Genomic DNA, 72,089 nt, shown 5'->3' with positions numbered 1-72,089 from the left:
CATCTCTTTTGTTCAATCTTGTTACCAGAACTATAGATTGGTACTTGTGGGTGACTAGTAATGTTGATTACATCTTGTAGTTGAGTACTATATGGTTTATTTGGTGGAAGATTATATGTTTGTCGGATTTCGGGTTCCGACAAAACCCTTGAGGTTCGAACACTGGGGTGCGCACAAAGATGTCTCCCCCTCTCTAGCTCTCACACTCCACAATCTCACGGCCTAGCTCGACGAACCCTAGGAACACGAGACACAAGACTTTATACCTGTTCGGGCCACTGTTGTGGTGTAATACCCTACTCCAAAGTGGTGTGGTGGATTGCCTCTTGGGCCGAGGATGAACAATTACAAGGGAAGAACAGCCTCCTGAGGAGAGGTGTTCTTGTGCTTGGTGAACTTGTGTGGTTCTGGATGGTCTGGGTCCGATGAGCCGATCCCTCTCTATGGTGGTGGCTAGTCCTATATATAGAGTCCCTGGTCCTCTTCCCAAATATTAGGCGGGAAGGGATGCCACAACGGCCAAATTTGAAGGGAGACAACTAGTACAAATTATCCTGACAAAAGTAGTCTTCGCCTGCGAAAGGCTCTGGTGGTGACGCCGTGTTGGGCTCCACTGTGACCTCCGTCCCGCTATCTTACTAGTCTTGGTCTTGTTGCATCGATATGGAAAACTTTGCCTAATGCCTCGGGACTCCTCGCATGCGCTTGCCTCTTTAGCACCAAAGAGGAAACGAGGACACTGCACGCGCTGGCGCCCGCCTGGCACCCACCTGGCTCCAGTCGTCATGGTTTGCGTCACGCAAACCTTGCGAGGTGTCCCTTGCCTTGATCTCCCCGCCCTTCGCGAGCCAGCCTGGTGAGGCCGCCCCTGAGGAGGTCTTGCGTCGTCCGCCTCTCAAGGCTTGGCCCCTCGCGAGGTTCTAGAGTGTTTGCTGGTGAAGATAGGTCGTACAGGGCCGCTTGCGGAGCCACGCCGTGGGCCGTAGGCAGGAAAGTCTGGGGACCCCCGTTCACAGATATCCGACAGTAGCCCCTAGGCCCAAGGCACGCTCGGGCTTGGCTTCGAGGCGAAGCCAAAGGGCAAGTGCGGAGCGCCGCGGGCCCCAACAGCCTGTGGCCACGGATGGCGTGTGGCGACAGATTTGGACGTGGGCGTCTCCGCTTCCCCATGCTACCTCGATAACTGCCCGACTTGACAAGTCCCTGCTGCATGCAGAAAAGATCGTTGAGAGAGTCCTGGATTAGGGGGTCTCCGGACAGCCGGACTATATCCTTTGGCCGGACTGTTGGACTATGAAGATAGAAGATTAAGACTTCGTCCCGTGTCCGGATGGGACTTTCCTTGGCATAGAAGGCAAGCTTGGCAATACAGATATGTAGATATCCTCCCTTGTAACCGACTCTGTGTAACCCTAGCCCCCTCCGGTGTCTATATAAACCGGAGGGTTTAGTCCGTAGGACAACATACAATCATACCATAGGCTAGCTTCTAGGGTTTAGCCTCTATGATCTCGTGGTAGATCAACTCTTGTAATACTCATATCATCAAGATCAATCAAGAAGGACGTAGGGTATTGCCTCCATCGAGAGGGCCCGAACCTGGGTAAACATCGTGTCCCCTGCCTCCTGTTACCATCCGCCTTAGACGCACAGTTCGGGACCCCCTACCCGAGATCCGCCGGTTTTGACACCGACATTGCTGCTTTCATTGAGAGTTCCACTGTGCCGTCACCATAAGGCTCGATGGCCCCTTCGATCATCGGTAACGATGCGGTCCAGGGTGAGGTTTTCCTTCCCGGACAGATCTTTGTATTCTGCGGCTTCGCACCCCGGGCCAATTCGCTTGGCCATCTAGAGCAGATCGAGAGCTACGCCCCTGGCCATCAGGTCAGGTTCGGAAACTTAAACTACACTGTCGACATCCGAGGAGACTTAATCTTCGACGGATTCGAGCGCATGTCAGGTGCGCCACACGATCATGATGAGCATGATTTAGCTCTGCCGTTAGACAGTGTTTGGGAGATCACACCTACAACTACTCTGGCCTTCAATCTGGAGCAAATTGCGCCATCCGAGGACAGAGGGATTGACCCCGCCATGGAGGGCGCACTCTCAGTGGCGATAGAGACGGATACTGATTTCACCCCTTACAAGAGTCGTGTTGCCGAACCACTGGATCCGTCTCCGGCCACGGACTCCGAGCCACCTGCATCCGTGCCTATCGAATCGGATTGGGCGCCGATCATGGAGTTCACCTCCGCGGATATCTTTCAGCATTCGCCTTTCGGCGATGTGCTAAATTCATAAAGGTCTCTCTCCTTGTCAGGAGAACCTTGGCCGAACTATGTCCGGCTAGAATGGGATGCGGACGACGAAGAAATTCTCTGCCCACCCACCACCCACTTATTAGCCACTGTCGACGATTTAACCGACATGCTCGACTTCGACTCCGAAGACATCGACGGTATGGACGACGATGTAGGAGCCGAACAGGAACCACCGCCCCACAGGGCGCTAGACCACCACCTCATCATATGATATATATATGGTGGACACCCACAAAGAAGGCAATGGCGACGAGACAACGGAGGATGACCCCTGCAAGAAGCAACCCAAGCGCTGACGTCAGCGGCGCCGCTCTAAGTCCCGCCACAGCAAATGTAGTGATACCGGCACAAGAGACAATAACACTCTGGATAGTGCCAAAGACAACCACAATCCCCTCCAGCACGATGTAGAGCGGGAGGGTGAACAAGCTAGCCCTCCAGAGCAGGTAGCAGATGGAGAATCGGAGGAGGACAATTACATGCCTCTCTCCGAAGACGAGGTGAGCGTCGGCGACGAAGAATTTATCGTACCCGAGGATCCCATCGAGCAGGAGCGCTTCAAGCGCCGGCTTATGGCCACAACAAATAGCCTGAAGAAAAAGCAACAACAGCTTCAAGCTGATCAAGACTTGCTAGCATAGAGATGGACCGAAGTCCTTGCGGCTTAGGAATACGAACTCGAACGCCCCTCCAAGAGTTACCCAAAGCGTAGGTTTCTACCTCACCTCGAGGAGGAAGCATTGAAACCTCCATCACCAGTGTACGATGCGGTTGACCGGCCACCGCGTGGCCGAGCCAGAGAGGCGTTTCAGCATGAAATTCAGCCTACACCCCGCCGCCACTCAATCAAAAATACCAAGGCCCGGGGCAACACACGGGACCTGCGAGATGTATTAGACAGTGATGACCCACAAGTATAGGGGATCTATCGTAGTCCTTTCGATCAGTAAGAGTGTCGAACCCAACGAGGAGCAGAAGGAAATGATAAGCGGTTTTCTGCAAGGTATTCTCTGCAAGTACTGAAATAAGTGGTAACAGATAGTTTTGTGATAAGATAAATTGTAACGAGCAACAAGTAACAAAAGTAAATAAAGTGCAGCAAGGTGGCCCAATCCTTTTGTAGCAAAGGACAAGCCGGAACAAACTCTTATAATAGGAAAAGCGTTCCCGAGGACACATGGGAATATTGTCAAGCCAGTTTTCATCACGTTCATATGATTCACGTTCGATACTTTGATAATTTGATATGTGGGTGGACCGGTGCTTGGGTGCTGTTCTTACTTGAAAAAGCATCCCACTTATGATTAACCTCTATTGCAAGCATCCGCAACTACAACAAAAGTATTAAGGTAAACCTAACTATAGCATGAAACATGTGGATCCAAATCAGCCCCTTACGAAGCAACGCATAAACTAGGGTTTAAGCTTCTGTCACTCTAGCAACCCATCATCTACTTATTACTTCCCAATGCCTTCCTCTAGGCCCAAATAATGGTGAAGTGTTATATAGTCGACGTTCACATAACACCACTAGAGGCTAGACAACATACATCTTATCAAAATATCAAATGAATACCAAATTCACATGACTACTAATAGCAAGACTTCTCCCTTGTCCTCAGGAACAAACGTAATTACCCACAAAGCATATTCATGTTCATAATCAGAGGGGTAATAATATGCATATAGGATCTGAACATATGATCTTCCACCAAATAAACCAACTAGCATCAACTAGAAGGAGTAATCAACACTACTAGCAACCTACTAGCACCAATCCCGGACTTTGAGACAAGAATTGGATACAAGAGATGAACTAGGGGTTGGAGATGAGATGGTGCTGGTGAAGATGTTGATGGAGATTGCCCTCTCCCGATGAGAGGAGCGTTGGTGATGACAATGGTGATGATTTTCCCCTCCCGGAGGGAAGTATCCCCCGCAGAACAGCTTTGCTGGAGCTCTAGATTGGTTCCGCCAAGGTTCCGCCTCGTGGCGGCGGAGTCTCGTCCTGAAAAGTTCCTTCTGATTTTTTTTCTCATCGAAAGACTTCATATAGGAGAATACAGACATCGGAGAGCCACCAGGGGGCCCACGAGGTAGGGGGGCGCGCCCTAGGGGGGCCCACCCTCGTGAGAAGGGTGTGGGCCCCCTGGCCTTCATCTTTGGCATAGATTTTTATTTATTTATTTTAAGATGTTCCATGGAGTTTCAGGGCTTTTGGAGTTGCGCAGAATAGGTCTCTAATATTTGTTCCTTTTCCAGCCCAGAATTCCAGCTGCCGGCATTCTCCCTCCTTATGTAAACCTTGTAAAATAAGAGAGAATAGCCATAAGTATTGTGACATAAAGTGAAATAACAGTCCATAATGCAATAAATATCGATATAAAAGCATGATGCAAAATGGACGTATCAACTCCCCCAAGCTTAGACCTGGCTTGTCCTCAAGCGAAAAGCCGATAACAATAGATATGACCTCATGTTTAGAGGTAGAGGCATCGATAAAAATAAAATACGAACATGAAGGCATCATGATTATTCTCATAAGAGCAACATATATAGCTTTTGTCATATGATTACTTATGTTCAAGTGATGATCTATTCACAATGCAAAAGTATAAATCATAAACCTTATTGGGCTCCGACAAACTATAATCTCGGTCATTGAAGCATTTGCAATTTATCATAACATCGGAAAGAGTCTATGTCAGAGCTAAAAAGCAAGTCCACATACTCAACTATCATTTAGTCCTCCATAATTGCTAACACTCACGCAATACTTGTGGTTACGGAGTTTTAATCGGACACAGAGAAAGATAGGGGCTTATAGTTTTGCCCCACAACCTTTTACCTCAAGCGTAATGTCAACAATAATGGTTCATGCTCCCCTACAGCCAATTAGATATATATATATATATATATATCATGTACTTTCCAACATGCTGAGCTTGCCAAAGGATAAAATGAAAAAGAAAAGGTGAAGATCACCATGACTCTTGCATAAGGTAGAAGATAATAATAAAGGATAGGCCCTTCGCAGAGGGAAGCAGAGGTTTGCATGCGCTTTTATGGTTGGATGCATAAAATCTCAATGCGAAAGAACGTCACTTTATATTACCCCTTGTGATATGAACCTTTATTATGCAGTCCGTCGCTTTTATTACTTCCACATCACAATATTGTATAAATCTTATTTCTCCCACACCAATCAATCATACATATTTAGAGCAATTTTTATTGCTTTGCACCGATGACAACTTACTTGAAGGTTCTTACTCAATCCATAGGTAGATATGGTGGACTCTCATGGCAAAACTGGTTTAAGGGTATTTGGAAGCACAAGTAGTATTTCTACTTTGTGATGAGAATTTGGCTAGCATGAGGGGGAAAGGCAAGCTCAACAAGTTAGAGGATCCATGACAACATACATTATCTCAGATATAAGAAAGACATAACTCATTACGTTGTCATCCTTGTCCAACATCAACCCTTTAGCATGTCATATTTTAATGAGTGCTCCCAATCATAAAAGATGGCAATGATAATATATCTGTATGTGAAAACCTCTCTTTCCTTATTACTTCCTATCAATTGCAACAATGACCAAAGCTATGTCTGCCAACTCCCAACAACATTTAATCATCATACTCTTTCTATGTGAAGTCATTACTCTCAATAAGATCAATATGAACTTTTTGTTTCTTTTTATTCTTTTTCTCTTTTCTTTTATTCACCCAAGATCATGGCAAAATAATCAAGCCCTTGACTCAACACTAATCTTTATTATATATATAGCTCATGGACTCGATTACAAAGAGAGATCATAAAGCAAAACTCAAAACTAGATCATGCCATAAACTTTATTCTACTAGATCAAGATACTACTAATAGGATCGAACTAAGAAAAACGATAAAGATAGGAGTTGTGATTATGATACGATACCGGGGCACCGACCCAAAGCTTGGCAGTTGCCAAGGGGAGTGCCCATACCCATGTGATTATATCTCCTTGGTCGGTGAAGAGGGTGGAGGTGACGGATAATCACACATCGAGCGTAAGAGGTCCTCCATCTTGCGAATAATGCCCTTGAGTGTGACAATATGCTCCTTCAACAAAATATTTTCTTGTGTGAGATACTTGTTTTGTATACGAGCTAACTCAATCATCTTGAAAGCTTCGATCTCAGTTGGGGTAAGAAGGTTATGATCAATTTGAAGGATGTCTTTTGCTGCTGGAGCTTGATCCTCCGTGGCCTTCTTGATCCTTTCATCCTTGTTGACCCTCGTGGGTTCTTCCCTCTTCAGATCTATATTCATTAGCCAAGCATCGTTGTCACCATTGTTGGAGGAGGGAGACGACATGATGCCTAGCCTGGAAAATCCTGACAGAAAACAGCGCGAGACAAGAACAGAGGAGGTTTGCGTGATACGGGAGTCAAAACCTTTGGGAGAATATATAATGAATTTTTACCGACCAAAATACGTATCGAGCAAGAAAACGGAGTCCGAAAGGCACACGAGGTGCTCACGAGGTAGGGGGCGCGCCCAGGGGGTAGGGCGCGCCCACCACCCTCGTGTCCTTCCCGGACTGCTACTTATTTTTCTATTTTTCTAAATATTCCAAAACGGAGAAATATTGCCTTAAAAATTGTTTTGGAGTCGGTTTACTTACCGTACGACATACCTATTCCTTTTCGGAGTCTGAAACGTTCCGGAAAGTGTCTCTTATGTATTCCTCCGGGGTTACGGTTTCAATAATATTGGTTTCAACATTTATGGGATTACCTGAGATATAATGTTTAATTCTTTGACCGTTTACCACCTTCGTATTTTTGCCCTCGAAGTTGTTGATTTTTATGGCACCGGAATGATAAACCTCCTCGATAACATAGGGGCCTTCCCATTTAGAGAGAAGTTTTCCTGCAAAAAATCTTAAACGAGAGTTGTATAGCAATACATAATCACCTACATTAAACTCACGCTTTTGTATCCTTTTGTCATGCCATCTTTTAACTTTTTCTTTAAACAACTTGGCATTTTCATAAGCTTGGGTTCTCCATTCATCGAGTGAGCTAATATCAAATAACCTCTTCTCGCCGGCAAGTTTAAAATCATAGTTGAGCTCTTTAATAGCCCAATACGCCTTATGTTCTAGTTCGAGAGGTAAGTGACATGCTTTTCCATAAACCATTTTATATGGAGACATACCCATAGGATTTTTGTATGCAGTTCTATAAGCCCATAATGCATCATCAAGTTTCTTGGACCAATTCTTTCTAGACCTATTAACAGTCTTTTGCAAAATTAATTTGAGCTCTCTATTGCTCAACTCTACTTGACCACTAGACTGAGGGTGATAAGGAGATGCAATTCTATGATTAACATCATATTTAGCAAGCATTTTACGGAAAGCACCATGAATAAAGTGTGAAGCACCATCAGTCATTAAATATCTAGGGACTCCAAACCTTGGGAAAGTAACTTCCTTAAGCATTTTAATAGAAGTGTTATGATCAACACTACTAGTTGGAATAGCTTCTACCCACTTAGTAACGTAATCAACAACAACTAAAATATGTGTGTATCCATTAGAGGCAGGAAAAGGTCCCATATAATCAAAGCCCCAAACATCAAACGGTTCAATAACAAGTGAATAATTCATAGGCATTTCTTGACGTCTACTAATATTACCAATTCTTTGACATTCATCACAAGACAAGACAAACTTACGGGCATCCTTGAAGAGAGTAGGCCAATAAAAACCAGATTGCAATACCTTATGTGCAGTTCTATCTCCAGCGTGGTGTCCTCCTTAAGCCTCGGAATGACACTTGCGTAGGATCTGTTCCTGTTCATGCTCAGGTACACAACGTCTAATAACACCATCTACTCCTTCTTTATAAAGATGTGGGTCATCCCAAAAGTAATGTCTCAAGTCATAGAAAAACTTTTTCTTTTGCTGGTATGTGAAGCTAGGTGGTATAAACTTAGCAACAATATAATTAGCATAATCAGCATACCATGGAGTACTATGAGAAGTACTTATAACATTTAATTGTTCATCAGGAAAGCTATCATTAATAGGTAGTGGGTCATCAAGAACATTCTCTAACCTAGACAAGTTGTCTGCAACGGGGTTCTCAGCTCCCTTTCTATCAACAATATGCAAATCAAATTCTTGTAGCAAGAGAACCCATCTAATAAGTCTAGGTCTAGCATCTTTCTTTTCCATAAGGTATTTAATAGCAGCATGATCAGTTTGAATAGTTACTTTAGAATCAACAATATAAGGTATGAACTTATCACAAGCAAATACAACTGCTAAAAGCTCTTTTTCAGTAGTAGCAAAATTTCTTTGAGCATTGTCTAGAGTCTTACTAGCATAATGAATAACATTTTCTTTCTTATCAACTCTTTGCCCTAGAACAGCACATACAGCATAATCACTAGCATCACACATAATTTCAAAGGGTAAATTCCAATCAGGTGGCTGAACAACAGGTGCAGAGACTAATGCTTTCTTAAGTATTTCAAATGCTTCTACACAATCATCATCAAAGACAAATGGTATATCTTTTTGCAATAAATTAGTCAGAGGCCGGGAAATTTTTGAGAAGTCCTTAATGAACCTCCTGTAAAATCCTGCGTGACCAAGGAAACTTCTTATACCTTTGACGTCCTTGGGACATGGCATCTTTTCAATAGCATCGACCTTGGCTTTATCAACTTCCATACCTCTTTCAGAAACTTTATGCCCCAAGACAATACCTTCATTAACCATAAAGTGGCACTTTTCCCAATTCAAGACAAGATTAGTTTCTTCACATCTCTGCAAAACTCGATCAAGATTGCTCAAGCAATCATCAAAAGAGGAACCATAGAGGAAAAAGTCGTCCATAAAAACCTCACAATTCATTTCACAAAAGTCAGAGAATATAGCCATCATGCATCTTTGAAAGGTAGCAGGTGCATTACATAAACCAAAAGGCATACGTCTATAAGCAAAAGTACCAAAAGGGCATGTAAAAGTAGTCTTTGATTGATCTTTAGCCGACACAGGTATTTGAGAGAAACCAGAATAACCATCTAGAAAGCAATAGTGTGTATGTTTTCATAATCTTTCTAGCATTTGATCAATAAAAGGTAAGGGGTAATGATCTTTCTTAGTAGCTTTATTTAATTTGCGGAAATCAATTACCATCCTATAACCTGTGATAATTCTTTGTACAATCAATTCATCTTTATCATTAGGAACAACAGTAATACCTCCCTTCTTAGGGACACAATGGATAGGACTTACCCACTCAGTATCAGCAACGCGATAGATTATACCTGCCTCCAGAAGCTTTAGTATTTGTTTTCTTACCACTTCTTTCATTTTAGGATTCAGACGTCGTTGAGGATCACGAACTGGTTTGGCATCTGCTTCCAAATTTATTTTATGTTGACATAGAGTGGGACTAATGCCCTTAAGATCATCAAGAGTATATCCAATAGCAACACGGTGCTTCTTTAGAGTTTTCAATAATCTTTCTTATTCATGCTCTGAAAGGTTAGCACTAATAATTACAGGATATATCTTCTTTTCATAAAGATAAGCATATTTAAGATTATCAAGCAACGGTTTAAGCTCAAACACGGGATCACCCTTGGGTGGAGGAGGATCCCCTAAAATTTCAATAGGCAAATTGTGTTGCAGAATAGGTTCCTGTTTAAAGAATACTTCATCTATTTCCCTTCTTTCATTCATGAACATACCATTTTCATGGTCTAGCAAATAGTGTTCTAAAGGATCACTAGGAGGTACGGAAATAGAAGCAAGACCAATAATTTCATCCTTACTAGGTAGTTCTTCCTCACGATGTTGTTTACTAAATTTAGAGAAATTAAACTCATGAACCATATCATCCAAGCCAATAGTAACAACATTCTTTTTGCAATCTATCCTAGCATTAACAGTGTTCAAGAAGGGTCTACCAAATATAAGGGGACAAAAGCTATCTTGTTGGGAACCAAGAACAAGAAAATCAGCAGGATATTTAGTTTTCCCACACAAGACTTCAACATCTCTAACAATTCCCATTGGTGAAATAGTATCTCTATTAGCAAGTTTAATACTAACATCAATTTCTTCTAACTCAACAAGGGCAATGTCATGCATAATTTCTTTGTATAAGTCAATAGGTATTGCACTAGCACTAGCACCCATATCACATAAGCCATGATAACAATGATCTCCTATTTTAACAGAAATAACAAGCACGCCTATCTTTAGCACAAGGTTTAGCAATTCTAGCAGTTTCACCTTCGAACTGAATAACATGCCCATCAATATTATCAGACAAGAGATCTTTAACAATAGCAATATTAGGTTCTACTTTAACTTTCTCAATAGGTGTATAAGTTCTAATATTGCTTTTACGAACAACAATTGAAGCTTTAGCATGATCCTTTACTCTAACAGGGAAAGGTGGTTTCTCAACATAAGAAGTAGGAACAATAGGATCATTATAAGTGACAGTCTTTTCTTCAACTTTAATAGGTGCAGCTACTTTTACTTCTATGGGAGGATGATATTTAAACCACTTCTCCTTAGGGAGATCAACATAAGTAGCAAAAGATTCACAGAAAGAAGCTACTATCTCAGAGTCAAGTCCATATTTTGTGCTAAACTTACGGAAAATACCGGTGTCCATAAAAGATTTAACACAATCAAACTTAGGTGTCATACCTGACTCCTTACCTTCGTCGAGGTCCCAATCTTCAGAGTTGCGTTTAATTCTATCCAATAGATTCCATCTGAATTCAATAGTCTTCATCATAAAAGAGCCAGCACAAGAAGTATCGAGCATGGTTTGATTATTATGAGAAAGCCGAGCATAAAAACTTTGCATAATTATTTCTCTCGAGAGCTCATGATTGGGGCATGAATATAATATTGATTTAAGCCTCCCCCAAGCTTGAGCGATGCTTTCTCATTCGCAAGGCCAGAAATTATATATATAATTGCGATCTCGATGAACAAGATGCATAGGGTAATACTTTTGATGAAATTCCAACTTCAATCTTTTATAGTCCCATGATTTCATATCATCACATAGCCTATACCATATCAATGCGTCTCCCTTCAAAGATAAAGGGAAGACCTTCTTCTTAGCAACATCATCGGGTATACCTGCAAGCTTAAATAATCCAAAAACTTCATCCACATATATTAAGTGCTCATCAAGATGCTTTGTTCCATCTCCTGTACAAGGGTTAGCTAGCAGTTTTTCCATCATACCCGAAGGAAATTCAAAAGGAGTTTAATTTTCAGTAGGTTCAGTAGGTTGAGGAGCAACTCTTTGCTCCACAAGTATAGGGGATCTATCGTAGTCCTTTCGATAAGTAAGAGTGTCGAACCCAACGAGGAGCAGAAGGAAATGATAAGCGGTTTTCAGCAAGGTATTCTCTGCAAGTACTGAAATAAGTGGTAACAGATAGTTTTGTGATAAGATAAATTGTAACGAGCAAGAAGTAACAAAATTAAATAAAGTGCAGCAAGGTGGCCCAATCCTTTTGTAGCAAAGGACAAGCCGGAACAAACTCTTATAATAGGAAAAGCGTTCCCGAGGACACATGGGAATATCGTCAAGCTAGTTTTCATCATGTTCATATGATTCGCGTTCGATACTTTGATAATTTGATATGTGGGTGGACCGGTGCTTGGGTGCTGTTCTTACTTGAACAAGCATCCCACTTATGATTAACCTCTATTGCAAGCATCCGCAACTACAACAAAAGTATTAAGGTAAACCTAACCATAGCATGAAACATGTGGATCCAAATCAGCCCCTTACGAAGCAACACATAAACTAGGGTTTAAGCTTCTGTCACTCTAGCAACCCATCATCTACTTATTACTTCCCAATGCCTTCCTCTAGGCCCAAATAATGGTGAAGTGTTATGTAGTCGACGTTCACATAACACCACTAGAGGCTAGACAACATACATTTTATCAAAATATCAAATGAATACCAAATTCACATGACTACTGATAGCAAGACTTCTCCCTTGTCCTCAGGAACAAACGTAATTACTCACAAAGCATATTCATGTTCATAATCAGAGGGGTAATAATATGCATATAGGATCTGAACATATGATATTCCACCAAATAAACCAACTAGCATCAACTACAAGGAGTAATCAACACTACTAGCAACCTACTAGCACCAATCCTAGACTTTGAGACAAGAATTGGATACAAGAGATGAACTAGGGTTTGGAGATGAGATGGTGCTGGTGAAGATGTTGATGGAGATTGCCCTCTCCCGATGAGAGGAGCGTTGGTGATGACGATGGTGATGATTTCCCCCTCCCGGAGGGAAGTATCCCCGACAGAACAGCTCTGCCGGAGCTCTAGATTGGTTCCGCCAAGGTTCCGCCTCGTGGCGGCGGAGTCTCGTCCCGAAAAGTTCCTTCTGATTTTTTTTCTCATCGAAAGACTTCATATAGGAGAAGATGGACGTCGGAGAGCCACCAGGGGGCCCACGAGGTAGGGGGCGCGCCCTAGGGGGCGGGGGCGCCCCCCACCCTCGTGAGCACGGTGTGGGCCCCCTGGCCTTCATCTTTGGCGTGGATTTTTCTTTATTTATTTTAAGATGTTCCGTGGAGTTTCAGGACTTTTGGAGTTGCGCAGAATAGGTCTCTAATATTTGTTCCTTTTCCAGCCCAGAATTCCAGCTGCCGGGATTCTCCCTCCTTATGTAAACCTAGTAAAAAAAGAGAGAATAGCCATAAGTATTCTGACATAAAGTGAAATAACAATCATAATGCAATAAATATCGATATAAAAGCATGATGCAAAATGGACGTATCAGACTGCAAGGCAAAACATGCAAGGTCAATATAGGGGTCACGGGGGCACGCGCCAACGCGGGACGATGACCGTCGCGCCGGATACACTAAAAGTAAATCCGGATGGGAAGAATACAGGAGACAAGACTCATATGAACTGCATCATGATATAGCCCGGCAAAGAGGCTCCGCACACCCCCTATGCTTCACTGATGAAGTTATGGATCACGAATTCCCGGAGGGTTTTAAACCTGTAAATATCAAATCATATGATGGTACAACAGATCCCGCTGTATGGATTGAGGATTTCCTCCTTCACATCCACATGGCTCGCAGTGATGATCTACATGCCATCAAGTACCTCCCACTAAAACTCAAAGGACCAGATCGGCATTGGCTGAATAGCTTGCCAGCAGACTCCGTCGGCAGTTGGGAGGATTTGGAAGACGCATTCCTCGACAACTTCCAGGGCACTTATGTGCGACCATCGGATGCTAATGACTTGAGCCATATAACTCAGCAGCTAGGGGAATCGGCCAGGCAATTCTGGACACGGTTCCTAACTAAGAAAAACCAAATTGTCGACTGTTCGGATGCAAAGGCCTTAGCGGTATTCAAGCATAACATCCATGACGAGTGGCTTGCCCGGCACCTCGGCCAGGAGAAGCCGAAGTCTATGGCAGCCCTCACGACACTCATGACCCGCTTTTGCGTGGGCGAGGATAGCTGGCTGGCTCGTAGCAACAACACATCAAGGAATCCGTGCACTCCGGATACCAAAGATGCCAATGACAGACCACGTCGTAACAGACAAAAGCGCCGCAACAACAGCGATAACACCGATGATAGGGCATTCAATGCCTGATTCAGAGGCACTAGATCCGGTCAGCGGAAAAAGCCATTCAAAAGAAGTACTCTGGGCCCGTCCAGTTTGGATCGCATACTTGATCGCTCGTGTCAAATCCATGGCACCCCCGATAAGCCAGCCAATCACACCAACAAAGAATGCTGGGTGTTCAAGAAGGTCGGCAAGTTAAAAGCTGAAAACAAGGACAAGGGGCTGCATAGTGATGACGAGGAGGAGCCCCGACCATCGAACACGGGAGGACAAAAGAGGTTCCCCCCACAAGTGAAGACGGTGAACATGATATACGCAACCCACATTCCCAAGAGGGAACGGAAGCGTGCACTAAGGGACGTCTATGCGGTGGAGCCCGTCGCCCCAAAGTTCAACCCATGGTCCGCTTGTCCGATCACCACTACAAAAAAAATACACTTCCGTGATGATACGTGTTTGTCATAGTAGGTCACTTTTTTGTCATGCATGTACATCCATGACAAATTTATGACAGAATCAAGATAGTCATACCTGTGCTGTCGTAGAAGTGTTCCATGACATTACCAAAATTATCATCATAGAAGTGTCCACTTCCATGACGATAAATCGCGCATCACAGAAGTGCTTCCGTCAAGGGTGACCGACACGTGGCATCCACCGTAACGGAACACCATTAAGCTATCGGGTCGGGTTTTGGATCCGATAACCCGTTAACAGCCCCGACCAATGGGGATTTTCCACGTGTAAAATCATCATTGGCTGGAGGAAACACGTGTCGGCTCATCTTTGGGACAGATGTCAACCACTCATTGGACGGAAGGCGCCTATGATACGTCGACACGTGGCACGGCCCAATAGAGGCCCATTCCTGTGAAAAGGCCGGCCCGTTTGACTTGGTCAAAAGGTGGCGGGCCGGCCCATGGAAAGCCTGTTAACGGCCTATTCGCATATAGCCCATTTACAGCCCACTAACCCAAGGCCCGTTACGCCCTATCCGAATTAGGCCCAGTAGCATCATCTGGGCCATCCAATATGATTCCATCCCGTTTTCACTTCTGGCCCATGTATGGCCCATGACGTCTTTCAGCCCATATGAGGCCCTATGTAACTCTTGGCCTATTAACAGCCCGTGGTGAAACTGGCCCGTAATGAACAGTGTATCACTTTTACACCCATTAACGGCCCGTGGTGAAACTGGCCCGTAATGAATAGTGTATCACTTTATACCCATTAACGGCCCGTTATTCCATTGGGCCGTTTCCAGTCCATGTTATCTTTCAGCCTTCTCAGAGCCCATTTATTCTTGGGCTCATTTCCAGCATTCGTTTACTGACGGCCCGTTACTGTCATTTTCTGCTTGTGGGCCAAATTCAGCCTGTGGTTATAGTCGGCCCATTTCTGGTCCGTTAATACGTTGGGCCATTTTCATAGCGTCATCAAATACGACCTATTAACGATGGCCCATTACGGTCGACCCATGAACGGAGATTCCAACTCTAGCCCGTTTACGGCCATAATGCGGCTTGTTATTGGCCCATGTTTGGCCAATCGATCATACGGCCCGTATGAGGCCCATTGATGATACGACCCGTAGAAGGCCCATTGTTTCTACGGCCCGTAGAAGGCCTACTGTTTCTAAGGCCCGTAGAAGGCCCACTGTTTCTACGGCCCGTAGGAGGCCCAGTGTCACTACAGTAAATATTAGCCCATGGTTATTGTGGCCTAGTTTAAAAAAATTGGTTATTGCAGCCACTAGTTAACCGCGGAAAAAGAACTACAATGATACAAGCAAACAAATAAACAAGACAACAAAGAAATAAATAAGCAAGCAACTAATGCTGGGCTATCACACTATTACACATATTACATCCACTGGGCATCAAAGTTCGCCACCAATGCAAATATAGGGAACAAAGCAGCATATCATAGACAGTGGCCGTCAAAATTGGCCACCAGTGCAAATAAACGCGGCAACAAAACAAGAGCATTATTGAAACAACTTCAGAAGAGCTCAAGAAATGTTATCCTGGGTATCCACCATGCTGGCAATAAGCTTAGCAAGCTGATTAGCATTGTCCTGTTTGGCGCTAAAATCCTCCAACGCTTGCTGTTGCACCAGAAAGTATGCATCTGAATGCTCCAGGGACTTCCGCAGTCCTTCCGCTTCTTGTCGCAGCATAACTGATCGATGTCTTTCAGCTTGTAGTTGAGACTCAAGAAACCGAACTGATTCAGACAGTGAGTTTGAATAGCTTGTGCAAGCGGTAGTGGCCAGTAACTCCAACACTAAACCAAGACAGGATGTGTCACTATCCTGAACCTTATCTGCATTACTTCCTTTACCGTTGCTTAATAAGGCACTCTTCCCCAATATTCCATCAGCATTCTAAAAGAAGAAACAAGCAGACACATAACATGTTTAGCATGTACTAGTATATGAAACTCATTTCGGTGAACCAGTTCATTAGTAAGGTGGACAAGATTAAACTACCAAGTCTTCTATTGCCAAGTACTAGTACATAATAAAAGCATCAAACGAACATATATCTATGTCCTATGGTAGCAATGGAATCTTAAATTAGAACAGTTGTTCTTGAGGTTTAGGCACTTGTTCTACATGAACAGAGTACAGTAAGACACAAGAATATAATACTTAAAAATAGAAAATGAGCTCATAGACCTTACCACATTCTTGGTTCGGGACTAGTACAGAACAAGGCGTTCCCATTCATCGTCCAGTAAATGTGTCTCAGGAGAACGTAAGGGAATTTGATGAGTTTCTTTGCCGGTGAAGTACGTTTTCTTTAGGTAATTCCGATACTGCCACCAAGCATTCTTGAAGATAGCAGAGGTATTAGCATAGGTTACCTCATCCTGAGTTTCCAAATCGGTCCTTCTCTATAGAGAAAAACGGGAATTTTTTTGTATTATAACCATCATGGAGGTAGGATGTATGGGATGAAGCAAAGTAATTGCCATGAATAACATTACTTACACATAACTGCTGGACAAACACCTGCAACTGGCATTTTCCTTCATCTTCAGTATAATATTTCCAAGATGGGAAGATACGCACATACGATTTAACAACATCAAATGTGATAGATGCTAAACTACGACTAGCTGGTTGTGCTTCCTCCACAGGAATAGGCGTACTAACTGGTGGAGTTGGGGTTCGCCGTGATAGTACTGGCCCTATGGGCACTGGAGCTGCCTTACTAACTGCTCTTGTTTGGGAGCTCTGTGGTGGAGATGGTGTTGTGTCAACAGGAACTGGGTTACTATCGGCTGGGGTTGGGGTTAGGTTGGGTGAAGTTGGTTCTCTGTCCATCGTAGTAGGGGTACAATCTGCGAGAGTTTGGGTTATGTGTGGTAGGGCTGGTTCTTGTGCATGTACAACTAAGGTGCTATCTCCACCAAGAGGTAGCACTATTTTATTTGAAGACCGTGTTTTTAGTCTGCTAGATACTGGCATCACCCGCTCCAATTCAAATGGCTGATAAACAGGAAACATAGTTGAATGTGCAGACATTGTATGAGAGACAGATGCAATAGATAGTGTGGAAAAAAGAGGGCATGAAATAGTTGACATGTATATTGTTTAACTAAAACGGATAGCATGACATAATTTCACATATATGATGTCTATCTAAACTGGATAGCATAGCATAACATAATTCAAAGATATGATGAATAACTAAACATGATCGCATGACATAATTCACCTACATGTTATCTAACTAATCAGGATCGCATTATTTAATTCACATATGTGATTTATATGCTAAACAGAGGGCATTCAATATGATGTCTGAACTAAGAACATGGTGTTGAATATTGTGTATATGATGTCTAAACTATGCAATGCAAGACACCGTATGCATGATATGAGCAGTATAACCGTGCCAAGTTAGAGCATACACCTCAGTGGGGGAATAGGACTGGTCATCTGTCTCTGAATCCATCTCTGAGGAGCTATCGGGTCCCAATAAGAGATCTGCTTCGACAGGTAGCACTGTCTGCTCTGAAGGCCTTGTTTTCACTCCAGATTTTTCCATCTCCCACCCAAATGGCTGACTCACATGAAGAGTAGTTTAATGTACAAACATTGTCGACAAATGGAAATGTAATGAAGAAAAGGATGGGCAATATATCATGAAAATATATGATGCCTGGTTAAATAGGATGGCATTGCACATTTCACATATATTATGGCTGGCTAAAAGACATGAGACTGCATAATTCCCATATATGATATAGAAACTAAACATGTGGCATTACAGAACATGTCTAAACTAAGCAGATGACATATATGATGTTAAAAGTAGGCACTGCAAGGCAACATATGCATGATATGACTAACATCATCATGCCAAGGTAGAGCAAACACCTTGGGGGGTAAATAGGAGTGGTCAGCGGCGTCCGAATCAGCCTCAGAACAGATATCTTCCTCTGGATTACAATCTGGAGAGGGGTGGGGAGGGTTTGCAATTGAACCCACCATGGAGCGATGTCTGCATGACATTGTATTGCTACGCAAAACTCTTCTCTTTTTCTCTACATGTTTAGCATGACTGTGTACAATATCTGACATGCATACGAAAAAAATATGGTGAGATTATGTAAGGAGAGCATGCAGAAATTTAGAGTGATGGTAACAACCAGTGGATCGATGTTTTTCCGTTGAACCAAAATAGCCCTAATGGATCGACGTGAATGTATAGTAATAAGTGATGCAACAAGTGTACAACCTCTTTGCCGTAGCCGTGTCGAGCTCAGGATCATTGGGTTGGTCGCTGAAGCAGTTGAGGTGTGGACAAAGATCTGAGGAATCTGTAGACGGCGTCTAGGGCACTGCTCTGTTGTGATGGATCGTTCTGTCGTTGGAGCAGCCTCGGTGAGCCATAAGACGTCAAGGCTGAAGCAGCACAAGACAGACATCATCAATCTGAAGTGGGATTCTAATAGCATCTCCAATAGATGATGTAAAATGGATGTAAAATTAACATCACCAAAAACCACCTGACTACAACAGATGAGGTAAAAACTGTTGACTCTGAACTTAACTGTCGAAACTGAAATTTACTGTGGAATCTGAATGCTACTATCGAAACTGAACGCAATGGTAGCAGAGAGGCACTTGACATGTAGTTTAGGGAGGGCCTACAGTTCATCTTCAACCTGCACCCCCCTGAGCCGCCAGCCACCACCGGCCGAACCATCTGCCCCAGAGCCGCCTCGCCGCCCCGGAACAACTCGCCACCGCCACCCCGGCCAGCCCTCTAGGCCCCCCGCCCCCACCCTGAACCCTAAGATAGACAGTGGGGTACCTCTCCAACGAGCCCCCGTCCCCGCTACGGGTGGTTCTTCCTTATCTCCGATGAGCCCCCCAACCCCTGAAAATCGACTGACCCAAAAGTCGATTCAGTCGACTAAAGTGTGGCCTAATTGGAGCAGAGCAGCAGCACGAGCGAGGGGGGAGCAGCAGCAGCAGCTGGGCGAGCGAGCGATCGAGCGAGAGCAGCAGCAGCAGATTCGACTGGTATGGACGCCGCCGCCGAAGGGGCCTCACACTGGGGGAGAGCGGCTGTGGAGATGTCGCCCGCGGCGCCGGCTTCAAGGTAGCCACTCCATGGTGGTGCAGGATGGAGCACCGTCGGCGCCGGGAGGTCGAGTTAAGGAGAAGGTGCGATGCGATGAGTGTACAACCTCTTTGGTGGCGCCGAGTAGGCCTCGGCTTCGTCCGAGGAGTCGGTGAGGATGCTGCGGTTCCGGTGGAGCAGGTTAAGGCGGCACTGTGGGGATGGAGCAGCCGTGATAGACGAGGCGATCGTCGGAGTAGCTCCTTGGAGGTGGAGGACGGGGTGGCTGAACCAGCGGGACGGCGAGATGGACGACGGATCCTCATCCGGGGAGGTGGACAAGGTACGTCGAGCTGTTGCGATGGACGACATCGTTGGGGAAGAGGCTCCAGCTGGGCAGCGGTGACGTGGCGGACGGAGGAGGGTGGGGTTTCGCGGCTGGAGCGGAGAGGTTATGGCGGCCTGGGATTTCGAATGGCGAAAAGGGGGCGATGGGAGGGGGTGAAGCATGACTTAGGAACACACTTGTCCACAATGTAGGGTGTGTTACAAAAGTACCCCCCACCGATTTGAACTAGCGGCCCTTTCAGCTCAGGGTTAGAAGGGGGATTTCGCGTGTCGGGATTTGGCAGCTGGAGGGAGTTTTCGCGCGTGTTGTAATTTCGGGATAGCAAGGCGCGGGTTGTGAAGGCGCCAGTTTTGGGAGCACGATATCTGAATTTTCGGGATATAACAAGACGCGGGTTGAATTTTAGGGACAAGCCTAACGTGTAGTAATATTGTACTTGTACGTACCAAATCAATTCGCACTTCCCTGAACCAAAAAGAAAACGAAAAAAATAAAACTATTCACACCACACAAAGAGAGAGTCTTGCCCCGTTTTACTATACAAATGCTATTCAAAGCTACTCCCTCCTTCCATCTATATAGGGCCTAATGCGTTTTTCGATGCTAACTTTGACCAAATATTAGAGCAATGATATATGACATGCAACTTACACAAAGCACACCGTTAAATTCATCTGTGAAATGTTCTTTCAATGATATAGTTTTCACATTGTGCATGTCATGTACTATTAGTCTTGTCAATAGTCAAAGGCGGCCTTAAAAATATCATTACGCCCTATATAGATGGAAGGAGGGAGTATGAATCCATGCTATGTCCGATTAATTTTTTTCGCTTGCTGTATAATGCATGTAACCTACTCATACCAACATTTTAGTGCATTCCAAATGTCTATACTACCGCTGCAATTCGAACTAAATTTGAATTCGTTTCTCTATTTCAATAAGAATCTACAATCATGATTGTTGCCAACTTCAACCATCATAGTTTCCTTGCTATCCGCCAGATATAAATCAGACGGCCTATAATGCAGGATGGCAGGCACACCATCATCAACAACTCCGTTTTTTATAAGAGTAGAGATAAAACATATTAAATGTAGTATACCATGTTCATAACCACACCATGTGTATCAACGTTATATATATTCACACATCCATCGGTTTGAAACACTATGATAAATTCTTCAAATATCTGAATTCGCTTTTTATAATGAAGTATATATGATCTCTATTCGTCTTTTACACCCACACAACCCTCTTATCTTTATAGCTAGCGCTAACTTTCTCTTGTGCATGCACACGCCCGCATCCATCTCACCCTCCCTCAGCATTCTCTAGCTCCATCGCGCAAATTCGTCTTTTCACTTTAGGTCATTCACCCACGGTGTGTGTAGGCCCCCAGCTCCTTCTTTACGGCACACAACGATCGATATGCCTCTCTAGCCAGGTGTGCCTAGCACAAACACAAGCTTCCCCTCTTCTCTTGTCACCGTCCATGCCTCACTCCCACCACTCTTTTCATCGTTCTCGTACTCGCACACTCCTCCCCCTTGATATAGTATGCCTCTCGTACCACCTCCTACATGCATCCCTCTCTCTCTATCCTTCTCGTGCCTCATTTGCTTCTAACACACACATGCGTGTATACCGATCGATCTCCCAACATATACCTAGATCAACTTTAACTACCCCCCATCGATCGACGTACCTCACAAGTTATGTCTCTCCTTTATCTTACAAAGGGCGATTGTCGGTGTCAAAACCGGCGGATCTCAGGTAGTGGGTCCCGAACTGCGTGTCTAGGCGGATGGTAACAGGAGACAAGGGACACGATGTTTTTACCCAGGTTCGGGCCCTCTCGATGGAGGTAAAACCCTACTCCTGCTTGATTAATATTGATGATATGGGTAGTACAAGAGTAGATCTACCACGAGATCAAGGAGGCTAAACCCTAGAAGCTAGCCTATGGTATGATTGTTCTTCGTCCTACGGACTAAAACCCTCTGGTTTATATAGACACCGGAGAGGGCTAGGGTTACACAGAGTCGGTTACAATGGTAGGAGATCTACATATCCGTATCGCCAAGCTTGCCTTCCATGCCAAGGAAAGTCCCTTCCGGACACGGGACGGAGTCTTCAATCTTGTATCTTCATAGTCCAGGAGTCCGGCCGAAGGTATAGTCCGGCTATCCGGACACCCCCTAATCCAGGACTCCCTCAGTAGCCCCTGAACCAGGCTTCAATGACGATGAGTCCGGCGCGCAGATTGTCTTTGGCATTGCAAGGCGGGTTCCTCCTCCATGTTCTTCATAGAAGATTTTGAACACAAAGGTAGTGTCCGGCTCTGCAATATAAGTTTCCACATATTGCCATAGAGAGAATAATATTTACACAAATCTAATCTGCTGACGTATTACGTAGCGTGACATCACACCACGGCCAAGTCTTTATTCGAATCGTTTTACTGTCCCACCTCAGCGCATTTAGCGAGGCGGTTTCCTTGGCACGTCTTGTCAAAGCAGAGATCGTGTCCCCTTATTCCGTGATTCTCATCAATACGGGCGTGGGTAACCCAACCGCGCCATTGATTACGGCGCTTGGGAGATAAGCGAGTTTTACCAGGCTGGTGGGGACGCATAGTCGCGTCCGCCCATATAAGGGAATAAGGATCCACCTTTTCATCGACGCCTTCTTCCTCCTTTGCCTATCCATTTCCGCGCACTCGAGCTCCAGCGCCCAAGTTCGCACACCCCACCTCAACCTTCTCCAGCCATGTCCGGAGCGGGAGGCAAGTGCATGGTCTCCTCCGTCACAGAGGGACACATCAAAAAACTGAGGAAGGCCGGATACTTGTGTAACGACATTGCGCACCGGCTTCCTGAAGAGGGGCACCTCATCCCCACCCCTAGGCCCCATGAGAGGGTGGTGTTCCTCCCCCATTTCCTCCGCGGACTAGGCTTCCCTCTCCACCCATTTGTCCGGGGGCTCATGTTCTACTATGGCCTGGATTTCCACGATCTGGCCCCAAACTTTGTCCTCAACATCTCGGCGTTTATCGTCGTGTGCGAGGCTTTCCTCTGCATCCGCCCCCATTTCGGCCTATGGCTCAAGACCTTCAATGTCAAGCCGAAGGTGGTGTGAGGCACCCAGGCGGAGTGCGGAGGCGCCATGGTGGGCAAGATGCCCAACGTCCTATGGCTCGAGGGCTCCTTCGTGGAGACCCTAAAGGGGTGGCAATCGGGGTGGTTTTACATCACCGAGCCGCGCCACCTTGAATGGGGCGCAGCCCCCGAGTTCCGATCCGGACCCCCTACACAGCTCACCTCCTGGAAAGAGACGGGCCTGTCATGGGGTAAAAAAGGAGAGCTGACCGGACTCCAAACATGCGTCCAAACCCTGGTGGACAAGAAGCTCAAACTTGTCAATGTAGTCCAGGTTATGCTCATCCGTCGGATCCTCACGTGTCAACAACGGGCTTTCAACCTGTGGGAGTTCGACCCGGCACAGCACCGAACTCTGAGCAGGCTCTTTGACACGACGTACGAAGATGACTGGAAGGTTCTTTTCAAGGGCGCCGAGGCCCCCGCATCCGCTACCGAGGATCGTGGATTCAGCACGCAGTGCCACGCTAGTGTGGTAAGCTGTTTTTACCTTTTACAGGGTATTAGTTTTTCATAGTTTGACTCCATGCGGGATCTAAGCTCCCTTACCTTTGACATGATTGGCAGGAGACGTCCGGACAGATCAACTGTCCGGCTCCTTTGCCCGAAGGCCCAGCGGACGCTCGCTAGGCGAAGCTGCTGGTTCCGGCACCCTATGTGGTGCTGGAGAAGAAGGCCAAGAAGAAGGCCACGGGGACTTGAAAGAGTGCCCGGCGCCCGGAGGTGTCGGATTCATCATCCGACGAATCCAAGACGCACTCCTGCCGTGAAGACGAGGAGGAGGAAGAAGAGACCTCTCCCCCTCTAGTGGGGGGAGGGAAGAAAAGGAAGGCCGCCCCAACTGGGGGAGGCCGAAGGGTCCAAGAAGGGGAAGACCCTTCCTTCGGACTGCTCCACCAACGCCGACGACGGTGAAGAGGAGTGGCCGCACAGGGCCAAGCCCCTGGCGAGATCGTAAGTATTCGGACACTAGAGCAATTCATAGTGTTCCTTTCTTGCACATCTCCTCCTTACACCGAATATGACTATGCAGTCTGCCCAAGGCCGTGCTCGACGAGTCGTTGAGCGGCTCCCTGGATTCGTCGGACATGAATTCACTTCCGCCCGCTACCTCCCCCCACCCTACGGACGATGCCGATGTGCTGTCCCAACAAGTTCCAAGCCAGGAGGAGGTGGTCCTGGAGGCGCCGCAAGGCGACCTCCCGGACTCCAGGCGCAAAGGGGATAAAACCCCCAAGGGCTCCGAGTCCGGCCTTGAGCCGGACACCGCGCCGGAACCTTCGACGGTTCCGGACTCCGGTAGGTAGCCTCCTTCCAAGAGGAGCAAGCCTACCGAGCCGTTGACCTCCGTCCAACCGGAGGCACCGGACAATTTGCTGGAGGTGCTTAACGGCGCCTCCATCGACGAGGAGCACCACACTATTATGAGTGCGGTGATCCAGAAGGTTCAGTCCGCCAAGAGCGGACTAACTGAAGCATGTGCCAGCCTTCTAACAGGCTTTCAGGTAAGTAAAGAATATGTAAAAATATTACTGCATAGACAGTAGCCCCTGATGCTCTGTTCGGTGTTCGGAAAGAAAAGCCGAATAGAGGATCTAACAACATTCGCAGGAGTCTAACATAATCAAGTCAATATGCGTATGCAGGCTTCATTGCTGGCCTCCGCCGCACTGACTGCGGAGGTGGATATGCTGAAGTAAAACCTCGCGTGGTCCAAGAACGAGCTCGGCCATGCCAAGAGGCAACTCGAGGAGAAGGAAGGTAAGCAATACCTTGCGCAAGTATATAGAGAAGACGTGGTTGCAAAAAATGACAGGATCAACGTGCTATTATAGGGGCCACGACCGAGGTGGCAACCCTTAAGAAAGCGCTGTCCGAGGCCAAAAACAGAGCATCCGCAGAGCGCACAGAGAGAGGGAAGCAGGAGGCGCGGGTGGAGGAGGTGCAGAAAGAGCTCCGGACTCTCGTGAAAAAACACGAGAGTTTGGAGCTTAACTCAAAGACACAAGCGTCCGAGCTTGCGGCAGCCCTTGAAAGCGCGAAGTCTGCCAAGGTCGAAGCCCAGAAAGCCCTCCAAGAAATTGAAGCGATGAAGAAGATAGCGGCGGGTAAGGCATTCATTATGCAAAGCAAGCACGTGAAAGTGAAATACTTGTTACTTTCCCGAGTCCGGAGCTCTCCAGGAGCATTCGCAGATTTGCCCCGCAGTGCGTCTGATGCCGCTGCCTACTACCGATCCGAGGAGGGGAGCTCGACGGAGAAGGTGTTCTGGTCTTAGTATGCTGAGGCCGGACACCTAGTGCCTTTGAGCGACCAGCTGAAGCAAATGGTCGAGCTCCACAAGGTGGCCGAACATGCCATAAAGGGCCTCATAGTTCGGCTTTGGCCTGGAGAGGCTCTGCCTGGGAGCAACTTCCGGCTGGTGAGGCGGCTGGTGGATGCCTGTCCACGGCTTGAAGTAATCAAGTGCTCCGTCTGCATTGAAGGTGCCCGTAGGGCGCTTGCCCGTGCTAAAGTGCACTGGGGCAAGATGGATGCGGAGAAGCTGGTGAAGGACGGGCCACCGCCGGGAAAGGAGCATCGCGTCCCGGAAGCGTATTATGAGGGCGTCCTGAAGGGTGCCCGCCTTATAGCGGATGAATGCTCCAAAGATGTAATTTTTGAGTAAACTCGCATTTGTGATCCTGTACGCTGAAAACTTGTTCATATGCGCTAGGCAACGCTTTTGAATTTAAAATATTACCTTCTGTGCGGCCGTTTATCAAATTTGAGAGATGGCAAGTCGTCCGCTTTTGCCCCCATGCCACGAGTGCTGGGGTGTTCGGGATAAACATGAGCGCTCTTTTTCCCATTCTTGGGTCCTTCGAGGGAGGCGCTCAACACAACGAACAAGGCAATCGGACTATAATGCCTGAACACTCTCACTTAGCCATAGAATTCTATAATTTTAAATTTCGGCAAAGCCCCTAGTGTTCGGAAGACTGAGTTCGGGGCGCTATCCACGCCTAGGCCGGACAAAGCCGACTCCTCGCTCTAAGCGGCATAAGTCTTTAGGGACTCGAAAACCTCTCGAAGAGCGACCAGCTCTCGCCTCATCATGACGGTCAGTTTTAGCTTTCTCTACTGAGGTGCTTAGCCTAGCTCAACTGGGGCACAATCGCCGTAGTTCTCCTAGTGCTACCTTAGCCGATATAACGGAACGTAAGGTACCAAAACATAGGAGCCGGGTAAACCCAACTATTGACCCAAGACATGATTCAGAGCCGATGCATATAATGCTATAAGTTCGGGTGCCGCACTTGTGAAAGTGTTCGGACTTCTCACACCGTATTGTGGGGTACTTAAGCCCCTGGCGTATTGGCCCTACCAAAGTGTATGGGTGCAAAATGTCATTAATGAACATATATTCGTAAAAAAGAGTAATGCAATAATAGACGCAAGCTATGCATTGTTTATTTAAAAAAGCTATGATCAAAGCAGAATGATACAAATAGTGCAATAAGCAAAAGATGGGACTATTTAACATGTCCTTTCCAGGGGCGAGCTGCGGAATGGTATGTGAAACAGGTATACTGCTCGTTATAGAGACCACCTTAGAGTTCCATAGTGCGGCGTAGCTTTCTGCTTCCCTGGTTGTATCGTTTGTGCGGCAATTGTACTGCCGGACAAGCCTTCCGAAGAATGGAGTCCTGAAAATAAGAGAAAATTAAGAAATCAGCAGCTCCTAGTGCGGTTTAAGCCGCGTTTCGGGCATGCCGTGATGGTGCCCCTCCCCCTGTGCCCATGGTATTTCCAGAGCGTAGTTATGTACGCGCAACACCGGTTTCGCAAGTTCGCGAGGGTTGGGGTTGGGTACGCATTGCTATGCTTGCTCGGAACGTGCCAGGTGGTCTTGTTGTAGGTTACTCCGGGAGCGCTTGACGGTGTCCAGACGTTTAATGGCCAGACTGGAGAATTTCCTTGAGAGGCTGTTTTGTACTTCCGCTGCGATAGCCGTCGTATGCTCCTCCGTTCGGAGAGAGCGTTCGGTGTTTCCATTGACCGTGATGACTCCTCGAGGGCCTGGCATCTTGAGCTTGAGGTATGCGTAGTGCGGCACCGCATTGAACTTGGCAAATGCGGTTCGCCCGAGTACTGCGTGATAGCCACTGCGGAACGGGACTATGTCGAAGATTAACTCCTCGCTTTGGAAATTATCCGGAGATCCGAAGACCACTTCAAGTGTAAGTGGGCCTGTATAGTTGGCCTCTACACCTGGTATGACGCCTTTAAAGGTCGTTTTAGTGGGTTTAATCCTCGAGGGATCGATGCCCATTTTCCGCACCGTATCCTGGTAAAGCAGGTTCAGGCTGCTGCCGCCGTCCATAAGGACTCTAGTGAGGTGAAATCCGTCAATAATTGGGTTTAGAACCAATGCGGCGAATTCTCCATGATGGATGATAGTGGGGTGGTCCCTTCGATCAAAAGTGATTGGGCAGGAAGACCATGGGTTGAACTTTGGGGCGACTAGCTCCATCGCGTATACGTCCCTTAGCGCACGCTTTCGCTCCCTCTTGGGGACGTGGGTTGCGTATATCATGTTCACCGTCCGCACTTGTGGGGGAAAACCTTTCTGTCCACTGTTGTTCAGCGGTCGGGGCTCCTCCTCGTTATCGCTATGCAGCCCCTTGTCTCTGCTTTCGGCATTTAACTTGCCTGCCTGCTTGAACACCCAACAATCCCTGTTGTTGTGATTGTCTGGTTTTTCAGGGGTGCCATGTATCTGGCATGAGCGGTCGAGTATTCGGTCCAAACTGGACGGGCCCGGAGTATTTCTTTTGAATGGCTTTTTCCGCTGACCGGGTTTAGAGCCTCTGAATCCGGCATTAACTGCCGTATCCTCAGCATTGTTGCCGTTAATGCGGCGCTTTTGCTTGTTGCGATGCGACCTGCCACTGCTGTCCTTGGTATCCGAATTACCAGGGCTCTTGGTCATGTTATTGCTGCGAGCTAGCCAGCTGTCTTCTCCCGCGCAAAAGCGGGTCATAAGTGTCGTGAGGGCTGCCATAGATTTCGGCTTTTCCTGTCCTAGGTTCCGTGCAAGCCACTCGTCGCAGATGTTATGCTTGAAAGCTACTAGGGCCTCTGCGTCCGTACAGTCGACGATTTGATTTTTCTTGGTTAGGAACCGTGTCCAGAATTGTCTGGCCGATTCCTCTGGCTGCTGAATTATGTGGCTAAGGTCATCGGTGTCTGGTGGTCGCACATAAGTACCCTGGAAATTGTCGAGGAGTGCGGCTTCCAGGTCCTCCCAACAACCAATTGATTCTGCTAGCAAGCTGTTAAGCCAATGCTGAGCTGGTCCTTTAAGCTTGAGTGGGAGGTATTTGATGGCGTGTAGGTCATCACCGCGGGCCATGTGGATATGAAGGAGATAGTCCTCGATCCATACCACAGGATATGTTGTGCCATCGTATGATTCGATGTTCATGGGTTTGAAACCCTCGGGGATTTGATGATCCATTACTTCATCTGTGAAGCATAGTGGGTGTGCAGCGCCTCTGTATTGGGCTATATCACGACGCATCTCAAACAAGCTTTGTCTACTGTGTTCGGCCTGGCCGGATTTACTGTATCCGGCGTGACGAGTACCGTCTCGTGCCGTGGGGTGCCCACGCGATCCGTAGATCGATCTTGTTTCCCTTGCCTTGTCTTCCAATATATCTCGCAGGTCTGGCGCGTTTTCCCATTCCTTGGTATTTTTTAAGCGGCGCCGGGGTGCGGCTTGAGTGGAGGGCCGAGAGGCCTCTCTGTCGTGGCCACGTCATGCGCTAGTGATGTGGGTTTAGGCGCTTCCTCCTCTAATCGGGGTAGGAACCTGCGCTTTGGGTAGCTCTTGGAGGGGCGTTCGAGTTCATACTCTTCGGCCGCAAGGACTTCAGTCCATCTATCGGCTAGCAAATCTTGATCAGCTCTAAGTTGTTGCTGTTTTTTCTTGAGGCTGCTCGCCGTGGCCATAAGCCTGCGTTTGGAATGCTCTTGTTTGACGGGATCCTCCGGCATGACAAATTCGTCGTCATCGAGGCGTGCCTCGTCTTCGGAGGGAGGCATATAATTATCGTCCTCGACCTCTCTGTCTGCCGCTCTCTCATGAGGGCTGGCTTCTCCATCCTCATGTGCTGAATATTGCTAGAGGTGGTTGTCTTCGGCACTGTCCGGGGTGTTATTATCTCCCGTGCCGGAATCACCAATTTTGCTTTGGCGGGATTTAGAGCGGCGCCGCTGACGCCGGCGCTTAGGCTGCTTCTTGGAGGGGTCATCCTCCGCTGTTCCATCGCCATTGCCTTCTTTTGGGGTGTCCACCATGTATATATCATACGACAAGGTGGCTTTCCAGTGCCCTATATGTTGGGGAACGTTGCAGAAAACAAAATTTTTCCTACGGTTTCACCAAGATCCATCTAGGAGTTCATCTAGCAACGAGTGATTGGATTGCATCTACATACCTTTGTAGATCACGCGTGGAAGCGTTCAAAGAACGGGGATGAGGAAGGCGTACTCGACGTGATCCAAATCACCGGAGATCCTAGCGCCGAACGGACGGCACCTCCAAGTTCAACACACGTACGGTTAGCGTAACGTCTCCTTCTTCTTGATCCAGCAAGGGGGAAGGAGTGGTTGAGGAAGATGGCTCCAGCAGCAGCACGACGGCGTGGTGGTGATGGAGCTGCAATACTCCGGCAGGGCTTCGCCAAGCACTATGGAGGAGGAGGAGTTATTGGAGAGGGAGAGGGAGGCACCAAAGATGTGTTATGAGAGGCCCTCTTTTCCCCACTATATATAGGGAGTCCAAGGGGGCGGGGCGCCGGCCCTAGGAGATCCAATCTCCTAGGGGGGTGCGGCCAAGGGGAGGAATCCCTCCTCCCCAAGGCACCTAGGAGGTGCCTTCCCCTTTTGGGACTCTTCCCTTCTTGAACCCTAGGCGCATGGGCCTCTTGGGGCTGGTGCCCTTGGCCTATATAGGCCAAGGTGCACCCCCTACAGCCCATGTGCCCCCCCGGGGCAGGTGGCCCCACCCAGTGGACCCCCGGGACCCTTCCGGTGGTCCCGGTACAATACCGGTGACCCCGAAACTTGTCCCGATGCCCGAAATAGTACTTCCTATATATAAATATTTACCTACGGACCATTCCAAAACTCCTCGTGACGTCCGGGATCTCATCCGGGACTCCGAACAACATTCGGGTTACTGCATATACATATCCCTACAACCCTAGCGTCACCGAACCTTAAGTGTGTAGACCCTACGGGTTCGAGAGACATGTAGACATGACCGAGATCGCTCTCTGGTCAATAACCAATAGCGGGATCTGGATACCCATGTTGGTTCCCACATGCTCCTCGATGATCTCATCGGATGAACCACGATGTCGAGGATTCAATCAATCCCGCATACAATTCCCTTCGTCAATCGGTATGTTACTTGCCCGAGATCTGATCGTCGGTATCCCAATACCTCGTTCAATCTTGTTACCGGCAAGTCACTTTACTCGTACCGTAGTGCATGATCCCGTGACCAGACACTTGGTCACTTTGAGCTCATTATGATGATGCATTACTGAGTGGGCCCAGTGATACCTCTCCATCATACGGAGTGACAAATCCCAGTCTTGATCCGTGTCAACCCAACAGACACTTTCGGAGATACCCGTAGTATACCTTTATAGTCACCCAGTTACGTTGTGACGTTTGGTACACCCAAAGCACTCCTACGGTATCCGGGAGTTAAACGATCTCATGGTCTAAGGAAAAGATACTTTGACACTGGAAAAACTCTAGCAAACGAACTATACGATCTTATGCTATGTTTAGGATTGGGTCTTGTCCATCACATCATTCTCCTAATGATGTGATCTCGTCATCAATGACATCCAAAGTCCATAGTCAGGAAACCATGACTATCTGTTGATCAACGAGCTAGTCAACTAGAGGCTTACTAGGGACATGTTGGTGTCTATTATTCACACATGTATTACGATTTCCGGATAACACAATTATAGCATGAATAAAGAAAATTATCATGAACAAGGAAATATAATAATAATGCTTTTATTATTGCCTCTACGGCATACTTCCAACAGTCTCCCACTTGCAATGGAGTCAATAATCTAGTTACATTGTGATGAATCGAACACCCATGGAATTCTGGTGTTGATCATGTTTTGCTCTAGGGAGAGGTTTAGTCAACGGATCTGCTACATTCAGGTCCGTATGTACTTTACAAATATCTATGTCTCCATCTTGAACATTTTCACGACTGGAGTTGAAGCGACGCTTGATGTGCCTTGTCTTCTTGTGAAACCTGGGCTCCTTGGCAAGAGCAATAGCTCCAGTGTTGTCACAGAAGAGCTTGATCGGCCCCGACGCATTGGGTATGACTCCTAGATCGGTGATGAACTCCTTCACCCAAATTGCTTCATGCGCTGCCTCCGAGGCTGCCATGTACTCCGCTTCACATGTAGATCCCGCCACGACGCTCTGCTTGCAACTGCACCAGCTTACTGCCCCACCATTCAAAATATACACGTATCCGGTTTGTGACTTAGAGTCATCCAGATCTGTGTCGAAGCTAGCATCGACGTAACCCTTTACGACGAGCTCTTCGTCACCTCCATAGACGAGAAACATTTCCTTAGTCCTTTTCAGGTACTTCAGGATATTCTTGACCGCTGTCCAGTGTTCCTTGCCGGGATTACTTTGGTACCTTCCTACCAAACTTACGGCAAGGTTTACATCGGGTCTGGTACACAGCATGGCATACATAATAGAACCTATGGCTGAGGCATAGGGGATGACACTCATCTCTTCTATATCTTCTGCCGTGGTCGGACATTGAGCTGAGCTCAATTTCACACCTTGCAACACAGGCAAGAACCCCTTCTTAGACTGATCCATATTGAACTTTTTCAATATCTTATCAAGGTATGTGCTTTGTGAAAGACCTATGAGGCGTCTTGATCTATCTCTATAGATCTTGATGCCTAATATATATGCAGCTTCTCCAAGGTCCTTCATTGAAAAACTCTTATTCAAGTAGGCCTTAATGCTGTCCAAGTGTTCTATATCATTTCCCATCAAAAGTATGTCATCTACATATAATATGAGAAATGCTACAGAGCTCCCACTCACTTTCTTGTAAACGCAGCCTTCGCCATAAGTCTGCGTAAACCCAAACTCTTTGATCATCTCATCAAAGCGAATGTTCCAACTCCGAGATGCTTGCACCAGCCCATAAATCGAGCGTTGGAGCTTGCACACCTTGTCAGCATTCTTAGGATCGACAAAACCTTCCGGCTGCATCATATACAATTCTTCCTTAAGGAAACCATTAAGGAATGCCGTTTTGACGTCCATTTGCCATATCTCATAATCATAGAATGCGGCAATTGCTAACATGATTCGGACGGACTTTAGCTTCGCTACCGGTGAGAAAGTCTCATCGTAGTCAACCCCTTGAACTTGTCGATAACCCTTAGCGACAAGCCGAGCTTTATAGATGGTCACATTACCATCCGCGTCTGTCTTCTTCTTAAAGATCCATTTATTCTCTATGGCTCGCCGCTCTACGGGCAAGTCAGTCAAAGTCCATACTTCGTTTTCATACATGGATCCTATCTCGGATTTCATGGCTTCTAGCCATTTGTCAGAATCCGGGCCCGCCATCGCTTCTTCATAGTTCGAAGGTTCACCGTTGTCTAACAACATGATTTCCAAGACAGGGTTGCCGTACCACTCTGGTGCGGAACGTGTCCTTGTGGACCTTCGAATTTCAGTCGGAGCTTGATCAGAAGTATCTTGATCATCATCATTAACTTCCTCTCTAGTCGGTGCAGGCACCTCAGGAACATTTTCTTGAGTTGTGCCATTTTCCGGTTCAAGAGGTAATACTTCATCAAGTTCTACTTTCCTCCCACTTACTTCTTTCGAGAGAAACTCTTTCTCTAGAAAGGATCCATTCTTGGCAACAAAGATCTTGCCTTCGGATCTGAGGTAGAAGGTATACCCAATAGTTTCTTTAGGGTATCCTATGAAGACGCATTTTTCTGACTTGGGTTCGAGCTTTTCAGGTTGAAGTTTCTTGACATAAGCATCGCATCCCCAAACTTTTAGAAATGACAGCTTAGGTTTCTTCCCAAACCATAATTCATACGGTGTTATCTCAACGGATTTCGACGGAGCCCTATTTAAAGTGAATGCGGCAGTCTCTAAAGCATAGCCCCAAAAAGATAGCGGTAAATCGGTAAGAGACATCATACATCGCACCATATCTAATAGAGTGCAATTACGACGTTCGGGCACACCATTACGCTGAGGTGTTCCAGGCGGCGTGAGCTGTGAAACTATTCCACATTTTCTTAAGTGTGTGCCAAACTCATGACTCAAGTATTCTCCTCCACGATCTGATCGCAGGAACTTGATTTTCCTGTCACGTTGATTCTCAACCTCACTCTGAAATTCCTTGAACTTTTCAAAGGTTTCAGACTTGTGTTTCATTAAGTAGATATACCCATATCTACTCAAGTCATCAGTGAGGATGAGAACATAACGATAGCCACCGCGAGCCTCAACACTCATTGGACCGCACACATCAGTATGTATGATTTCCAATAAGTTGTTTGCTCGCTCCATTGTTCCTGAGAATGGAGTCTTGGTCATTTTACCCATGAGGCATGGTTCGCACGTGTCAAATGATTCGTAATCAAGAGACTCTAAAAGTCCATCAGCATGGAGCTTCTTCATGCGTTTGACACCTATGTGACCAAGGCGGCAGTGCCACAAGTATGTGGGACTATCATTATCAACCTTACATCTTTTGGTACTCACACTATGAACATGTGTAGCATTACGCTCGAGATTCATCAAGAATAAACCATTCACCATCGGAGCATGACCATAAAACATATCTCTCATATAAATAGAGCAACCATTATTCTCGGATTTAAATGAGTAGCCATCTCGAATTAAACGAGATCCTGATACAATGTTCATGCTCAAAGCTGGCACTAAATAACAATTATTAAGGTTTAAAACTAATCCCGAAGGTAAATGTAGAGGTAGCGTGCCGACGGCGATCACATTGACCTTGGAACCATTCCCGACGCGCATCGTCACCTCATCCTTTGCCAGTCTCCGCTTATTCCGCAGCTCCTGTTTTGAGTTACAAATGTGATCAACCGCACCGGTATCAAATACCCAGGAGCTACTACGAGTACTGGTAAGGTACACATCAATTACATGTATATCACATATACCTTTCGTTTTGCCAGCCTTCTTGTCCGCTAAGTATTTGGGGGAGTTCCGCTTCGAGTGACCACTCTCCTTGCAATAAAAGCACTCAGTCTCGGGCTTGGGTCCATTCTTTGGCTTCTTCCCGGCAGCTTGCTTGCCGGGCGCGGCAACTCCCTTGCCGTCCTTCTTGAAGGTTTTCTTACCCTTGCCTTTCTTGAACTTAGTGGTTTAATTCACCATCAACACTTGATGTTCCTTTTTGACTTCTACCTCTGCTGATTTCAGCATTGCAAATACTTCAGGAATGGTCTTTTCCATCCCCTGCATATTGAAGTTCATCACAAAGCTCTTGTAGCTCGGTGGAAGCGACTGAAGGATTCTGTCAATGACCGCGTCATCCGGGAGATTAACTCCCAGCTGAGTCAAGCGGTTATGCAACCCAGACATAGTGAGTATGTGCTCACTGACAGAACTGTTTTCCTCCATCTTACAGCTGAAGAACTTGTCGGAGACTTGATATCTCTCGACCCGGGCATGAGCTTGGAAAACCATTTTCAGCTCTTCGAACATCTCATATGCTCCGTGTCTCTCAAAATGCTTTTGGAGCCCCGGCTCTAAGCTGTAAAGCATGCCGCACTGAACGAGGGAGTAGTCATCGGTACGTGCCTGCCAAGCGTTCATAACGTCTTGTTCTGCAGGGAGAATAGGTGCGTCACCTAGCGGTGCTTGTAGGACATAATCTTTCTTGGCAGCTATGAGGATGATCCTCAGGTTCCGGACCCAGTCCGTGTAGTTGCTGCCATCGTCTTTCAGCTTGGTTTTCTCTAGGAACGCGTTGAAGTTGAGGACTACGTTGGCCATTTGATCTACAAGACATATTTGTAAAATTTCAGACTAAGTTCATGATAATTAAGTTCATCTAATCAAATTATTCAATGAACTCCCACTTAGATAAACATTCCTCCTGTAATCTAAGTATAACATGATCCGAGTTAACTAGGCCGTGTCCGATCATCACGTGATACGGACTAGTCAACATCGGTGAATATCTTCATGTTGATCGTATCTTCTATACGACTCATGCTCGACCTTTCGGTCTTCTGTGTTCCGAGGCCATGTCTGTACATGCTAGGCTCGTCAAGTCAACCTAAGTGTTTGCATGTGTAAATCTGGCTTACACCCGTTGTATGTGAATGTTAGAATCTAACACCGGATCATCACGTGGTGCTTCGAAACAACGAACTGTCGCAACGGTGCACAGTTAGGGGGAACACTTTCTTGAAATCATTATGAGGGATCATCTTATTTACTACCGTCGTTCTAAGTAAACAAGATGCAGAAACATGATAAACATCACATGCAATCAAACAATAATAGTGACATGATATGGCCAATATCACATAGCTCCTTTGATCTCCATCTTGGGGCTCCATGATCATCTTGTCACTGGCATGACACCATGATCTCCATCATCGTGTCTCCATGAAGTTGCTCGCCAACTATTACTTCTACTACTATGGCTAACGCATTTAGCAATAAAGTAAAGTAATTTACATGGCGTTTCTCAATGACACGCAGGTCATACAAAAAATAAAGACAACTCCTATGGCTCCTGCCGGTTGTCATACTCATCGACATGCAAGTCGTGATTCCTATTACAATAGCATGAACATCTCATACATCACATATATATCATTCATCATTCATCACAACTTTGGCCATATCATATCACAAAGCACTTGCTGCAAAAACAAGTTAGTCGTCCTCTAATTGTTGTTGCATGTTTTACGTGGCTGAAGTAGGGTTCTAGCAAGAACGTTTTCTTACCTACGTGAAAGCCACAACATGATTTGTCAACTTCTATTTACCCTTCATAAGGACCCTTTTCATCGAAACCGCTCCAACTAAAGTGGGAGAGACAGACACCCGCCAGCCACCTTATGCAACTAGTGCATGTTAGTCGGTGGAACCGGTCTCACGTAAGCGTACGTGTAAGGTTGGTACGGGCCGCTTCATCCCACAATACCGTTGAAGCAAGATAATACTAGTAGCGGCAAGAAAGTTGACAACATCAACGCCCACAACAAATTGTGTTCTACTCGTGCAAGAGAACTACGCATAGACCTAGCTCATGATGCCACTGTTGGGGAACGTTGCAGAAAACAAAATTTTTCCTACGGTTTCACCAAGATCCATCTAGGAGTTCATCTAGCAACGAGTGATTGGATTGCATCTACATACCTTTGTAGATCACGCGCGGAAGCGTTCAAAGAACGGGGATGAGGAAGGCGTACTCGACGTGATCCAAATCACCGGAGATCCTAGCGCCGAAAGGACGGCACCTCCATGTTCAACACACGTACGGTCAGCGTAACGTCTCCTTCTTCTTGATCTAGCAAGGGGGAAGGAGAGGTTGAGGAAGATGGCTCTAGCAGCAGCACGACGGCGTGGTGGTGATGGAGCTGCAATACTCCGGCAGGGCTTCGCCAAGCACTATGGAGGAGGAGGAGGTGTTGGAGAGGGAGAGGGAGGCACCAAAGATGTGTTATGAGAGGCCCTCTTTTACCCACTATATATAGGGAGTCCAAGGGGGCGGGGCGCCGGCCCTAGGAGATCCAATCTCCTAGGGGGGTGCGGCCAAGGGGAGGAATCCCTCCTCCCCAAGGCACCTAGGAGGTGCCTTCCCCTTTTGGGACTCTTCCCTTCTTGAACCCTAGGCGCATGGGCCTCTTGGGGCTGGTGCCCTTGGCCCATATAGGCCAAGGCGCACCCCCTACAGCCCATGTGGCCCCCCGGGGCAGGTGGCCCCACCCAGTGGACCCCCGGGACCCTTCCGGTGGTCCCGGTACAATACCGGTGACCCCGAAACTTGTCCCGATGCCCGAAATAGTACTTCCTATATATAATTCTTTACCTATAGACCATTCCAAAACTCCTCGTGACGTCCGGGATCTCATCCGGGACTCCGAACAACATTCGGGTTACTGCATATACATATCCCTACAACCCTAGCGTCACCGAACCTTAAGTGTGTAGACCCTACGGGTTCGGGAGACATGTAGACATGACCGAGATCGCTCTCTGGTCAATAACCAATAGCGGGATCTGGATACCCATGTTGGTTCCCACATGCTCCTCGATGATCTCATCGGATGAACCATGATGTCGAGGATTCAATCAATCCCACATACAATTCCCTTCGTCAATCGGTATGTTACTTTCCTGAGATCTGATCGTCGGTATCCCAATACCTCGTTCAATCTTGTTACCGGCAAGTCACTTTACTCGTACCGTAGTGCATGATCCCGTGACCAGACACTTGGTCACTTTGAGCTCATTATGATGATGCATTACCGAGTGGGCCCAGTGATACCTCTCCGTCATACGGAGTGACAAATCCCAGTCTTGATCCGTGTCAACCCAACAGACACTTTTGGAGATGCCCGTAGTATACCTTATAGTCACCCAGTTACGTTGTGACGTTTGGTACACCCAAAGCACTCCGACGGTATCCGGGAGTTAAACGATCTCATGGTCTAAGGAAAAGATACTTTGACACTGGAAAAACTCTAGCAAACAAACTATACGATCTTATGCTATGTTTAGGATTGGGTCTTGTCCATCACATCATTCTCCTAATGATGTGATCTCGTCATCAATGACATCCAATGTCCATAGTCAGGAAACCATGACTATCTGTTGATCAACGAGCTAGTCAACTAGAGGCTTACTAGGGACATGTTGGTGTCTATTATTCACACATGTATTACGATTTCCGGATAACACAATTATAGCATGAATAAAGACAATTATCATGAACAAGGAAATATAATAATAATGCTTTTATTATTGCCTCTAGGGCATACTTCCAACACTATAGGCGCTGGTTCTTGATCGTCTCCTGCATCAGCGTCCATACAATCGATGTCTTCGGAGTCGAAGTCGAGCATGTCGGTTAAATCATCGACAGTCGCTACGAAGTGGGTGGTGGGTGGGCTTTGAATTTCTTCATCATCCGCATCCCAACCTTGTTGACCATAGTCCGGCCAGGGCTCTCCTGATAAAGAGAGAGACTTTAGTGAATTCAGAATATCGTCGAAGGGCGAGTGCTGAAAGATGTCCGTGGCGGTGAACTCCATGATCGGCGCCCAATCGGGTTCGATCGGTAGGGGCGCGGAGGGCTCAGAGTCTGGAGAGGAGTCTGGCTCCTTGGATTCACGGGCTTCGCAGAGAATAGGGCTGGTGTTTGGCTCGATCGCCGTAGAGATTGCAACCCCAGAGGTGGTGTCCAACCACCCATCCTCGATTGGCGCAGTTGGCTCCGAATTAAGGGTTGGAGCTGATGCGGGTGCGGCCTCCAGGGCACTGTTCGGCGGCAGAGCTAGATCATGCCCATCGTGACAGTGCGGCGTGCTTGGCCGCGGCTTGAATCCGCCGAAGATCAAGTCCCCGCGGAGGTCGGCCGTGTAGCTCAAACTTCCAAATCTGACCTGATGGCCAGGGGCGTAGCTTTCGATCTGCTCCAGATGGCCAAGCGAATTGGCCCGCAGTGCAAATCCGCCAAATACGAAGATCTGTCCGGGGAGAAAGGTCTCACCCTGGATCGCATCGCTGTTGATGATCGGAGAAGCCATCGGGCCTAAAAGTGACGGCACAGAGGAACTCTCAATGAAAGCACCAATGTCGGTGTCAACACCGGCGGTTCTCGGGTAGGGGGTCCTGAACTGTGCGTCTAGGCGGATGGTAACAGGAGACAAGGGACACGATGTTTTTACCCAGGTTCGGGCCCTCTCAATGGAGGTAAAACCCTACTCCTGCTTGATTAATATTGATGATATGGTTAGTACAAGAGTAGATCTACCACGAGATCAAGGAGGCTAAACCCTAGGAGCTAGCCTATGGTATGATTGTTGTTCGTCCTACGGACTAAAACCCTCCAGTTTATATAGACACCGGAGAGGGCTAGGGTTACACAGAGCTGGTTACAATGGTAGGGGATCTACATATCTATATCGCCAAGCTTGCCTTCCACGCCAAGGAAAGTCCCTTCCGGACACGGGACGAAGTCTTCAATCTTGTATCTTCATAGTCCAGGAGTCCGGCCGAAGGTATAGTCCGGCTATCCGGACACCCCCTAATCCAGGACTCCCTCAGCGATTGATCTTCCTATGTAGTTACGTCTGCTTACCACAGCCACATCGTCCCGCCTCATCATTCGTGCATGCCTCCTGACCCGTCTCTCACACGCACGTGCACAGACAACAAGCAGCCATCTCCTCTCTTATTGATATTGCGGGCGTGCCCCCCGTTTGTCTAGCAAGCCTATCCCACCATTTGTTAGAAGCAACTCCACTACCACCCCCTCCAACTCTCTAGCTCTATCTCTCTCCCAACCTTATTCATCTCCTGCACATATGCATGGATGCCGATCGATCTCCCTTAATACATGAGGCAAATCGATCTCCTTAATACATGAGGTAGGCCTCTCTCCTCCTCCACACATATACCAGCCATTGTACCTCTATAGTTAATTGGGCCTCCCTCTTCCCCCACCACACACCGATAGTCGAGCGCTGCAGGTAGGTATCCATGCCACAGAGGCAAATTGCACATGTCCCATCTCATGTTCCAGTAGGCCAGCCACTCTATATCTTTGACGTGGGCACACACAAATTCGATGGCACTCTTTATCGATCGCACGCGCGCACACACACACATCATCCCTCTCTTCGATTCTATGGACACCTCAAGCCGATGATACCTCCACTCTCTTCTCGTGGATCACCCCCTCTATATATATGTTATATCCAGGACTCTATTTCACACACATTGCATATGTTAAAATTTTTGATTGACCCCCCCCACAAAAAAACTCTCAAGAACCCACACACTATATCTCTCTAGGTTTGTATCTCTCTCACACAACCCCACATAGGTGGCGTACGTATACAAGAATAGAATAGGTGCACCGTGCATGTACTCATGCTTCGTGCCCAGCCACACCCGCATGGGTACATGGTGGAGTTCATTTCTCCGCAGAAGCTGAATTTGTTTTTGAAACATCAAGTGGCCAGAGACTCGAAAACTTATTTGCCCATTAGTGACTTGTCAGGGTGGTGGATTTTAGTTTGTACGATAATGCTGCATCCACCTAAAGTAACGAAAGTTCTTACGTAAACTTCCTAGTAATTCCCTCTTCGTAGGTGCAGCATTACTCCTAACATTTGTAATATCACTTTGAAACTTGTAATATTGCCGTGTCCTATTCCTCACTCTGTGCATTTAAAAATCGAACCGAAAAACCATACTAAAAATAAACCGAACCGAACCAATTTTATGGTTTTTATGGTTTCTGGTTTCGGTATGGTATGAACTTTTCATACCGATTTGAACTTGGTTTTTATGGTATATACCGGAAAACCGAACGGTTAACCGAATAAACCGAAGTAAAAAATAAATTTATATTTTTTGAGAGGAACAACCATACAAGTTGTCATTTTTCTTGTACATGAGTCAAATGCACTACTAAGAACGTAATTTTTTCTTGTAACACAGTCATTTTTCTATTTTTAAAATGTTAAGCACGTCCATAACCATCAACAGATGAATCAATGCATGCATATATACTTATATATATAGTCATATACTATTTGTGTAGTATAGTATGTCTTTTGAGTCATAAATTTGCTAATTATTATTACGTCATTTCCAAATTCACGTCAAATTTGGTTTTTATGGTATATACCGAAACCATACAGAAATAATTTGGTATATACTAAAATGGAACCGTATTTTAATTTCATACCATATTTACTGAAGTATTAATACCGTACAAACTGAAAAACCGTATAAATCGAACCATGTAAACCGAATAAACTGAACGCATAGGGTGACCTATTCCTGCATTTTCAAAATCCTGTGAATCAAACAGGCCTTGAGTTGGTGATGATGTTGTGCCTCCGATCTTTCACCAATAGCCGTCGGATCTTGATCGGACGCATACAAACCAAGCTTCTCCATTTTTGCAAAAAGATGCCCGCACTTGTTCCCTATTTACAAACAACTCCTTGTCTCTCACAATCAGCCTCATCTCCTCCCCACCACATCTAGGTGTAGAAGGCCATGGAAAAATCTGGCGCGATGGCCGCTGCCGGAGCCATCCACCCCCAATCTTGGTGTTTTGTGCTATGCACGGGCATCTACGCACGGGAAATTATGTCGGACAGGGCTAGTTGTAAGCAGGCTAGCTCTACAGCCATGATGATAGTGACTGCAGATGGTGAGGCCGACTATGGTATGCCGAACACGGCGCCTATACTCAGGTGTCATCTCCGGCGCAGGGTCTTGTCACTTCACTGTGAGGAGCAGCACGTAATAATTTGACCAACGGATAGTACAGTGCTAGTACTCCTACTACTACATTGGTAGTACTACTACTAGTACTAGTAGCACCACCGTCTAGATTTAGGAGTACTACCACGTCCATCTGGATTTTAGTATTTGACTAGCAATATCTAGTAATGCATGTCACCAAAAATGTACTACTCCCTCTGTAAATAAATACATGGTGTTTTATTCCTATCGGCGAGAGAACTTAATGTTTTTTTGCTACTCCTAACTAGAGTTCTAATAGGATTACATGCAATGAACTAAACACTGCATGTCATGTTTGGTAGTCTCAAGTCATTGAAAGCATGCACGGCCCACATCTCTCGTTGGTTGATATGTCATGAAATAAGAAACAAGGAGGGAGTTAATGCACCGTGCCTAAGTATTTTGGGATTATTTGGTTTTCATAAGGTGACTTACACAACATTTTTGTTTACATGCATTAACATTTAATAGTTAAATCAAAGGTCAAAACTTGGCGCAAAATGCAAAGGGGACCAATAAACCAGTAAACATCAAACTTCTTTCGTTTGGCCCCAACTAGAGGTCCGGTGAGATGACTATACTGCACCGGCACGAAGGGGGACACAGCTTCATTGACTTACGGCAACTGCATTCGGGTGAATGACACGTGGCCCCAGGGGGTGGCTGGCCCACCTATCATACAGCCAAAGGCAGGTGCAGTAGAGGACCGAGGAGTAGTACGAAATCCTACGCACCTATGCACGCTAACCAAGGGCTGAGTGATCACTCGAATCACAAGATCAGTTGACTAGAAGCTACGCTAGACCCATGGAGGCGATGAGCGCGAGCATCAGCCAGCTGTGCCAGATGGTCCACGACGCCGGCCTGCGGCCCGGCACGGACGAACGTTTCCAGGTAGTATTGCTTGAGGCCGCCAGGGCGAGGGGCCGCTTGGACGATAGCTTCGTCTCCTTGTTCGATGAGGTCCTCGTCGGTTTCCTCGACAAGTTCACCATCGTTAAGAAGCTTGTGGACGACTTTGACGTAAGCCTCCAGCCGACGCGCCCAGGCTCTGCGATGCCCGCCACCCTAAACAGCCACTATGGTAACAACCTCTTCGACGCACTGGTGGCCCTGCGACTGCCCGCCGTCGCGCTGGAGAATGTCCACCTCGAGGTCGCGCTCGCCGCGCAGCGCCTGGCGCAGCAAGACACCATCGACATAATCACCCACGTCTATGCGCAAATCGTCCACAAGGACTACTACATGCAAGAGGAGGATGATAGGACGCTGGCCTTCTTGGAGCGCAGGGCAACCTTGGACGGCACTGTTCAGAAGCACGTCGGTTGGTGACCCGACACACTAGGGCGTGAGGATGTCGTTGAACGTTGATGGATTCGTATGTATTTTTATCTTTTCGTCAAATCCATGTAGTAGTATATGATACTACAGTAATTATCTTGTCGGATGGCTGAGAAAACAGGAGGGAGAAGAGATGGCTGTAGCACGGACTCCAAGAAAATTGGTGTCGGATGGGACTCGTGTGGGTGGCGTGTGCCGTACTGCTAGACGTGAATGCTACTGAGTTATGGCCCATGCCACCCCACTATATCGAGGTACGTAGAACAAATTTCCTGGAGTCCGTGCTTAGCCCTCCTCTATTTCTCTTCTCAGCCAGCCAGCGGACATGTGGAGCCCATCGTTTGTTTGCTCACATGCGGCCCCACATGTTAGTGAAAACGCAAGAGGACCCACTGAACCTGCACATCTTTCACCTCAATGTGCTGGTGATGAAAAACAAATCCAATAAAGATCTTCAGTGGCCGCTTTTGGAGTTACTCAAGAGTAGTAAGATTCTATTTACAGTTTAACCCAAGATGCACATCTCGTGGCTTCAACTACCACTCTATTTTCTTTCATGACACGACCTGGATGCTGGATGTCCCACGTGTCGGCAAAAGGAGGAAGAACCCGACCAAATCTTCGGTTCTGCTATCGGATGAGATTAGTGCACTTGTTGATACTCCTACTAGAATAGAGGCTAGACATGAGACTAGATGCGAGGAAGCAATGTCTACTTATTTACACTTGAAGAAGAAAGAAGCACGCAAGATCAAGCCTCCGCAGATCAACAATGAATGCATCGAGAAGGCACTAATCCAACTTACAGGAGTAGTAAAATGTATTCTTGTGGTTCTTGTTTTCTTTGGTCTTGCTTTTCTAGTTAAAATTATCGTTGGAGTTCGTGCAAAACAGAGGTCCGTTTGGGGTCGTGCATTGGAGTTGGCCTTACAAGTGGGACCACAGTTAAGGAAACCGACTATCGGCAAACCCCCACCTCGCCCACCGCGCGATGGCTGAAGTTAGGCTGGTCATAGTGGGAGTAACTTAGCAAGTAACATAGCGCATTTCAATACAAGTTTGCTTATGTGGCATATAGTTAATGAGGAGAGAAATGTTTGGAGTAACATAATATGTTACTATAACATAACGCAAACCAAAGCAAAATGAGTCTATAATATAATAAATGCAATCATCTATGATACTACTTGTATGTTACTTTGCACTATGAAGGTAGTAACAAAGACTAGTGTCATATGCATGACACTAGTCTAAGTTACTCCCCACCATAACTAGCCTTAGAGAAAAAATGAGGTTGAAGAGATTGCTCTAGCACGGACTCCAAGAAATAATATGGTGTCAGATGGATGTCGTGGTGGTGGCGTGTGCCGTACTCCTAGACGTGAATGCTTGTTCTGGCCCATGCCACCCCTGCTACTCCTACTACTTACTCCTACTAGTATATAGTATACTAGTATCGAGGATTCGAGGTGCTGGTTACGTACAATGAACACATTAACATATGGCTACAGTAAAAACACCCGCCCGACGCATGAAGCATGTGAAGCTAGTACAAATTTAGAGAAGCGACTCGAAAGCCATTCATAAATTTAGTAAGTTTATCACAGGCATATCATTTTATTACATACAACAGGTCATCAACCCACATCGACAACGAGGATACATTATAAATACTAAAGTTTTCACCACACAACAAATAACAAGCCATGAAATGAACTTCAACTCAACCATTCCGCGGCGTTGGAAACACTTGCTTTGAACCACAACTGATTCTCTGGGACGGGCCATCTGTTGTCGATCTGGAGACCAACGCAGGACCGATCATCTAGGCTGAAGCGGCCTACTATTTCAGTACGAGGGTAGGGAACCACCCAAATGTCCGAGGTATAGACACAGTTACTTCTCATAAATGTGTCAGCAGCAGTTGGATCGCCTTTCACCATCATCGGATAGTTTTGTCCAAGGAAGAGCGAGTTTTCTCCAAGACTATCAATTCTGTGCCAGGGAGAAGGAGTTGGCGCTAGTACACTAGTATCCATCCCGAATACCATGCAACGGGTGTTGGAATAGGTCCGGAGAGTGCGACCATGGGAGACACCTGCTTCCTTACCAGTAACATCATCAGTGGGTTGTATACACATAAGAAGAGGTGATCCATCGGAATTAGTTGCCAGGCGCCACAGAGTATATCGGCGCTGCTCGTCCTCATGCTCGTGATCATCACCATCGTCATCTCCCCCTTGGTTATAAAAATTTTCATGTATAGGTGGTGGGATGTTCACAGGACCTTGGAAACACAAGAAGAAGGTTAATTAGTAAAGGGAAACTTGCTAACCCGCATGCATGTGGATGAAACAATTATAATTACGGTGGAAGACAAACGTACCGAAACTACTAGGATGCCATGCAAAAATAGTGCCACGAGTGGTGTCAGCAAACACAAGGCCCTCGTATTGAATTGCATCACAGTACTCATCCGTGTACAGAAACTGATTTCTGAGCAATATCCATCGAGTCGAACCACGAAGGACGGCAACAAGCTTGTCGAAGATAGCAACAACTTGATAGTTGTTGTAATTCCAAGAGCGGTTGGGAACTCGACAAATTGCTATCTTCCGTAGAAGACAGTCACCATGATCGTATTTGAACGTGCGTACATTACCGGTGTGCTCAACCTCTGGGCAGTGTGCTGAGATTTTTGGAAGTGGAACCCGGTGATGAGTGTACACATTCACAAGTTCCCACTCGTAGTTGGACCCAATGTAAACAACCCAATCTCCATTTGCGCCCGCCCAAGCCATGCCCTCGAGCGATGGCATCTTAACATCATACGTATCATTATCAAGCGGCATCAACTGGCACAGGGCGAGGCCTCCGCGTGCCGGCGCCAGTCATCAGGGTCATGGCAAAGAAGATAGGGGAGATCAAACCGCTCATTGACTCTTGGGTTCTTCGTAATGATGTTATTAGTTGAGTCGAGAATGGGCTTGAACGAACCTGCCATGCTAGCCGAGGTGATGACGTCGCACCGATCAATGAGTTCCTCCACCACGTCATCTTTCAGATCAGGGCAAGAATAATGGGGTCGTTTCCGGCCTGTTCCCTCCATGGAGAAGACGATCGAACAATGGCAGAAGAAAGGGTGAAGGGATGAAGGAAAATGGAGGAGGGAGAGGAAGAGCGTGCGATAGAAGTTCCAAATCGAGAGGGAAAGGCGAAGAGTCGGTGGATGGTTGCGAGTTTGCCATGGTTCACGAAGAGGCGCCCCGGCCTACACGTCCGTTCGGAAATACTGGGCTGTGCGGGACACTTTGGCCTGTCTAGACATCCTTTTCTTTTATGTTTACCACAGACCAACCCACTAGTTTTTTTTATTTCTAAAAATGGCTAGCCCAGTTCTTTTGTGATTTGTCAAGTAAGTCGCTTTATCAGGCCTGCTGGGTTGCAAATCTTTCAAGACGAGGAGAGCTTCATTCGGCTGGCCGAGAAAATGGCCTATCAGTAATGAGAAATGGGCTGTACATTTTTAAAACACATCAAACCGGCAATTATTTTCAAATATCTTTTTTTCATTTCGAGATTTTAAATTGCATTGATTTTTATGCGTGGACAATTTATTGGATTTTATATTGATATACATTTATTTTTAAAATCAGTCTGAATGTGACTCGAAATTTCGGGATTAAAAACAGTTCAGACCGCACCGACATATGCAAAATTTTGTATAATTTTTTAACCGTGGCCACAATATGGGCTGTAATGCTAACATAAAAAATATGGGCTCCAAAAAAACCCGTAAGAATTAGCAAATGGGCTGTAAATTATTTGAAATAATGGCAGATGGGCTGTATGCTGTTTTCCACAGATTTGAGGCTTTCCACAGATGGCTTGTATACTGTTGGATGTCCATCCAACGGCCGTCGTGCTTCTTCAATCTCTGCTCTTCCTGCTCCAGCCGCTCAAACAAGCGCCGGCAGGACTGCCTGCTCCCACCTCCCCGTGGCCGACTGTGCTGCCGCGCAGACCTCACCGCCCCACCGTAGTCCCATCGTTGGCCTAGCCATCCCTCTACTCACCCACACCTGATGTTATTCTCCGGTGATGGCAGACGAACCAGTAAACCCTCGTACAGTCGTACTCCCCTCCGCGTGGGAAACAAAAGCAACGGACGAGTCTTCCTTGCCCCCCTGTCGTTCCCTTCCTAGGCCTCGCCGTCGTCCACCACCCTGGTGCTCTCGGCGTGGCGTGGTCAGCGTGGTCAATGACCGACATGCATCTGAAGTGGACTGTACGTGGAGAGGCTGACAGTTGGGTCCACGGCCGCACGCAAGGAAATGCCTCCTTATTATGCGCAAAATAATGATTTCCTCCACCTGACATCTGGGACCCACCTAAACGGCCTCTGTATTTCGCGAAGAAAACATTACCGCCGCTGACAGCTCGAACCCACCAGCTATATCTTCGCACGCAAGGAAGTGCCTCCTTATTACGCACAAAAAAAATGAATACTCCCCCTGCTAGCTGGGACCCAGTATAGTGGGCCTACTAAGTTGACGGGGACAAAGGGCTTTGTCAACTTAGTCAATATGCACGATTCTAGCTCGACTGACCGTACGATGTCCATCCAACGGCCGTGGTGCTTCTTCAACCTCTGGTCTTCTTGCTTCAGCCGCCCAAAGCAGCTCCGGTCGTGCCGCCTGCTCCTGCCTCCCGCGGCCGGCTGTGCTGCCGCGGAGGCCTCACCACCCCCATACTACTCCCACCGCTGGCCAGGCCATCCCTCCACTCCACTCACCCACACCCCCTATTATTCTGCGGCGACGGCAGCGCAGCCGAACCAGTGAACCCTCGTACTCCTCTCCGCGTGGGCATCCACTGCCGCGTCTTCCCCGGCTCCGCGTCGTCCCCTTCCTAGGCCTCGCCGTCGTCCACCGTCGTGGTGCTGTCGGCGCGGCATGGTCAATGTGGTCAATGACCGAATTCCATAGGAAGAATACTGTACATGGAGAGGCTGATAGCTGGGTCCACGGCAGCCGCAAGGAAGTGCCACCTTATTATGTGGAAAATAATTATTCCTCCACCTCACAGCAGGGACCCACCGAACGCCCACCAGTATATCGCGAAAAAAGCGTTTGCCCCTGACTGCTGGGACCCACTCGATGGGCCACCGTATTTCGTGAAAAAACATTCCCCCTGCTGTCAGCTCGGACCCACTGGAAGTGCCTCCTTATTACGCACAAAAAAATGAATACCCCCTGCTAGCTGGGACCCACCTTAGTGGCAGGCTGACTTGTGGGCCTACTAAGTTAACAGGGACAGAGGGCTTTGTCAACTTAGTCAATATGCACGATTCTAGATCCAGTGACCATACGATGTCCATCCAATGGCCGTAGTGCTTCTTCAACCTCTGGTCTTCTTGCTCCAGCCGCCCAAACCGGCGCCGGTCGTGCCTCGTGCTCCTGCCTCCCGTGGCCGGCTGCGATGCGGCGGAGGACTCAACGCCCCCTACTACTCCCACCGCTAGCCAGGCCATCCCTCTACTCACCCACTCCCCCTGTTATTCTGCAGCGACGGCAGCCTCACACCACAGCGAACCAGTGAACCCTCGTACTGCTCTACGCGTGGGCATCCACTGCCGCGTCTTCCTCGGCTCCGTGTCGTCCCCTTCCTAGCCTCGCCGTCGTCCACCGCCCTGGTGCTCTTGGCGCGGGGTGGTCAACATGGTCAAGGAACGGCTTCCATCGGACGTGGACTGTACGTGGAGAGGCTGACAGCTGGGTCCACGGCCGCAGCAAGGAAGTGCCTCCTTATTACGTGCAAAATAATTATTCCTCCACCTGACAACAGGGACCCACCGGACGGGCCACCAGTATTTTGTGAAAAAATCTTTTCCCCCTAATTGCTGGGACCCACCAGACGGGCCACCGTATTTCACGAAAAAAACGTCCCCCCCCCCCGCTGTCAGCTCGGACCCACTGGAAGTGCCTCCTTATTACGCACAAAAAATGAATACTCCCCAGGCTAGCTAGGACCCACCTTGCTGGGAGGCTGACTTGTGGGCCTACTAAGTTGACGGGGATGAAGGGCTTTGTCAACTTAGTCAATATGAACGATTCCAGCTCCAGTGACCGTACGATGTCCATCCAACGACCGTTCTGCTTCTTCAACCTCTGGTCTTCTTGCTCCAGCCGCCCAAAGCAGCGCCGGTCGTGCCACATGCTCCTGCCTCCCGTGGCCGGCTGTGCTGCCGCAGAGGCCTCACCGTCCCATACTATTCCCACCGCGGGCCAAGCCCTGCGGCGAAGGCAGCCTCACACAGTGCAGCCGAACCAGTGAACCCTCGTAGTCCTCTCCGCGCGGGCTTCCACTGCCGCGTTGTCCCCTTCCTAGGCCTCGTCGTCGTCCACCGCCGTGGTGCTCTCCGCGCGGCGTGGTCAACGTGGTCAAGGAACGACTTCCATCGGAAGAGTACTGTACATAGAGAGGCTGACAGCTGGGTCCATGGCCACAACCCAGTTTTTTTGTGATTTGCCATGTAAGTCGCTTTGTCAGGCCTGTTGGGCTGCAAATCTTTCAAGACAAGGAGAGCTTTCATTCGGCTGGCTGAGAAAATGGCCCATCGGTAATGAGAAATGGGCTGTACATTTTTAAAACACATCAAACCGGCAATTAGTTTCAAATATCTTTTTTTTCATTTCAAGATTTTAAATTACATTAATTTTTATGCGTGGAGAATTTGTTGGATTTTATATTGATATACATCTATTTTTAAAATCAGTTTGAATGTGAGTCAAATTTTCGGGATTAAAAACAGTTCGGACCGCACCGAAATATGCAAAATTTCGTATAATTTTTTAACCATTGCCACAATATGGGCTGTAATGCTAAAAAAAGAATATGGGCTCCAAAAAACCTTAAAAATTAGCAAATGGGCTGTAAATTATTAGAAAGAATGGCAGATGGGTTGTATGCTGTTTTCCACAGATTTGAGGCTTTCCTAAAAAAAGGTTGACGCACAAGCAATGACTGTTGGATGTCCATCCAACGGCCGTCGTGCTTCTTCAATCTCTGCTCTTCCTGCTCCAGCCGCTCAAACAAGCGTCGGCGGGACTGCCTGCTCCCTCCTCCTCGAGGTCGGCTGTGCTGCCGCGCAGGCCTCACCGCCCGACTGTACTCCCATCGCTGGCCTAGCGATCCCTCTACTCACCCATACCTGCTGTTATTCTCTGGCGATGGCAGACGAACCAGTAAACCCTCGTACAGTCGTACTCCCCTCTGCTTGGGAAACAACTGCCGAGTCTTCCCTGCCTCCGTATTGTCCCCTTCCTAGGCCTCGCCATTGTCCACCGCCCTGGTGCTCTCGGCGCGGCGTGGTCAAGGTGGTCAAGGAACGACTTCCATCGGACATGGACTGTACGTGGAGAGGCTGACAGCTGGGTCCACGGCCGCAGCAAGGAAGTGCCTCCTTATTACACGGAAAATAATGATTCCTCCACCTTACAGCTGGGACCCACCGGATGGGCCACTGTATTTCACAAAAAAAAAACGTTTCCCCCTGACTGCTGGGACCCACCAGCTAGATCTTCGCACAGAAGTAAGTGCGTCCGGCCAAAAAACGATTCGCCCCCTGACTACTGGGACCCACCAGCTACATCTTCGCAGGCAAGGAAGTGCCTGACAGTCGGGACCCATCTGGTCGAAGCGTACGTAGCGTTGTCATTTTGGTCACGAACGTGTACGTACATACTAGTCGATGTAGAGGCGCGCACGTGTCGTAGTAGAGGCGCGCACGTGTCGTAGTAGAGGCGCGCACGTGTCGTAGTAGAGGCGCGCACGTGTCGTAGTAGAGGCGCACATGTACGTACAGCGGCCAGTGTGCAAGAAAGAAAATACGGCCACGTATGTGTACATACGGGCGGGGTCTAGAATGCCTACTCGCGCATACGTACGGCCAGGGCTCGTGTACATGGCTGGGTCGGAACGGAGAAACAACTTCGTCGCCGTGTTCATGGGGCGATAACGGAATGCGTCGTGTTCATGGGGAGGCAACGGAATGCGTCGTGTTCATCAGGAGGGCTTGAACAGAACAAGCGATTGAAACGAGGCCTGGCATACCGCAGAACGGAGGAAACGGCCTTGTGTTCGACCGGCCACGTTCAAAACGGGATCCTGTTCATCGGGAGGGGTCTGGCATACCACAAAACGGAAGAAACGGACCTCCTACGGTCGAAACGGGGGTCCTGTTGATCGGGAGGGGTGTGGCGTACCGCAAAACGGACGAAACGGACTTGTGTTGGAGCGCTACGGTCGAAACGGGGGTCCTGTTCATCGGGAGGGGTGTGGCGTACCGCAAAACGGGACTCCACGGGATACTGTTCATCTCCACCGTCGACCCCCTCCAGCCTCCACGAGCTACTGTTCATCCACCGTCGACCTCCTCCAGCCTCCACCTGCGACTGTTCATCCACGGGCTCCTGTTCATCCAGCCTCCACTGCGCGCTACTCCACCGGCTACTGTTCAACCAGCCCTCTCCACGGGCTCCTGTTCAACCACCCCTCCACGGGCTACTGTTCATCCTGCCCTCCACCGTCTACTGTTCATCCAGCCCTCCACGGGGTGGTCCTGTTCATCCAGCCCTCCACGGGGTCCTGTTCATCCAGCCCCAACTGGCTCGATCGATCGGGGTCCTGTTCATCCATAGGCAACACCACGGGGTCCTGTTCATCCACTCCCACCGGGAACTGTTCACCCCCCCCCCCCCCCCCCGCAACGCTCACAGTTCATCCAGAGGCAGCATCTCACCCTGTGCATTTCAAAACCGAACCAAAAAACCATATCAAAAATAAACCGAACCGAACCGATTTTATGGTTTTTATGGTTTCTGGTTTCGGCATGGTTTGAACTTTTCATACCAATTTGAACTTTGGTTTTGATGGTATATACCGAAAAACTGAACGGTTAACCGAATAAACCGAAGTAAAAATAAATTTATATTTCTTGAGATGAACAACCATACAAGTTGTCATTTTTCTTGCACATGAGTCAAATTCACTAATAAGCATGTAAAATTTTCTTGTAACATAGTCATTTTTCTCTTTTTAAAACGCTAAGCACGTCCATAACCATCAACAGATGAATTAATGCATGCATATATACTTATATATAGTCATATACTATTTGTGTAAAATAGTATGTGTTTTGAGTCAAAAATTTGCAAATTATTATTACGTCATTTTCAAATTCGCGTCAACTTTGGTTTTTATGGTATATACCGAAACCATACCGAAATAATTTGGTATATACCGAAACTGAACCGTATTTTAATTTCATACCGTATTTACCGAAGTATTAATACCGTACAAACCGAAATACCGTATAAACCGAACCATGTAAACCGAATAAACTGAACGCACAGGGTGAGCAGCATCGATCGGCTTCAGTTAGCAGCAGTAGCGAAGGAATCGCTTGATCGGGTTCAGTTAACAGACATCGATTGATCGCTCGGGTTCAGTAATGCGTAGCCTGCAGTGCAATCACTCGGGTTCAGTTAGAGCCCAACGCCTCGCTCGGGTTCAGTTAGAGCCAACGCCTCACACACACGCGCGTACGTGTACGAGAGAATCGTGCATCGCTCGACCCCCGACCTCCCACCGTAATCGGGAACTCCCCGAAATTTTCCTCCCCCTCGCTTCTACCATGGTTTTTTCCGTCATGGACGGCCCAAAGAATGTCATGCAGCTGCGTCTCCGGCCCGCCCAGGACGAAAAGCCCATTTTCTGTCATGATTTTTTGTCATAGAAGTAGGAGCGCACCACATCTATGATGATACCGGGTTTTGTCACAATTATCATCATAGAAGTGTCATATGTATGACAGAAAAAAATTTCATTCGGCCCAAAACCTCACGGATGTGTCTTTTTTTGTAGTGCACCTTTGATCGCAGGGACCACCCCACTAGTAACCGTCATGGCGGATTCGCCGCACTGGTCCTAGACCCCATCATCGATGGATTTCACCTCACTCGAGTCCTTATGGACGACGGTAGCAGCCTGAACCTGCTCTATCAGGATACAGTGCGCAAAATGGGCATAGATCCCTCGAGGATCAAACCCACCAAAACCACCTTCAAAGGCGTCATCCCAGGTGTAGAGGCCCATTGCACGGGCTCAATCACACTAGAAGTGGTCTTCGGATCTCCGAACAACTTCCAAAGCGAGGAGTTAATCTTCGATATCGTCCCATTTCGCAGTGGCTATCACGCACTGCTCGGGCGAACCGCATTTGCAAAATTCAATGCGGTACCGCATTACGCATACCTCAAGCTCAAAATGCTAGGACCTAGGGGGGGGGGGTCATAACAGTCAATGGAAACATAGAACGCTCGCTCCGCACGGAAGAGCACACTGCAGCCCTCGCAGCAGAAGCACAAAGCAGCCTTTTAAGGCAAACCACCAATTCAGCGATACAGCCCCCGGACACCATCAAGCGAGTCCGGAGTAAACTGCAATAGGATCGCCTGGCACATTTAGAGCTCGCCTAGAAATTCGGCCCCCATCCCAGTCCTAGTCACGCGACAAAATTCGTGTCGCGCGTACATAATTACGCACTGAAAATACCATGGGCATAGGCGGGGGCACGATCAAGGCATGTCCCGCAATGCGGCTTAACCGCCCTAGGGGCTGTATACCTTTATCATTTTTTCTCTTTCAGGATCTAACTCTCTGGAAGCCCTTTCCGGCAGTTGGATTGCCAGACACATTACGGGAAGGAACAACCAAGGAGGCAAGAAGCTAAGATGTACATGGGAACCCCCAGGTGGTCTCTAATAATAATCGATATACCCGCTTTCTACTATCCATACACAGCTTGCCCTTGGATAGGACATGTCAAATAGTCCTATTTTCTGCTTATTGCACTACTTGTATCAATACGCTTCAACGTATTATTTAAATAACAATGCATAGCATTAGTCTATTATCGCATTATTCATCCTCTTCTTTCTTATATGTTCATTTATGACAACTTGCACCCGTACATTCTGGTATGGTCAGTACGCCAGGGGCTTTCGTTTACCCCATAATATGGTGTCAGAAGTCCGAACACCTTCGACAGTGTGGCACCCCGAACTTATAGCATTATATGCATCAGCTCCGAATCATGTCTTGGGTCAATAGTTGGGTTCGCCCGGCTCCCATGCTTTGGTACCTTATGTTCCGCTATATCGGCTAAGGTAGCGCTGGGAGAACTACTGCGATTGTGTCCCGGTTCTTCCGGACGAGCACCTCAGTAGAGAAAGCCGAAAACTGACTGTCATGATAAGGCGAGAGTTGGTCGCTGTTCGAGAGGTCTCAAGTCCTTCAAGACTTTTTCCGCTTTGGGCGAGGAGTTGGCCTTGCCCGACTTAGGCGTGTATAGCACCCCAAATTCGGCCTTCCGAATACTAGGGGCTTCGCGAAAATTTAAAAATGTAGACTTCTATGGCTAAGTGAGAGTGATAAAGCCTTATAGTCTGATTGCCTGGTTCGTTGTGCTGAACACCTCCCTCGAAGGACCCAAAATTGGGATAAAGAGTGCTCAGGTTTATCCCGAACACCCCAGTACTACTTACATGGGGGCAGAAGCCGACGACTGGCCAACTCTCGGATTTTATAAACGGACGCACAAACAGACACCTCAGCGTTGCATAGCGCAAATGAACTCGTTTCACATTACGGGATCACATGAGCATGTTCATTCAAAAATTACATCTCTGGCACATTCATCCGCCACAAGGCGGGAACCCTTCAGGACACTGTCATAATACATTTCAGGGTAGCAATGCTCCTTGCCCTCCGGTGGCCCCTCCTTCACCAGCTTCACGGTGTCCAGCTTCGCCCAGTGCACCTTCGCCCGGGCAAAAGCCCTGCGCGCACCCTCGATGCAGATGGACCGCTTTATGACTTCAAGCCATGGGCATGCATCCACAAGCCGCCTCACCAGACCGAAGTAGCTGCCGAACAGGGGCTCGCCAGGCCACATCCGGACTATCAGACCCTTCATGCCCTCTTCAGCCGCCTTATGAAGCTCGACCAATTGCTTCAGCTGGTCGCTCAAGGGCATTGGGTGTTCGGTCCCAGTATACTGAGACCAGAACAACTTTTCCACCGAGCTCCCCTCCTCAGCTCGGCAAAACTCCGTGGCATCCAGTACACTGCGGGGAAGATCTGCGAACGCTCCTGGAGAGCTCTGAACTCAGGTAAGTAAAAGGAAAGTTTCCTTCACATGCTTGCTTTGTATAATGAATGCCTTACCCGCTACTATCTTCTTCACCGCATCAATCTCCTGGAGGGCCTTGTGGGCTTCAGCCCTGGCGCTCCGGGTGCTTTCGAGCACCTTCGCAAGCTCGGACTCTCGCGTCTTAGAGTCAAGCTCCGAGGACTCGTATTTTTTGGCGAGAGCCTCGAGCTCTTGCTGCACCTCGCCTACCCGGGCTTCTTGATTTTCCCGCTCAATGCACTCCTTGGCCGCTTTTTCTTCGGCCTCAGACAGCGCCTTCTTCAGGGTCGCCACTTCGGTCGTGGCCCCGGGAAAATTCATGATGATCCTATTACTTTACACCCGAACTTCTTTTTTAAATATATAGACAAGGTATTGCTTACCTTTGCTCTCCTCAAGCTTCCTCTTGGTAAGGCCGAGCTCGTCCTCGGACCGCTCCAAGCCCTGCTTTAGTGTAGAGACCTCCGCAGTACGTGCGGCAGCGGCCAGCAGTGAATCCTCCACATACACATAGACATATTCTGATTAGACTCCTGAGTCATCATTTGATCCTCTATTCAGCCTTTCTTCGCGAACGCCGAACAGAGCATCAGGGGCTACTGTCTATGCGGTAATACTTTCTTATATTTTGATTGCTTACCTCAAAGCCTGTTAGGAGGCTGGCGCAAGCTTTGGTCAGTCCGTTTTTCACGGACTGAACTTTCTCGATCAATGCACTCATGATAGTGCGGTGCTCTTCGTCGATGGAAGCGCCATGAAGCGCTTCCAACAAGTTGTCCGGTGCCTCTGGATGGACAGAGGACACCGGCACGGGCGGCTTGCCCCCCTTGATGGGGTATCGCCTGCCGGAGTCTGGAACCACGAAGGTTCCAGGGCAGTATTCGGCTGGGTGGCCGAACTTGGAGCCTGTGGGAGTCTTGCTCCCTTTGCTCCTAGGGTCCGGAAGGTCGCCTCGAGGCGCCCCCAGGACTACCTCCCCTCGGCTCGGTGCCTTTCGGGACCACACCTCGACGTTGTCCGTAGGGCAAGGGGTGGAGGCGGTCGGAAGTGAATCACTATTCATATCCGACGAGTCCAATGAACCGTCCGACGAATCTACGCCGAGATGAGCTCGGGACGGACTGCATAATCATATGCGGCATAATGAGAAACAGTGCAATAGAACATACCATGAATTACTAGGGTGTCCAGATACTTACGACTTCGCCAGGGGCTTCTCCCTGGGTAACCACTCGTCGCCGCTAGAGGCGGCCATCATGGAGCAGTCCGGAAGGAGGGACCTTCCCTTCTTGGACCCTTCGGCCTCCCCGGTTGGGTTGGCCTTCCTTTTCTTGTCTCCCCCGGCAGGGGGGAGAACTTTCCTCCTCCTCCTCTTCGTTTTCGTGGGAGGAGTGCGCGTCGGAGTCATCGGACGATGAGTCTGATATAACCTTGCGCCAGAGAACCTTTCGGGTCCCCAGGGCCTTCTTCTTGGTCTTCTTCACGGGCACCTCGTAAGGTGTCGGAGCCAGCATCTCCGTTAGGAGAGCATCTGCCGGATCTTCAGGCAGGGGGGCTGGGCAATCAAGCTGCTCCGCTGTCTTTACCCAGTACTGTTAATGGCGTGGAAACTTAGATCCCGCATATGATTAAACTGGGGCAAATAAATATCCTGTGAGATATGAAAACTTACCGGATTGGCATAGCGCTTTGCGCTGAGTCCGCGGTCCTCGGTAAGGGGAGGAGGTACCTCGGCGCCCTTGAACAACACCTTCCAGATGTCCTTGTGCATCGTGTCGAAGAGCTCTCGTAGCGTCTAGTGCTTGGTCGGGTCGAACTCCCACAAATTGAATGCCCGTCATTGACACGGGAGGATCCGGCGGAAGAGCATGACTTGGACCACGTTGACGAGCTTGATTTTCTTGCTCATCATGTTCCTGATGCAGGTCTGGAGTCCGGTCAGCTCTACCAGAGAACCCCAGGACAGGCCCTTCTCTTTCCAGGAGGTGAGCCATGTGGGGATTCCGGATCAAAATTTGGGGGCCGCCACCCAATTGGTTTCGCGTGGCTCGGAGATGTACAACCACCCAGATTGCCACCCCTTTATGGTATCCACATAGGAGCCCTCAAGCCAGGTGACGTTAGTGCTACCTCATGAGCACTGCGTTGGTTTTCCCCGAAGAGGAAGGGATGATGCAACAAAGTAGCGTAAGTATTTCCCTCGGTTTTTGAGAACCAAGGTATCAATCCAGTAGGAGGCTACGCGCGAGTCCCTCGTACCTGCACAAAACAAATAAATCCTCGCAACCAACGTGATAAGGGGTTGTCAATCCCTACACGGCCACTTACGAGAGTGAGATCTGGTAGATATGATAAGATAATATTTTTGGTACTTTTATGATAAAGATGCAAAGGAAAATAAAAGCAAAGTAAAAGAAAAAAGGAAATAACTAAGTATTGGTAGATTAATATGATGAAGATAGACCCGGGGGCCATAGGTTCAGTAATGGCTTCTCTCGAGAGCATAAGTATTCTACGGTGGGTGAACAAATTACTGTTGAGCAATTGACAGAATTGAGCATAGTTATGAGAATATCTAGGTATGATCATGTATATAGGCATCACGTCCGAGACAACTAGACCGACTCCTGCCTGTATCTACTACTATTACTCCACTCATCGACCGCTATCCAGCATGCATCTAGAGTATTAAGTTAATGAAAACAGAGTAACGCCTTAAGCAAGATGACATGATGTAGAGGGATAAACTCATGAAATATGATGAAAACCTCATCTTGTTATCCTCGATGGAAACAATACAATACGTGCCTTGCTGCCCCTACTGTCACTGGGAAAGGACACCGTAGGATTGAACCCAAAGCTAATGTCAGGACCCCGATTCCAAGTCACATCGATCTAGCCGGTAACACCTCATATCACATTGCGGCCTCACGCACGGTATCCCCACGGGTGTCGCCTTACCATGGCCCGGGACCGTTTGCGGCTTTTGGCTCATGTATATGATTGTGTCGCTAGCATCCATATGACAGAGAACCCAGGCCGACATGGCTAGTCGTGAACCCAAAGCGGCACATACCTATGGAGACAGGCATACATGAATCACATCGAGCATGTCGGTCATCAGCGAGTGAATCCGGGCTGTAGCACTGGGCTAACAGGACTCCGGGGAACCCGGGCTGTAGCAGGCTAGGCAGGACTCCGGAAGTCACCGCTTGACATTTCCCTGAAGGGACAGACATCGGAACGAAGTGAAACACATGCCGGCCAGTCAAGTGTCCTGAGCAGTAGTGCTGGGCTAGCAGGACTTCGGTGAATCGGGCTGTAGTGGACTACTCTGGCTTGAGGAGCACTAGACTACATTTCCCCATAAGAGAGGCTGCCAAGGATAAACAACCAGATTGTCGGATCGCACACATAGCAAGCATTTCAATCATACACACAATATGCTCGATATGTGCAAATACAACATGGCATCACAACAAAATTCTACAACTCAAGTACTTTATTTAAAGGCTCCAAAGAGCCATACATAACATGTTCACATAGGTAGGGATCACATGACCCGACACTCAAGTCATACAAGCATACAAGCACATGCGGAAGCAAATAGTCTGAGTACAGACACTAGAAAGAAAGAAGGCTTCTCGAAGCCTGTCTATCTACATAGGGCCCTCCATGGCTAGGATCACCACCTGGGTGGCAAGTTACTCATTGACGTCGGGGTCTACATAAAACCCATCGGAGTTGGTGGTGTTGTCGTCTGAAAACAGTAATTAAAGCAAACATGAGTACAAAGGTACTCAGCAAGTCTTACAATAGAACCTACTATACATGCTCATTCTCAAGAAGGTGGTGGAGTTATTGCAGCAAGCCGGCTTTGACTCTTGGCTAAGCTATCCTACGGGACACCACTAGTAAAATAGTTTTCGCACATGAGTCCACTAATCACCAACACAATACTCCACCGGGGATCCTCCCTCGTCATCCTACGAGAGGGCCATCCTCGGTACTCACACTTATCTTGAGTCTTTTAGTAGTAACCATTAACTTGTCTATGAACTGTATAGGCAACCAAGTAGTCCTTTACCGTGGACGCGGCTATTCGAATAGTTTTATACCATGCAGGGGTGTACTTCGTCACACATGTTTCCACCACTTAGCGTCTGCACACGACATGTGCTCGGCAGACGTCAAGCGAAAGCCGACATGGGTGTAGACCATGACCTGACTAAGCGCACAAGTCTCTAGTCCAGGTTTATCACCTATTCGGGTTCCATCCGCAAGGAAATCCGGCCGGGGTGTCCTCAACGGCCCCAAATGATGTGTGCAGGGTTCCCGAGACACCAAACGGGCGACTAGGTACACCGTGCCACGGTGTATCTACCGCATCATAGCCCACCCCGAGGGCCAGCACTACGCACGGCCGCCAACACATAACCTACAAACACCAAAAACTAGTTCCAACTCCTGGAGAGAGGACGAGAGGGGTTAGTAAGTCCAGCGGGGTCATATTTCAGGGCCCAATGTGTGGTAGTAGCTGAATCTTAAATCACGCATACAGATCTCAGTTCTTAGGGACGGCCTTAATGAAATAACCCACCATGTACTCCTACATGGCCTCTCATCGATACCTTTACCAAAACATGTTCAACACATCCCTCACATTATCGACATGATCATTTCACTCTAGCCCATCACCCAGATGAACCAGACCTGACACAACTCTAAGCATAGCAGGCATAGCAAGGTAGGAAACACATACATGGCTCAATCAACTCCTACACATGCTAGTGGGTTTCATCTAGTTACTGTGGCAATGACAGGTCATGCAGAGGATAAGGGTTCAACTACCGTAGCACACAGCAGTTTGAAACATTGTTGTCTTAATGCAATAAATGAGAGCAGAGGCGAGAACATGGGATTTTATCGATATGATCAATGGGGTTGCTTGCCTGATGGAGTGGTAGTAGGGTACTGCCCTTCAGTTGGATACTCGGAGATATCCTCGGAGGCAGAACCTACCACGAAAGACACACAGAATATAATCAACACATGGCAATATGCAACAATATGATGCATGCTATGACATGGCAAAATGATGTGTCCTGCGTAATGCAATGTGAAACAAGTTGAAATGGGTCCATTTGAATCAAAGATTCAAATGGAAACTTAAGTTCTTATGCACAATAAGTGCATTAGCTTGTTTCACCTAAACATTAAGGTTAAAGTGTTTTGTCATGCATGAAACCATTACAGATGGAAAGATTGAATTTTTCTGATCATTTTTCATATATAATTTGTTTGATCTGGAGCTATGGTTGATTTTCTATGATTTTTAGAAGTTTTGGCTATTTTCTGGAATTTCCTATATAAGAATAAATCCAGAAAATGAATATTTGCATCAGCACTGCGTCACTGTGACGTCAGCGAGTCAAAGGCACCAGTCTAGGTCAAACCTAACGGCTGGGACCCACACGTCAGTGGAACAACTAATTAACAGGGTTAAGTTAATACTAACTAAACTATTAGTGGGGCCTGGGCCCGCATGTCAGTGACCTAAACTAACTAAAATTAGGTAGTGCTAACCCTAGGTTAATTAGCAGAGGGGGGCGCACTTGTCATAGACTCAGGGGGAGTCAACCTGGACCCACCTAGTAAAAGTCAACGGGTTAAACCCGCCGGCGTTTAGCTACCGGCGAGGCCAAACACGGCGAAGTGGTGCGGGTTTCATGCTCCGGCGACCAAAACGATGGCAGAGAGCATCTACGCATAGCTGGGAGCAAGCCGCATCGAGTGGTGGCAGTGGGTGGAGCTAGGGTGGCCGGAAACGTCGCCGGCAACGACCTTGGCGGTCGCCGGAGTTCGAGTGAGGTCGAAACCGAGGCTACGGGGCACGGCGAGGCGCGTGGAGTGCTGCTACGGGCTCCTGCGAGTGCGGTGAGTGCGTTGGTCGTAATGGTGTGGTCGGTGGGTGACCGGAGTCACGTCGGCGATGAGCTCGGTGGCGGTGGGTGCTCGGGTGAGCGTGGTGCGGTGCACACAGTGCAGGAGGGAGTTAGTGGAGAGGGGGAGGACGGAGCTGGGCTCACGGCGATTGCAGAAAGCGTCGAAGCGGGCTCGGGGAAGGCCGGAGCTGAGCGGGGCGACGATGGCGATCTCGGCGGCCGGAGTTGGGGGAGACGGGGTCAGCGGTGACTCCAGACCGGGCGAGTGCTTGGGGCTCAGCCTACTCGACGTAGTCGACGACGGCGGAGCTAGGTGACACGGTGACGTGGCACGGGGACGACGACGGACGCGGTTAGCACAGTGGCGCGGGCAGGGCAGCATCGGCCATGGTGCGGGAGAGCGAGGGAGAGGAGCTGGGGAGAGAGAGGCGTGTCTGCGAGCTCGGGGGAGGAGTGGGTGACCGATCCAGGGCGGTAGCACTGCGAGGGGAGGAAGCAGGGCGGTGGGCAGCTGCGTGGCGCGCGCAGGCGCCGGCGTCGAGCACCTGCCTGCCTGCCTGGCCAAGCCAAGCAGCTCGCTGGAGCGGTGGCTGGGTTGGGCCGGCAGGTGGGCCTGCTAGGTGGCGTTAGGTAAGCCTCTGCTTTGCTTTGTTTTTCTTTTTCTAATTTTCTATAAGTTTGTGGCTTTATTAAAAATAGTTAGGCACTTACAAAAATCATGAAAATAATTGTGGGCACTTTTGAAACTATTTCCAACAGCCCTCAAATGCTTTCAAGATTATTTGGACATTTAAAATATTTTATAGAATTTAAATGTCCAAATGCAAATACTTATGATTTAATTCAAAAAAATCCATAATGTCCTAGAAAAGAGTGCACCATTTTTGCCAGGGGTTTTAGCCCAAACCAGAAATGATGAACATTTTGTGAAGGGCATTTTGGGTTCATTGAAACCAATTTTAGTAAACCCTAGTTGGTTTAAGGGGGTGTTGGGGGTTCTGGTATCCCCATTCCATCTTTCTGGGAAAATTAAACATGATGCAAACACTCTAATGCGTGAACTTGCTAGGGTGTGACAACTCACCCCCACTCAAAAGAATCTCGTCCCGAGATTTAGGATCTGTTGGGAAGAAGGTGGGGTACTCGAGTCGGAGACGATCCTCTCTTTCCCATGTGGCTTCCTTTTTGGAATGGTGTGACCATTGAACCTTGAGAAACTTGATGTTATGGCGTCGAGTGGTACGCTCGGCTTGATCAAGGATACGAACGGGATATTCCCGATATGAGAGGTTATCTTGTAGATCAAGCATTTCGTGGTCCACTCCATGAATAGGATCCGCGAAGCAACGCCTGAGTTGAGAAACGTGGAAGACATCGTGGACTCTGGAAAGATGCGGAGGTAGTTCCAATTGGTAGGCAGCTTCTCCTCGTCTGGTAAGAATGCGAAAGGGTCCAATGTAACAAGGAGCCAATTTGCCTTTGATACCGAAACGATGGGTTCCCTTTAACGTAGTAACCCGAAGGTAAGCCTTCTCGCCGACTTCATAAGTCATGAGCTTATGTTCACGATCATATTGGCTCTTTTGACGAGATTGGGCTGTTTTCAATTTCTCACGAATAACGCGAACCTGCTCTTCTGCTTCCTGAATCATATCCGGGCCAAAGAGTTGTCTTTCCCCGGTTTCTGACCAGTTAAGAGGCGTTCGACATTTTCGTCCATAGAGAACTTCGAAAGGAGCTTTGCCCAAACTAGCTTGATAACTATTGTTATAAGCAAACTCCACGAATGGAAGGCATTTCTCCCAACCCATTCCGAATGAGATGACAGAAGCTCGGAGCATATCTTCCAGAATTTGATTTACTCGCTCTACTTGACCACTGGATTGAGGATGGAAGGCGGTGCTAAAAGAGAGACGACTTCCAATAGCATTTTGGAAACTTTCCCAAAATCGAGAGGTGAAGAGACTCCCACGGTCTGAGTTAATTTCCAATGGGACACCATGAAGAGACACTATTCGGGAGATGTATAGGTCAGCTAGCTGGCTAGCGGTGATACTCTCACGAACAGGTAGGAAATGGGCTACTTTGGAAAGACGGTCGATCACGACGAAGATGACATTATTCCCTCTCTTGGTCCTGGGAAACCCAGTAATGAAATCCATACTGATTTTATCCCATTTCCACTCAGGTATAGCCAAAGGTTGAAGGGTGCCAGCAGGCCATTGATGCTCTGCTTTAACACGAGGACAGACGTCGCAACTAGCAATGTATTGAGCAATTTCTCTCTTCATCCTAGTCCACCAAAACCTCTGGCGTAGGTCTTGATACATTTTAGTACTACCGGGATGAATGGTGAGAGGGGATTCATGAGCTTCCTTAAGAATCAACTGGCGTAGATGTTGTTTCTTGGGAATCACCAAGCGGTTCTCGAAGAATACAACACCTCTCTTATCCATGGAAAAACATTTAGCAACTCCGCTAGCGATGTTTTCCTTAATTCGCGATATACCCTTATCACGCTTCTGGGCAGCTATGATTTGATCCGTAAGGTTAGGCTTCCCCACCAGGGTGGATAGGAATCCTCGAGGAACAATGTGAAGATTAAGCTTACAAAATTCCTCATGGAGAAGTGGTTGACTCTGTTGTAACATCAGGTTGTTACAATAAGATTTACGACTTAGCACATCAGCCATGACATTGGCTTTGCCCAGGGTGTAAGTTATTCCTAAGTCATAATCCGAGATCAACTCGACCCAATGTCTTTGCCTGAGATTCAAATCCGGTTGGGTGAATATATATTTCAAATTTTGGTGATCGGTGAAGATCTCGCAACGACTACCGAGAAGGTAATGTCGCCAAGTTTTGAGTGCATGGACTACAGCTGCAAGCTCTAGATCATGTGTGGGATAGTTTTCCTCATGTGGATGTAACTGCCGTGAAGCATAGGCAATTACCTGACGATCTTGCATGAGTATGCAACCTAGTCCTTGTCGCGAGGCGTCGCAATAGATAATAAAGTCCTTGGAGAAATCTGGTGGTACCAGTACGGGAGCAGATGTGAGGCGTCTTTTCAGTTCCTGAAAGCTGAACTCGCACTGTGGGGTCCACTCGAACTTTTTGTCTTTCTTGAGGAGTTCAGTTCGAGGTTTAGCAACCTTGGAGAAATTCTCGATGAAGCGGCGGCAATAACTCGCTAAGCCAAGGAAGCTCCGAACTTGCTTGACCGTCTCTGGTGGAGTCCAATCAAGGACGGCTTGAACTCGCTCGGGATTGACAACAATAACCTTACCAGAGATTACATGGCCTAGATAGGTCACTTCTGGCAACCAAAATTCACACTTGGAGAATTTCGCATAAAGGCGATGCTCTCGAACTTTCGTCAATACTAGCCTTAGATGTTCGGCATGTTCCTCCTCACTCTTGGAGTAGATGAGTATATCATCGAGGTATACTATGACGAATTTATCCAAATACTCCATGAAGACCGAGTTCATTAACCGAGATAAAGTGGCTGGGGCGTTGGTTAAACCGAAGGACATGATGGTGTACTCGTATTGGCCATAACGAGTAACAAAGGCCGTTTTGGGAATGTCCCTGTTTCTGATTTTGATTTGATGGTAGCCCAACCTCAAATCCATCTTGGAAAAGACTGAGGATCCAGCGAGCTGGTCATACAGATCGTTGATCCTGGGAAGCGGATACTTGTTCTTGATAGTGACCAAGTTGACAGGTCGGTAATCTACAACCATCCGATCCGTTCCATCCTTCTTCTTGACGAAGAGGACGGGGCAAGCCCAAGGAGAGGAACTAGGACGGATGAAACCATTTTCAAGGACTCATCGAGTTGGTTCTTAAGCTCGGCTAGTTCTAAGGGTGCCATCTTATAGGGTCTTCTAGAAATCGGAATAGTTCCTGGAACAAGGTCTATCACAAACTCGACATCCCTGTCAGGTGGAACACCTGGCAGTTCTTCTGGAAAGACATCCGGGAAGTCTCGGACTACCGGAATATCTTCAAGGTCTAGAAGGGGGTTGGCATTTAGGGAGTAAAGCTGGCGCTTGGCCACTCGAGTTAAGACATTGACTGTCTTGCCCGATGGGTGAGTAAGTTGAACGGTTCTAGTGGCACAATCAATCTTAGCATAATGAGCTGACATCCAGTCCATACCCAAGATGATGTTTATGTCCGAGGACTTGAGAGCTATTAAGGATGCAAGGAAGACAAGTCTATCGACAAGAATTTCATTCCCATGGCTTACTCTAGAAATTTTCCATTTGGAACCCGGAGTTTGAATTACCATGGAAGTGGGCATGTCACAGAATGTCGTGTTATGCAATCGAGCATAGCTCTCAGATATGAATGAATGAGATGCTCCAGTATCAAAAAGAACAGATGTCGTATGGCAATTAACAAGGAGCGTACCAAGGACGACGTTAGGATCATCATGAGCCTCCTCAGCTGAGACATAGTTGACATGGCCAAGTGAAGTGGTGGCTGGCTTGGCGTAGAATGTCTTTCCCGCTGGCTTACCACGGCCAATGGACTTTCCAGACTGATTGGGGTTGTTGTTCTGGGGACACTCTCGACTGTAGTGACCCGGCTCTCCGCACTTGAAACATGTCACAACATTGGGGCGTGGAGCAGCACTAGCAGCGGGGCCACCATAGGGCTTAGATGGTGCAAACTGCTGGTTGAGGCGAGGCGCCTCAAAGGATGGCCTCGGGATGAACCTGGGTGGCAGTGCCATGCTTGGGATCCACACCCGGCGCTTCTGAGATCCAGAGCCGGATGAAGAGCCAAAATCATGAGAGTGCTTGCGTGAAGCGTCATAGTCAGACTGGCCTCTCTTGGCACTGATGGCTTTATTGACCAACTTCTGAAAGGAGGTGCACTCGTGTAGACGAAGATCGTGGCGAAGCTCAGGGCCAAGTCCCTTGCGGAACCTTGCTTGCTTCTTAGCGTCGGTGGATACGTCTTCAGGAGCATATCTTGCCAGATTCCCAAATTCACGACTATGTGCATCCACAGTCAGTCTTCCTTCGGTGAAATTGCAGAACTCCTCCCTCTTGCGATCTATGAGACCTTTCGGGATGTGATGCTCATGGAAAGCCTCACTGAATTCAGCGCAAGTAGTGATTTGGCCGACCGGGCGCATAGCCTCAAAGTTTTCCCACCAAAGGCTAGCAGGGCCTTTGAGGTGATAGGCAGCATAGGTAACCTTATCAGCTTCGGCTACGTTGGTAGAACGTAGCTTGTGTGTGATGCTGCGGAGCCAGTCATCCGCGTCGACGGGCTCGACGGAATGATTAAACTTTGGTGGGTACAACTTGATAAAGTCATTGATTGACACCAAGTCATTTCGCTGATGGCGTGTAGTGTTCTGCTCAATCCGCTCCAGCAAGCGGTTAGTCTCATGCTTGTTTCTTTCCGCCTCCAGCATAACTTCGGCCAGAGAAGGCGGGTGAGGTAGATTTTCACCCCTAGCTGCACTGGCTTCTCCCTGCTCCGGGGCAGCAGGGTTGCTGCGGTGTTGACCATCCTAGGAAAAACAAGACAACGGTTTAGACAAGGATCGCACAAACTTAGCAAGGAAGTGCAGAATGTAATGGATAACATGGAATGCTAAGATGTTCATGGCATGGCACGGTAATATAGAAACTGCCACATATATACCATTGGTCATACACACCGTACATAGTTTAGTACAGGACCAGGCTAGAGTACAACTACGGTGAAAGACATTACATCTCATCGGAGGCATTCCAAGCTCCTATACATTATTTTTCTACACCTCCAGAGCGTGATACACACCAAGTCGTATCCCACGGGTCACGCAGGACTATGGAGAATACAACTATTACAGTACTAGTGAAACTACTACTAGCTCATACGGCTCTGTAGTAATCCTCATAAAAGTCACCACCAAAGCCTGGAAGTGGAACATGATCATCTGAGAACAGACGGTCCTGCGGAGCCTGCGGACCATAGGGGCTCGGATGTGGCCTTGGCCCCACAGGTGGTGGCAGACGGGGACCATGAGGAGGGGTGATGCCTCCTACATCGCGCCACTCCATACAATCTGGCAATCCAGACCGTACAGGGTATAGGTACCTCAGGTCCATGTATCCTGCCTGTACCGCAGGTGCAAACCGAGTCAAAGTGGCCCAGTGATCAGCACGAGAGTTGAAAAGCTCCATACGCAAGGCCCAATTTTCGCGGTCCTTATCCTGGAGCATCTCGGCAATGGTGCGGAGTAGTGACTCCTCATGTGTAGAGTCATAGTACAAAGCCTGATAGTACCCCTGTGCTCCAGGAAGTGAGGCTGGCATGTAACGGAAATCGGTGTTCTGAAGCAAGGCAGTCCTGGCTCGAATGATAGTCATCATTGAATAGGGTGCATCCTACACAGACATCTCAATAGTGACCCCAAGTCCATAGGAACAGTGAAGGGGCTCGGTGGCTCCAGGATAAGAGGGATATATCCTGACGGTACAAAGGTACCGGCTCTGGTTGAAGTCTCTGAACTGCTCCTCGACGGTATATTCCGGATACCACCGATAACCTGACTCGACCATCACTCGAACCAACATGGCCGTGTGGCCGGTCACATCAACGCACCGGGTCAGACGAACCACTTGGTTCTGCGAACGGGTGGCCATCTGAAAGCACAGAATAATGCAAAGGCATTAGAATTTTCTAGGGGAAATCGGACAGCATAACGGCTGTAAATGCTCAGAAAAAGATTTGTGACATCCACAACAGTTTGCAATACCACTCAACAACATCATATCAAGGTTCTAATTCAACTGGCAACATACTAAAAGTAGTAGAAACTGTACTGTCGGATTTCGGGTTCCGGCAGACCCTTGAGGTTCGAACACTGGGGTGCGCGCGGAGATTTCGCCCCCTACCTACCTGCACCCTCCGCCTCGCTAAGATCTAAGCTATGGAAAGAACAACACGAGAGACACATGGTTTATACTGGTTCGGGCCACCGTTGTGGTGTAATACCCTACTCCAGTGTGTGGCGTGGTGGATTGCCTCTTGGGCTGATGATGATGAACAATACAAGGAAGAACAGCCTCGCGAGGGTCTGTTCTTGGCTGGGGCGATGAACTGCTAGGAGGAGTTCAGTCACCCTTCTCTCTCTCTCTCTCTCTGATTCTCTAATTCTCTTTCCCCCTCCCCTCACATTCTCCTTTCATTCTGATTCCCTCTGTTGTGGGGGGCTGGTCATATTTATAGAGGCCCTGGTCCTCTTCCCAAATATCGAGCGGGAAGGGAGCCAACAATGGCGGGCTAATTTGAAGGGGGACAGCTAGTACCAGCTATCCTGACAAAATTAGTCTTCGCCTGCACAAAGCTCTGGTGATGACGCCGTCTTGGGCTCCACAATGACCTCCGTCTTGCAGTCCTGCTGGTCTTGGTCTTGTTGCACCGAAATGGCAACCTTTGCCTGATGCCTCGGTACTCCGCGGCTGCACTTGCTCCCTTTGCACCAAAGAGGAAAGGAGGACACTGCGCGTGCTGGCGCCCGCCTGGCGCCCTTGGTCGTCATGGCTTGCGTCACGGGCACCTCATGAGGTACCCCGCCTTGATCTCTCCGCCTCCTCGCGAGCCAGCTTGGTGAGGCCGTGCCTAAGGAAGCTCCGCGTCGTCCGCCCCGCGAGGCTTGGCCCCTCGCGAGGGTCTTGGGTCTGTGTTGGTGAAAATGGGCCGTGCTGGGCCCCCCTTTGAGCCACGCCGCAGGCTGCAGGCAGGCAAGTCTGGGGACCCCCATTCCCAGAACGCCGACATGTACTGATGCTTGTAACAACAATCCTATAAGCTACTACGGATTAGTAACACGTGAACCTGATAGAAGAAGAGAGCCTAGTCCTTAACCCACGTAGAATGAGAAGAGAATGACTCAGATCAGAGGGCATAAGGTAAAGGAGTAAAAGAGCCTTACGTTCCCTCCCACAATCAATTCCCTACATATAACTAAAGCATTTCTAGACTCGACATCGACCAGTTTGGCTCAACGAACCTACAGGCAGTCCGGCTCTGATGCCAACGCTGTCATGACCCCGATTCCAAGTCACATCGATCTAGCCGGTAACACCTCATATCACATTGTGGCCTCATGCATGGTATCCCCACGGGTGTCTCCTTACCATGGCTTGGGCCGTTTGCGCCTTTTGGCTCACATATATGATAGTGTCGCTAGCATCCATATGACAGGGAACCCGGGCCGACATGGCTAGTCGTGAACCCAAAGCGGCACATACCTATGGAGACAGGCATACATGAATCACATCGAGCATGTCGGTCATCAGCGAGTGAATCCGGGCTGTAGCACTGGGCTAACAAGACTCCGGGGAACCCGGGCTGTAGCAGGCTAGGCAGGACTCCGGAAGTCACCGCGTGACATTTCCCCGAAGGGACAGACATAGGAACGAAGTGAAACACATGCCGACCAGTCAAGTGTCCTGAGCAGTAGTGCTGGGCTAGTAGGACTCCAGTGAACCGGGCTGTAGCGGACTACTATGGCTTGAGGAGCACTAGACTACATTTCCCCATAAGAGAGGCTGCCAAGGATAAACAACGAGATTGTCGGATCCCACACATACCAAGCATTTCAATCATACACACAATATGCTCGATATGTGCAAATACAACATGGCATCACAACAAAACTTTACAACTCAAGTACTTTATTTAAAGGCTCCAGAGAGCCATACATAACATGTTCACACAGGTAGGGGTCACATGACCCAACACTCAAGTCATACAAGCATACAAGCACATGCGGAAGCAAATAGTCTGAGTACAGACACTAGAAAGAAAGAAGGCTTCTCGAAGCCTATCTATCTACATATGGCCCTCCATGGCCAGGATCACCACCTGGGTGGCAAGTTACTCATCGACGTCGAGGTCTACATAAAACCCATCGGAGGGGGCGGTGTTGTCGTCTGAAAACAGTAATTAAAGCAAACATGAGTACAAAGGTACTCAGCAAGTCTTACAACAGAACCTACTATACATGCTCATTCTCAAGAAGGTGGTGGAGTTATTGTAGCAAGCCAGCTTTGACTCTTGGCTAAGCTATCCTACGGGACACCACTAGTAAAATAGTTTTCACACACGAGTCCGCTAATCACCAACACAATACTCCACCGGGGATCCTCCCTCGTCATCCTACGAGAGGGCCATCGTCGGTACTCACACTTATCTTGAGTCTTATATTAGTAACCATTAACTTGTCTATGAACTGTATAGGCAACCAAGTACTCCTTTACCGTGGACGCGGCTATTCGAATAGCTTCAGACCCTGCAGGGGTGTACTTCGTCACAAATGTTTCCACCGATTAGCGTCTGCACACGACATGTGCTCGGCAGACTTCAAGCGAAAGCCGACGTGGGTGTAGACCATGACCTGACTAACCGCACAAGTCTCTAGTCCAGGTTTATCGCCTATTCGGGTTCCATCCGCAAGAAAATCCGGTCGGGGTGTCCTCAACGGCCCCAAACGATGTGTGCAGGGTTCCCGAGACACCAAACGGGCGACTTGGTACACCGTGCCACGGTGTATCTACCGCATCATAGCCCACCCCTAGGGTCAGCGCTCTGCACGGCCGCCAACACATAACCTACAAACACCAGAAACTAGTTGCAACTCCTGGACAGAGGAAGAGAGGGGTCAGTAAGTCGAGCGGGGTCATATTTCAGGGCCCAATGTGTGGTAGTAGCTGAATCTTAAATCACGCATACAGATCTCAGTTCTTAGGGACGGCCTCAATGAAACAACCCACCATGTACTCCTACATGGCCTCTCATCGATACCTTTACCAAAACATGTTCAACACATCCCTCACATTACCGACATAATCATTTCACTCTAGCCCATCACCCAGATGAACCAGACTTGACACAACTCTAAGCATAGCAGGCATAGCAAGGTAGGAAACACATACATGTCTCAATCAACTCCTACACATGCTAGTGGGTTTCATCTAGTTACTGTGGCAATGACAGGTCATGCAGAGGATAAGGGTTCAACTACCGTAGCACACAGCAGTTTGAAACATTGTTGTCTTAATGCAATAAATGAGAGCAGAGGCGAGAACATGGGATTGTATCAATATGATCAATGGGGTTGCTTGCCTGATGGAGTGGTAGTAGGGTACTGCCCTTCAGTTGGATACTCGGAGATATCCTCGGAGGCAGAACCTACCACGAAAGACACACAGAATATAATCAACACATGGCAATATGCAACAATATGATGCATGCTATGACATGGCAAAATGATGTGTCCTGCGTAATGCAATGTGAAACAAGTTGAAATGGGTCCATTTGAATCAAAGATTCAAATGGAAACTTAAGTTCTTATGCACAATAAGTGCATTAGCTTGTTTCACCTAAACATTAAGGTTAAAGTGTTTTGTCATGCATGAAACCATTACAAATGGAAAGATTGAATTTTTCTGATCATTTTTCATATATAATTTGTTTGATTTGGAGCTATGGTTGATTTTCTATGATTTTTAGAAGTTTTGGCTATTTTCTGGAATTTCCTATATACGAATAAATCCAGAAAATGAATAATCGCGTCAGCACTGCGTCACTGTGACGTCAACGAGTCAAAGGCGCCAGTCCAGGTCAAACCTGACGGCTGGGACCCACACGTCAGTGGAACAACTAATTAACAGGGTTAAGTTAATACTAACTAAACTATTAGTGGGGCCTGGGCCCGCATGTCAGTGACCTAAACTAACTAAAATTAGGTAGTGCTAACCCTAGGTTAATTAGCAGAGGGGGGCCCACTTG

Source organism: Triticum urartu, chromosome 1A, assembly GCF_056163025.1.
Source record: "Triticum urartu cultivar PI428250 chromosome 1A, HENAU_Tu73, whole genome shotgun sequence".
NCBI classification, from domain to species: domain Eukaryota; kingdom Viridiplantae; phylum Streptophyta; class Magnoliopsida; order Poales; family Poaceae; genus Triticum; species Triticum urartu.
The sequence above is the reverse complement of the archived record's forward strand: the minus strand, read 5'-3'. Positions refer to the sequence as shown.